Source organism: Malania oleifera, chromosome 13 (genome assembly GCF_029873635.1).
Source record: "Malania oleifera isolate guangnan ecotype guangnan chromosome 13, ASM2987363v1, whole genome shotgun sequence".
NCBI classification, from domain to species: Eukaryota; Viridiplantae; Streptophyta; class Magnoliopsida; order Santalales; family Ximeniaceae; genus Malania; species Malania oleifera.
The window spans coordinates 29,269,163-29,341,251 of record NC_080429.1 but is presented as its reverse complement, the minus strand read 5'-3'; the positions used below and the strand labels follow the sequence as shown (position 1 = coordinate 29,341,251).

Below are 72,089 nucleotides of genomic sequence, written 5' to 3'. Positions count from 1 at the left end.
TGTCTCATTCTGATGAGATGAACCAATTTTTCGAATGTTGTAGTAGGCTAAACTTTAGTGAACAAATCTGTTAGATTATCACTTGATCGGGTCTGCTGAAAATTTATATCATCATTCTTCTGGAGTTCATGTGTATAGAAGAATTTTGGAGAGATATGTTTTTTCCTGTCACCCTTTATGTATTCTCCTCGTAGTTGAGCTATACATACAAAGTTGTCTTCACATAAAACTGTTAGAATACCCTTAATTGATTAAATACCACAATTTGCTTGGATATGAGAAATCATTGATCTGAGCTACATGCATTCTTTACTAGCTTCATGGATAGCTAGTATTTCAAAATGATTGAATGATGTTGTTGTAACTATTTGCTTTATTTATTTCCAATATATATAGCAATTTTTCCATAAACAAATACATATCAAGTTTGAGATTTAACATCGCAATGCACAGATAGATATCCAACATCTCTTAAATGGCGTAAAATGTGTTTAATTCCATTCCAGTGTTGCCAAATAGGAGCAGAACCATATTTTACTAGTAGATTTACAACAAATGCAATGTCGGGTCTTGTACAATTGGTTAGATATATCAAAGAGCCAATAGCACTTAAATATGATACTTTAGGCCCAAGTAATTCCTCCCCTTTATCACGAGGTCGAAATGGATTCTTTTTAACATTAAGTGATTGCACCATCATCAAAGATCTCAAAGGATAAACTTTGTCCGTATAGAATTGCCTTAACATCTTTTCGGTATATTTAGATTGATGAGTAAGAGCTCCATCATTTATATGTTCAATTTGTAGGCCAAGACAATTTTTTGTCTTTCCTAAATCTTTCATATCTCAAATTTCGCCATTAAATAATTAGAGTAGTTTTAGTGAGTTCTTCAAGAGTCTCAACTAAATTCAAATCATCAACATAAACAACAATTATAACAAATCTGAATTCTAATCTTTTAATAAAAATGCATAGACAAATTGGATAATTTATGAATTTCTTTCACAAGGTACTCACTTAATCGACTGTACCACATGCCTCCAGATTGCTTTCATAAATGAATATAAATTTCTGGGTTTAGTTTTAGGAAATTTAAATCCTTGAGAGATTTTCATATAAATTTCTCTATCCAACGATCCATATAACTATGTTGTTACTATGTCCATAACATGCATGCTCAGTCATTCAGGGATGGCTAGCCCAATTAAGAATATGAAAGTGATTTCATTCATTACGGGAAAATATGTCTCCTCATAATCAATTCAAGGTTTCTGTGAGAAACCTTGTGCCATAAGTCTTGCTTTATATTGAGTAATTTCATTATTTTCATTTCGCTTGCGCACAAATACTCATTTGTATCCCACGGGTTAAACATCTTTTGGTGTCTAGACTACATGTTCAAAAACTTCTATTTTTAATAGAGAGTTTAATCCTAATGAGATAACCTCTTTTCATTTTGGCCAATCACTTCTATATCGACATTCATTAATAGATTTAGATTCATGATCCTCATTACTTCTGGTAATGTTTGTAGCTACTGCATATGCAAATATGTTATTAACAACAACTTTATTCTATCCCACATTTCTCATGTGCAATGAATTGGGATCTCATTATTATTTCCATTTACTTGTCCCTTTTCAAGGGATGTCTCTTCAAGAGTTTTATTTTCAAGAGATTCCTTTTCACGAGGTTCCTCTTCAAGAGGTTCCATAATAGAGATTTCATTTTCAAGAGAAACGGATTTGTGAATGTCGAATAGATTATCCACCTTTGTAACCTCTTCTAGAGTGTTTACATATTTCAATTTTCTCCTTCTGGGAGTTTTATCATTTGCACCAACAAACCTTCCACACTTAACTTATAGTTTAAGTTTATTAGCTGGCTGCTGTGCTTCAAGGACATCAATACGTATTGGAATATTTGGAGTAGGTATATGAGATTTTAATATGGACTTGATATCTCTAAAAGAATTTGGTAACTGATTTGCAATCCCTTGCAAATGTATAATCTTTTGAACTTCAAGTTCACTTTAATTTGTGCAAGAATCTAAATCAGATAAACTTCATGTTGTGCTTTAGGCACTGATTTTGCTCCCCCTAATTATCAAAATGACAATCTTGAAACCGTGCTTTAAACAAATTACCTATTAAAGGTTCAAGATATCTAATAATAGAAGGGGAATCAAAATCAACATATATATCAAGCTTACGTTGAGGACCCATCTTAGTTCTATGAGGAGGGGCAATAGGAACATATACTACTCAACTAAAAGTTCTTAAATAAGAAATATCAGGTTGTTGTCCAAAAATTAATTGCATGGGTGAAAGTTTATTGTAAGCAGTTGACCTTATACAAACTAAACATGCAGCATGAAGAATAGCATGTCCCCAAACAAATAAAAGCAATTTTAGGTCGAGCAATGAGTTGAAGTCTCTTTATAAAAGATTCAGTTAAACCATTTTGTGTATGAGTATGTGCAACGAGATGTTCAACATCTATTCCAAGTGACATACAATAATTATCAAAAGTTTGGGATGCAAATTCATTAGCATTATCCAAACGAATTGATTTAAGTGGATAATTGAGAATATAAGCTTGTAATCTAATCAGTTGAGAAAGAAGCCTAGCAAATGAAATATCACGAGTAGAAAGTAGAGAAACATGTCACAATCTAGTGATGGGGATCAACATGTCATACCCTTTTCTTTTTCTGATTTGGCGACACATGGACGACCTCACGATGTCCACTCCTTTGCTAACATGGTGACACATGGACGACCTCCATATGTCACCTATTGTTTATATTTGTTTTGCAGGAACACATGGGCTGGTTTGAAGACTTCTTGTGATGAAAGACTTTTCTTTGTTGAAGACTTTATTATTGTGATGGAATACTATTTTAAAGACATTGTTATTGTATTGATTTATATTGTGCTTCAATATATTATTTCAAGAATATTAAATACTTAAAGATTTTCAGTACGAGAAGACCTTAAGTGAAGTATTGAAGCAAGAAGACCCATGTAGACCCCACACAGATTGGGCCTCTATTTGAATTATGTTTTGTAACGCCCCGACCCTTTATATGGCCCGAGAGTGCTACAATACATACATAACATGTACAATCAAATAACATACATCAAATACCCTCCCTAAATAGGGACATAAGAGTATATCATACTAATTTATCTTTCATATATTGTAGAAAACATAAACATTCATATGGATTCTAATAGACATACTAGAGTATCTAACGGTTCCTTATATACATTCTTTCGTACGTAAAACATAAACTATATTACATTCCCAAAAAAACCCATCCTCTCTAAAAACCCAGAACTCATACAAACCCTACGCTCCAAAGTCTTTCTAGAAGACTAGGACTGATTTCTTATAGGACCTGAAAAAAAGGTTGTAAGATTGGGGTGAGACACTTTTTAGTAAGGAGGAAGATATTACATTAGTGTGTGACTGTACATTTTTATTCCTGTTTGAAAGCAGTTACATAGATTGCACATTCTCAATATTTGTAATATATATATATATATAGTACATATATCAATTCCCGATAATAGATAACTCGACATCATTACAAGTGAGAGTCCCCGATGTTAGGGTAAGGTACTGGTCCATAGACTGCACAGTCCCTCCACCCGGTACTCAAACCTGTGACTTTACCTATTAAAGCTTTTAAATCATGTATATGCATATTTAGAAAGCCGTCTAACTTTGAAACTATCATAACAATGCTAGTAACTCCCCATGGCAAGGGTTGGGCAATAACTATGCACTGATCGAGCCCTGTTCGTGTAGGCATTGTTAGGCATCATAACATAATGTAGCCCGACTTGGCCATCACCACCTTGATCCCTTTTGACCAATGGCCCTTCATACCAAGCCAACTACTAGATACCCACAACTGAAAATAACTGTGTGGTTGCACTGTACCTATCTAGTTTAGCAACGGTACCACGTTACATAATATAAGCTTTTTAAGGCTTTATATACTATTGAGCTTCTATGCTCTGGGTAACAAGTTGTGGTCCCAATATCATATATATAATTTACATTAAAACATAATAACCTATGCAGTTACAATATTTTCACAATCTCATTCATGAAATCTTTCATATATACTATCTTTCATTCATACTATGATAAAAATCGGCTCGTAACCCCTCGATTTTAACCTTTTCTCATATTTGGAACGGTATCTAACTGGCACTTGTTTTCTGCATTTTCTGATAACCACTTGGAACCTTTGCTCCCATAGTTCATATACATACATCTCAACTCAGTATAGATTCAATTCATATCATACGTCACACTCATTTGGTCAAATATACATTTCATATAAACTAGTTTGTAAAATATTATTTCTGCTGCTTTTAAAAGTTTCAAGCATCTCCTACATTAGTTTTAATGCAAATAAAGTGATTTTAAGAAATTTGGAGATCATATGCCAAAAACCTCATTTTTTCCAAAAATTGTAAAGTCGTAAAATTGTAAGAACCAGTATTTATACCAGGTAAAACTTTGCAAATAAGCAGTCATATCATTCATATAAACATAAGCTACATATCTAGTTGGTTTGTTTTCTAAAAATACTGATGTAAACAAATCCTCTTACTTTAATCCCGAAAATCGAAACACAAACGAATCGATCCAAAACAACGACACGAGATCCTCGAAACCTAAAAACCGAAGAACAATACTTCACTATAATCTCAACTACTACATATCTACCGAACCAAAAACGAAATCAGATCCTTATCTCGATTTTAGGGAAAAACTCGAAAATCCTTAGAACGAAGTTCTGATCCGCTATAAGTGTAGAGAATCTCCTCCTAATCCACGTAGTGACGTTGAATCGTTGATTTCGGCAATAGACGGCACAAAATCTTAGAGAGGGAGAGAGGGCTGGTTCGTGTTCTAGAGAGAGAGAGAGAGAATTGAGATAACTTTGCAATGAACCAATGAATATTTTATTTATAACTAGGTTAACCCGGCTAGCGTCATTGACGAGTTGGAGTTCTCAATGACGAGCTGAAGAAGGGTGTTCGTCGCCGAGAGAGTGACCTCATCGACGAGCTTGAGATTTCAGAATCTCTAAAAATCTCTCGGTATCTTCTCGTCGACGAGCCTTTGTGTCTCATTGCCAAGCCACATAAGAGACTTTGTCGACGAGAAAAGGAGTCTCGTCGATGAGCTCTGTTGTGTTATCCTTTTTAATTTTCCTTCTCTTTTCTTTATTTTTTTTCTAGATTCGGCTCCCTACAATCTTCCCTCCGTATAAGAATTTCGTCCCCAAAATTCATCAACTGATACCAAGCATACTCTACCTTATGTCAGAGACCTACAGAAAAGTCGATTGCTACCTAAAAAGCAGCTTCGACCTGAATTTATTACCTACCCTCACTTATAGTGGAGGAATACTGTGGTTACAACATGATGTTTCAAAAGATTATATACACATACAAAACTCTCCCGAAGACCATACTATTTAACTTAAACCACCTATACTACTATACATACTTACGTGCCATCATAAAATAATTGTGGATACTTCTGGCGTATCTATAACTCCAAATCCCATGAAGCCTCCTCCACTGCATGGTTGCGCCATAATACCTTGACTAGCGGTATTTCCTTAGTCTGTAATTGCTGAACTTTTCGATCTAATATATGTACTGGTACCTCCTCATATGATAAAACATCATTGATCTCTAAAGGTTTGTAACGCAGCACATGTGATGGATCTGACACGTACTTCCTCAGCACTGACACGTGGAACACGTCATGGACTCTGGATAGTGCTGGGGGTAAAACCACTCAATAAACAACCAAACCTATCCTTTCCAGGATCTCGAAAGGCCCAATATACCAAGGACTTAGCTTCCCCTTCTTCCCGAGCCTCGTCACCCCTTTCATCAGAGCTATCTTTAGGAATACCATACTTCCTACCTCGAACTCCAACTTTTGTCAACGAGTATCAGAATAACTCTTCTGCTAACTTTGAGCTGCCTTAATTCTTTCCCTAATCAACTCAACCTTTGTAGAGCCCTTTTGAATCAGTTCTAGACCCAGTATTTGACGCTCACCTACCTGATCCCAGTACAACAAAGATCGACACTGATGACTATACAATGCCTCGTAAGGTGCCATCTTTACGTTGGCCTGGTAATTGTTGTTATACGCGAATTCTACAAGTGGTAGATACCGTATCCAACTATCACCGAAATCCAATACACATGCCCGCAACATATCTTCTAGTGTCTGAATAGTCCTCTCAGACTTTCCATCCGTCTGTGGGTGGAAAGACCACTGAATGTGAGCTGCGATCCCAAGGCATCCTGTAGAATCTTCCACAAATGAGACATAAAACGTGGATCTCAATCTGAGACAATAGAAACAGGGACACCATGGAGTCATACAATCTCCTGTACATACAACTTAGCCAGCCGATTCAAAGCATAGCTAACTCTAATTGGAATGAAATGTGTAGTCTTTGTCAGTTGATACCATTTTGTAATGCCTCAACCTGGGTCTTTCAGGGAGTACTACATCTCTCCTCCTCCACCTGGACTAGACAACAAGGGGCAGACCTTATCAGACTAATGACTGGCTCCTTAGACCAACACGTGTCCTTTTCAGTGTGTTTTATCCTCACTCACACACTTCATAAGAAAACTTCCCAGAAGGTCACCCATTCCAAGATTACTCCAAGACAAACACACTTAACCTTGGAGTTCATATGGAAAGACTCCCGAAAATAAAGGTGCACCTTGTTAAGTTCTCTATAGTCGATGCACATCCTCATCGACCCGTTTTTCTTCTTTACAAATAGCACTGGTGCTCCCCAAGGCAAAACACTCTGTCGAATATACCCCTTTTTAAGAAGCTCCTGTAGCTGTTCCTTCAACTCCCTCAATTCTATTGGAATTATACGATACGGAGCATTCGATATTGGCGTCCTACCAGGGACTAACTCTATACCAAACTCCACCTCACAATTTGGAGGTAATCCCAGCAAGTCCTCTAAGAACACATTTGGGAACTTGCACACAAGAGGAATCTTCTCCAGTTCACATTCCCCTGCCGGCGTGTCTTTCACAAATGCCAGGATACCCTTGGCATCCCTCCAAAAGAAATCTCCTAACCTACAAAGCTAAGAGGATCCATGGCACGAAGCATACACACGACCCTAAGAATCTGAATTCCTACTTTCTTGGAGGTCTAAACACCACTTCTCTCTTGTGGCAATCGATACTGACATAACTAGCAGACAACCAGTCCATACCCAGAATGATATCGAAGCCATGCATATCAAACACAATTAAACTAACCGGTAGTACTCTCTCCTGAATTTCTACTGTAAAGTCACATATTACCCTACTACATACAACTACCGACCCTGAAGGCGTAGCCACCACCAGTTCATAATCTAACTGTTGAGTCTCAATTCCACATAGTTTAACAAATCCTCAGGAGATAAAGGAATACGTTGTCCTCGAGTCGAATAGTATAACAGCTTTATTGTAAACATGTATATGGTACCTATGTCGACATCTCCTACATTCTCTGCGTCGCCAGGAGTTAAAGAGTACACCCTAGCCTAGGCTGAACCCCCTAGTTGACCACCCCGCTATGCCTGAGCATCTCCTCCATATGGCTATTGTGGAGCTTCCCTGTTCATCGGCATGTGACAATATTTCTTATGATGTCCCATCCTACCACACCAAAAACAAGCTCCAAAACCCTTCAAACACTTCCCCGAGTGAGCTCTACGACATGTAGAACAAACCGGAGTCGATGTGGTACTCTAAGAAACACCTCTGTTGTTCTTCTTCCAATTACCCTGCCTTGAACCAGAAGATAAGCTAGGAGGCATTGGCCTCTTCTTCAAAGCCTAAACCTCAAGGTCCTTTTGCAAACTCTCCTCTATTACGACGGCTTTGTCAACCAGAGTAACAAAGTTCTACATCTGCCAAATGGTTGTATGCTTGTGAATCTCCTTCTTCAGGCTCCTTTGAAACTTCCAGGCCTTCATCGTTTGAAATCATGAATGGAGCAAATCGAGATAGCTCCTGAAATCTGGCAGCATATTGCTGAACTAACAGCTGCCCCTGCTCCAGACTTATGAATTCCTCCATCTTGGCATTTCTGACCGTGACTGGAAAATACCATTTAAAGAATAAATCTTTGAACCAGGCCCACGTCACAACTACAAGAATAGTTCGATGCTCTTCAAGCATCTTAATTGACTTCCACCACCTCTCTACTTCGCCCGTCAGCTTAAACATCACAAAAGCTACCTTCTGCTTCTCAGTGTAGTTTAGGACGTCTAGAACCTTCTCCATCTCCCTAATCCAATTCTCAGCTCGAATAGGATCTGCACTCCCTACGAAGATGAGAGGTTTCAATTGTGTGAATAAGTCAATGGAGCATCCCAACTGCAAGGGGACGATCCTGACCCTTATTCCTTCGGACAACCTCGGCCATAAGCTGCTAAGCGAAGTCCCGCAGAACATTCGTGGAGTCACTGCTAGCCTCATGGCCGACTCCTTCACTACTACTGCCTCCAACGTTTGTAGTAATATCCTTAGATTCCATCATGAAGAAGCAATTGAGGAAATCAATTAGAAGCTTAATCAACTAATAATGTAATGCTATAAGCTCTTTTCCAATAATAACATTCCTAGTACTAACGTACTCTAATGACTCACATTCTCATTCTAACTCAAGTTCCTCCCTTCCACTTAGAAACAAAAACCATCAATAAATTGCCGTGATTTTTTGAACCTTTCAAATGATCCAGAAAAACATAGAAGTCTGCCAATGGATTTCATATCTCCAGGTGTACAAAGCTACACTAGATAATCATATTTATATCTTAAACTCTAGTATAGTCTAATCTATAGAACCTAGCAACCTAAGCTCTGAGCATATCCATAACCAGGAAGTGCAATTCACATCACACTTCTGGCTGGCTATGGCTCTGATACCAAACTGTAACGTCTCGCCCTTTATACGGCTCCAGAGTGCTACTATACATACATAACCTGTACAATCAGATAACATACATCAAATACTTGCCCTAAATAGGGACATACGGGTATATCATATTGATTTGTACTTTCATATATTACGAAAAACATAAACATTCATATGGATTCTAATAGACGTACCTGAGTATCTAACTTTTCCTTGCATACATTCATCCGTACGTAAAACATAAACTATATTACATTCCAAAAAAAAATACCTATCCTGGCTAAAAACCCAAAGCTCATAAAAAAACTTATGTCAGCTAACCAAATCCTATGTTCCAAAGTCTTTTTAGAAGACTAGGACTAATTTCCTGTAGGACTTGAAAGAAAGGTTGTAAGATTGGGGTGAGACACTTCTCAGTAAGGAGGAAGATATTACATTAGTGTGTGACTGTACATTTTTATTTATGTTTGAAAGCAGCTACATAGATTGCACATTCTCAATACTGTAATATATATATAGTACATATATCAATTCCCGATAATAGATAACTCGACATCATTACAAGTGAGAGTCCCCAAGGTTAGGGTAGGGTACTGGTCCATACACTGCACAATCCCTCCGCCCGGTACTCAAACCTGTGACTTTGCCCATTAAAGCTTTTAAATCATGTATATGCATATTTAGAACACTGTCTAACTTTGAAACTATCATAACTATGCTAGTAGCTCCCCGTGGCAAGGGTTGGGCGATAACTATGCACTGATCCAGCCCTGTTTGTGCAGGCATTATCAGACATCATAACATACTGCAGTCCAACTTGGCCATCACCACCCTGATCCCTTTCGAACAGTGGCCCTTTGTACCAAGCTGACTACTAGATACCCACACTGAAAATAACTGTGTGTGGTTGCACTGTACCTATTTGGTTTAGTAACGGTACCACGCATGCTACATAATATAAGTTTTTTAAGGCTTCATAAACTATTGAGCTTCTTATGCTTTGGGTAACAAGCTGCGTTCCCAATATCATATATATAATTTACATTAAAACATAATAACATATGCAATTACAGTATTTTCACAATCTCATTCATGAAATCTTCCATATATACTATCTTTCATTCATACTGTGGTAAAAATTGGCTCGTAACCTCTCGGTTTTACCCTTTTCTCATACTTGGCACAGTATCTAACCGACACCTATTTTCTGCATTTTATGATAACCACCTGGAACCTTTGTCCCATAGTTCATATACATACATCTCATCTCGGTATAGATTCAATTCATTTCATACGTCACACTCATTTGGTCAAATATACATTTCATATAAACTGGTTTGTAAAATATCATTTGTGCTGCTATTAAGAGTTTCAAGCATATCCTACTTTAGTTTTAAAGCAAATAAAGTGATTTTAAGAAATTTGGAGATCATATGCCAAAAACCTCTTTTTTGCCAAAAATCGTAAAACTGCAAAACCGACATATCTACCGGGTGAAATTTTGCAAATAAGCAGTCATATCATTCATATAAACATACGCTACATATCTAGTGGTTTCGTTTTCTAAAAATACTAATGTAAACAAATCCACTTACCTTAATCCCGAAAATCAAAACACGAACAAATCGATCCAAAACAATGACCCAAGATCCTCGAAACCTAAAAACTGAAGAACAATACTTCACTATAATCTCAACAACTACATATCTATCGAACCAAAAATGAAATCAGATCCTTAGCTCAATTTTAGGGAAAAACCCAAAAATCCTCATAACAAAGTTCTTATCAACTATAACTGTAGAGATTCTCCTCCTAATCCACGTAGCGACGTTGGATCGTTGATTTTGGCAACAGACAGCACGAAATCTTGGAGAGAGAGAGAGAGAGAGAGAGAGGGCTGGTTCGTGTTCTAGAGAGAGAGAGAGAGAACTGAGATAACTTAGCAATGAAGCAATTGAGAATATTCTCATCGACGAGCTGAAGAAGGGCGTTCGTCGCCGAGAGAGTGACCTCGTTGACGAGCCTGATATTTTAGAATCCACGAAAATATCTCGGTATCTTCTTGTTGACTGGCCTCTGTGTCTCATTGTTGTACAACATAAGAGACTTCGTCAACGAGAAAAGGAGCCTCGTCGACGAGCTCTGCCATGTTATCCTTTTCAATTTTCTTTCTTTTTTTTTTTAATTTATTTTTCGGATTGAGGTCCCTACATGTTTTATATTTAATCTGTAAACATGCAAGACAACTTGCTTGCATGTGCATGTTTAGTAAGTTGTGTGTGTCTTTAATATGTTAGTAAGTTGTGATAGAATTAGATATGTTAGAAAGTTGTGTGTATTAATTAGGTTGTCTCCCATGCTTGTGTGAGGAGTGTTAGCTAAGTTAATGTCTTGTCTCCCCTTCCCCCATGGTAGCATATATCTCCATTGTAAGAACTGAAAATTCATCTAAGTTTGAATATTCAAAGGAATTTCCTTTACTAAAGCTTGAAAAACTTTGTCCAATCTTCTGATTGAATAGTGTGAGGCTATGCGTTCTCTCTGGAGATCAGGTAGTGAGAGACCACTATCTATCCAGCGACTTCATCACCATATCCTTCCTCCCTCACCCTCGCGGCCTACCATCTAACACCCATACGGCCACTTTTTCTTCATTGCATTGCTAAGTTCATTTTGGTGACTCAAAGCTTGTACGAAAGGAATTAAGGTGTGGTTTATCTCGTATTGAACAACGTCAAAGTCATCCAAACAATTCTCTTGGTAACTTAAGTACTAGTGTTAAATCCTTTCTATATTTTGTGAACCCTTGTTGTTATATTAAAATCACATCTTTGAACAATCCCTTGAATCCATAGATTGTAACATTGGTACTTGCTAGCTTTAAATCAATTAGATGAATATTAATTGGCTAACATAGAACTTATATTCTTGAATCTTTGAAATAACTACTTTTCAGCATTTAACTTGATTCCTTTGTGAAAGAACCAATTGAGACTTAGTTGCTGGACAAGTACATACACCTTCTAAAAAATCCCACAACATATGAAATTTAGCATGATTTATAGTGTTTATGTTCGGATAATTAAATTCTTAATTTAAAGTGTATTGAGTGTATGTTCTTGTGTGAGGGTTGAATCGTAGGACATAGGTCGATCCATTCCATCCTACATCATCTAGTATATGCATCAATTAAGACACCATGAAATATCTAAATGGTCCAAATAGTCGATGTATTGATCTACATATATCATCATGAATTTTTTGTAAAAAACTAGGAGATTCAAGACTTATATTTGAAATAGATGATTTGACAATTAATTTTTCTTGAGAGCAAGCAATACACATGAAATCACTTGATAAAAGAATCTTCTAGTTCTTTAATGGACGACCATGTGAATTCTCAATGATTCTTCACATCATTACATCTCCAAGATGTCCAAGACAATCATACCAAAATGTAAATAACTTTGGGTCATTACACTTCTGGTGCAAGACATTATACGATTCTACTACTTTATTCTTTGTATAATACAGTCTAGAAAATAAAGTTGACAATTTTGCTAAAATTTGTTTCTTCCCATAAACATTAAATATAATAAAAACTCATTATTATAATTGATCATAGCAATAATAAATATGATAATTTATTTATTTAATTCCAAATTTTGCTTACTTTATATCTTAAAATATTGCATCATTATTTTCGTTTTGATTTGTAAGAAAATTAGAAAAAAATTATTTCTACTTCTTTACTATTTTCCTTTTCATTTATAAAGGCTTGATATATATCTACAAAGTGCTTAGGCACACAACAGGTATGCGACCAATGACATTTTCCTTCATATTTGTAGCATCATGTTCACGATGTCAGAGTTTTGATCATTATCCCGTTTCTGGGGGTCATTTTTCTTATGGGAGTTATCACTCTTCTGTGAGATTGTAATCTCACGTCAATGTCAGTAATTATTTCGATCACGACAATGACCATGCCCATGACCATACCTATGGTCTCGTCCTCGATCATGAGATGTGTCCATATTCACTTCAGGGAATGAGATAGAATTAGTTGGGTGAGTTTGGTAGTTCTTCATCAAAAGCTTATTATTTTGCTCAGCAACAAGAATACATGATATTGGTTCAGAAAATTTACTAAATTTCCTCTCCCTACATTGTTGCGGTATGAGCACATTAGTGAGATGGAAAGTAGTAAATGTTTTTTTAAGTATGTTTTCATTAGTAATATTTTCACCACATAATTTTAGTTTCAAACTAATCTTATGTAAAGCTGAGTTATATTTACTACAACCATTTATACCGAACTTTTGGTAAAATCATAGTCTTTTGATGGTCAAATCTATCTTTTAAATTTTTCCATAAGATATGTGGGTCTTTAATAGTGAGATTTTTAGTCTTTAATTCTTTATCTAAACAATGACGGAGGAAGATCATAACCTTTATGCGATCCTGCAGGGATGCTGTATTTTCATTTAAAATAGTGTTTTCCAAGTTCATTGCATTTAGATGGATATCAACATAAAAAATCCATGATTAATAATTGTTACCTTTGATATCAAGAGGAATAAATTCAACTTTACTTAAGTTCGACATCCGAATAAATTAACAATAATAAGACAATTTAGAAAAGCAAAATGTAAAAACTGAAATAAAAACTGAGATAATAATAGATATAATATTACTTCCATCATTTCAGAGGTACTTAAATATGTTTCTTCAATAACATTATTTTTTTCTCAATTTGTACTATTCAGGAGTATGATTTCAATTACAATATGAAAATTGATAATAATTTATCATATCTTCCGGAGGTTAAATATATTATCTCATTTAGAGGATAAACGTTTCACCTCTTCAGGATGTCGATTTGAATATCTTTTCGGGAGGTTAAAAATATACCCTCTTCAGGAGGTAAATATTTATCATCTCTTCTGGAGATTAGATATATAGTTTCTTCAAGAGGTCTATCTCTTCGGGAGATTAAATATGTAGACGAGAGATTTAAATATATTATATATTCAGGAGGTTTATCTTTTCGAGAGATTAAATATATATAGTCTCTTTAGGAGGATTATCTTTTCGAAAGATTTAAATATATAATCTCTTCAAGAGGACTATCTTACCATCTTTTCTGAAGATTAATACTTTTTAAACTTTAAAAACATATTCTTTTCTAAAGAATATTATATTTTTGTGGAGTAAAGTTTACAAGAAATAAATAAATTAAATATGATTTAAAAAAATATCTCAGCTGGTTAGAGTCTTGTGTTGTAATGTGTTATAAAAGATACAGAAAAATAAATAAATATGAAATAGAAATTTACGTGGTTCGACTATGCCTACTCTACGGGCAGATGTGATAAAAAACTTTACTATCTCGACAAGAATTATAGATAATTTGAAATCAACCTAATACAAAATATCTCTTTTCTCTTTATCTCTTCTCTCATCCTTTTTATATGCCTACTTTCTTCAAGTATTTTTTTGTACAATACAAAATGGTAGAGAGTCTTTCTATAGGCAATACATGATGGGGGAAGATAAAAGGGGTGAAAAATGAATGAGTGAGAACTATTCATATTTTCATAACAATTACCATAATTTTATAAAATATGCTAAACTATTGAATTGCTATAATGGCAAAAGTAACCTATGTTCTTATTGGACAGTCTGTCACCATCGCGTGGTCGAATCACAACCTCCAACACACGCGGCGTCAATGCGCGACATCCATCAGGAGAAGCACGTTTAAACTGAATGGCCCAACAGAAGCCATCCTCGTGTCACCTTACCTCTCCCCATTTTTGCGTGAATACCTCTCTCTCTCTCTCTCTTTCTCTCTCTCTCTAACACCAGTCCACAATCCATGACGAGCCATACCACCATCAATGCCGGATCCTCCACCTCCACCCGCCATTCCCGAACCACTTCATCCTCAGAATCCCAACCATAGGCACCGTCTGCCGCCGGACGGCAAAGATAGCTCGACGTCGTCGCCAGCTGCGTCGCTTAGCAAGCTCAGGAAGATCCCTCCGATCCCATTCCATAGAGGCCAACACAGAGACGGCGCCGCAGGGGCGAGGGATAGTGAAGATGATGAGGAGGAGTTGCATTCGTCTCCGAATATCGTGCCCTCCCTCGGCCTCAACCACATTCGAACCAAATCTGCTCCATCGCCGTTGCGGTTGTCGTCTTTGGCTCAATCACCTTCCATCCCTTCAAATGATGGAAAAATCGATAAGCTTCACCAGCCACCAAGTTCCTTGGGGCAAGGTTCATTTCTTTCATCCATTCGTATGCAAATTGTTATTTATTAGTTCCGAACACAATGTGTACGTGTGAATTGTTATGTGGAATGTGAACTTTGTGTTTGCAATTTGATATTGCAAATAGTTATGGATTACTTTGGTTGCCAAGAAAGCTGCGAAAATGATATAGATTTCGAATCTTATTAGGGCTCAATTGAGTAGTGTTTTTGTTTGATTGGGTTTAGACAATGAAATATATATTATATTTAATATTATTTTTGAACGTATATTTTTTTAAAAATTTAGTCACTTTTTTTCTACACTTTCCAGTTACCAAATGGAGGAAATTCGCCTGCTAAAAATGGTATATTTAATTATGCTAGGGAAAACGATCCAGCAGAATCAAGCAAAATCCTTGAAATTTCCATCAGCAATCAATTCACCGTTGAAGGTAACGGGATTTTTATTTGATAGGCGTTTTCTACTTTATCTAGTTCTTTTTTCTATGTAGTTGGATTAATGTAGGTAGCTCAGCTTCATGACGTTGCATTTTTGTAGGACCATCATGCTGCCTTTGCCAAGGAAATCCAATCTCCACGTTTTCAGGCTATACTACGCCTTACAAGCGGACGAAAGAAGAAAACCACCAATATTAAGAGCTTCTCCCATGAACTCAACTCCAAAGGAGTACGACCATATCCATTTTGGAGGCCTCGTGCAGTAGGGCATATGGAAGTAATACCTTGCTCTCCATCTTCTCTGTGCGTGCAATGTGTGTGCAAGTTGGGGTGTGTGTGTTCATTTTTGACTTGTTGTTTTCTTTCTTCTTTTGCGATAGTCAAATTGTTCATGCCAATTGATTATTGAATTCCACTTCATTCAAAATTTCTTCCCTTTCTTTAGGAGATCATGGTAGTTATAAGAGCAAAGTTTAACAAATTAAAGGACGAAGTGAACGGTGATTTGGGTGTTTTTGCTGGAGATTTGGTGGGTATACTTGAAAAATCTACAGAGTCTCATCCTGAATGGAAAGAGAGTTTGGAAGATCTGTTACTTGTAGCCCGGAAGTGTGCAATGATGTCGCCTAATGAGTTTTGGGTGAAATGTGAAGGCATTGTTCAGAATCTAGATGATCATCGTCAAGAACTACCCATGGGAACCCCCAAACAAGCTCATATACGCCTTCTCTTTATCCTTACTAGGTGCACCAGGCTTGTGCAGTTTCAGAAGGAGAGTGGTTATGAAGAGGATCGTGTTCTGGGACTTCACCAACTCAGTGATCTTGGAGTCTATCCAGAACAAATTCTTAATGCTCTGCATCAAGACTTCAGTGGCCCATTGGGTGGGCATGAAGTGAATGAGAAGCATACTAAGAAGTCTCATGGGCAAGCCCAAAGTGGCTTGATTACAAAGACAGAGCATCTGTATCAAAATTTAAGTTTTGGAGCTGATGATTTGGAGGCTGACAATGCGATCAGTGTTGATTCACCCGCAAGCAGCTACAGGATGTCGTCTTGGAAGAAACTTCCATCTGCTGTTGAGAAAAACCAGAGGAAAGGCTTTGATGCATTTGATTCCCCTTCCAAGGATAGTTCAGACCAATTGCAAGTTAAAGATGGAACAGAAACTAATATTGATGATAATGCTAAAGTGCAGAGAGTTTCTTGGGGACTCTGGCGGGATCAACAGAATGCAACATATGAAGATTTGATGATCTGTCGTATTTGTGAGGTTGAAATACCAACTGTACATGTTGATGATCACTCTCGAATATGCACAATCGCTGATAGATGTGATCTAAAAGCATTAACTGTAGATGAGAGGCTTGAAAGAGTTGTAGACACTCTTGGAAGAATATTGGAGTCATGGATGCCAAAAAGCACAAGTACTGTAGGTGGAACCCCTGAAGTTGCAAGAGTTTCTACATCCAATGTGCTTGAGGAGTTGGAGTCATCATTGCACAAGCAGAATGGTTTGTCTTGCCGATGCTCTGAAGACATGCTTGATTGTATCCCTGAAACTGATAATGCTTTCATTGATGACCTGAATGTCGTTCCAGAATTATCATGCGAAGCACATTCAGTTTTGACACCTAGGTTAGGTACAAAATCCTCATCTGCTGGGAGTTTAACCCCTCGATCACCATTACTAACACCACGAACTAGCCAGATAGAATTGCTGTTGAGTGGACGAAGGACAATTTCAGAGCATGAGAATTTTCAGCAGGTACATCTTGCCCTCACTAAACGCATGATGGCGCGGAAGCCTTGTGCCCAAGGTGTTACATTTTATTTGTATCTCGCATTGGTGTGCATCCAAGATATTTGCAATGGCACTTTGTTGAACATCTATGTCTACCTTGATATCTGCCATATCTCTTTTCAATTGGTGTTATCTTGCATGCATAGTTCATCTTTCACAGCCACTTTTTTTTTGAATCATTCTATTTTCTAGTGATATTACAAAATTAATTTATTTGTTGAATCATAACATTTGCTTGAATGGGCTTAAATACATTAGAAACTATTAGAAATACATTTTTGGAAGCATCGATATCATAAATGAACAAAAATAAGTTGATGTTTTCTTGAGTCAAATTTCCCTTAGTATGGTTAAGGATGCTGATTTCTTTAAGTTGTCATTCCCTTCTTTTTCCAAAGCAGGTAAATAAGTTTGAAGCTATTTTTTTTAGATAGAAAAGAAATTACTAAGAAAGAAGAAGAAATACAGTATCCAAAAAACAAGACATCCTAAACAAAGGATTAATTATGATATAAGTGCCATCTAATCCTTTTGGCGTATCAGTGAAAGGGACACCGCAAAACACTCATAGAGCTAAATCCCAAAGAGAAGCGAGAAAACCAACTTTACTCCATAGTGAGAAAGGCACAGTGCTTTTTAAATGTTTATATTATTCCTTTCCTTACACATGTCCAATTAATACAAGACTAGGCACACTGCCATGAAATCTTCCCTTTCTTACTAGTAAATTCTGAGTCTAATTATTGTTGTTGCTTTTGGTCCGTCTTAAATATATTTCGTTTAATGTGGAGTTACAATTGGAAATCAGTGATTTATTACTGTGCGTTGTGAATAAATAAGTAGAAATTTAGTATTGGAAGAAGTTGATTACCTTCATGATGGTTATGGAGGTTAATGCCCTCATGCTAATCAACTTTTCTTTCTCTAAAATTTTGTCCACATTTTATTATAGATTAAATGATCTTTGTCCTCTCCTTTCTCTCTCACTCCCTTTTTCTCTCAACTTCCTCCTTCTTCTTCTGTCTGTTTTGTATGTGCTTATATGCACATCAAAGTTCACCTCCAATTAGGTCAATGCTCAAGGAGATTTTTTTTAAAAAATTTTTGGAAAGTTTATTTCCATGTTTGTATGAGTTTTGCGGGTTATGTAACATAATATTGTAGGCTTATTAGGGCTGGCATGATCTGCATCAATCTTCATCTTTGATCATATTTGCTTTTAGGAAGTATTTGTTGTCACTTTATCATGGCACAGATTTCTGTTGAGTGCATTGGGAATTTTAAAAAAACTACTTAATTTTCTTAATTTAAAATTACACTCTCTTTTTTTTTAATCAAAATTTATTGCTTATGCATTGTCATCTTGCTTAGTTGCCCTCAAAGGTTTTGTTGCCTGAAGCACCATTACCTAGCTAGAATTATGGCAAACTATCATAATTATTTCCTCAAATAGCATCAGCAGTACCTATTTGCATGGAAAGTTAATAGTAAGAGCTATAGTTGCTGCTTAAGATTTCTATCTGATGGCCAGATTATTAGTTTTGTAAATGTAAGATTTATACTTCGTCATAAGAAGTATGGGTGGATGTTGATTCTGCCTTTGTGCCATTGTACTCTTTCTATTGGTTGTCATGACAAATAAGTTTGATATATTTTTTCTAGTAACACCTTTTTTTTTTGCATCTGTCTCTCTCTCTCTCTCTCTCTCTCATGTATGTAATTATTACTATTTTTGACAATTACATTTTTTAGCTCTCTATCTTCTTGTGTCCCTTTTTTTTCTTTTCTTTTGCAAGCAATGTGGCTTTTCTTATTCTAGAGGCAATATTAGGTCGATCTTTTGTTTGGTACTGGTCAAAAGTGAAATTGTTCAATTCATAATCTGCATTTTTGCTGCATGCTTAGAAATCTTGTAACATTATTTTCAAAACTTGTTCAATCATTTAATAACTTTATTTTATGGTTTGATACTAATTATTTGTTTTCATTTTCACATGTCAATTAAGTGCAGATACTCAAGCTATTGAATATTGCTCGTTCTGTTGCCAATGTAAAGAAGAATGACTACAGTGCATTGGAATACATGCTTGACCGCCTAGAAGAACTAAAATATGTTATCCAGGATAGAAAGGCGGATGCCCTTGTTGTAGAGACATTTGGGAGACGTATAGAGAAACTAATGCAGTGAGTTTGGCTTTAAGACAACTTCTTGTCAAATGTTTTGATTATATATCACAAATGTGAATTTTCTTTCTAGATTTTCTTCATAATTTTAAAAATAGGCAAATCATATGAATCGCTTAAAACCAAACATAATTTCTTTTGATGGCACTATCTTTTTTTTCCCCTCATTATTTCCCTCAAATTCTAATTTCTTGCCGCATATCTGGATTCAACAGGGAGAAATATGTACACCTTTGTGGTCAGATAGAAGATGTCAAATTGGATTCATCAAATATCATGGCTGATGAAGATAGTCTAGTGGAAGATGATACGGTTCGTAGTAAGCGGACAAGCCCTATAAAGGGTTCTAAGGACCGAACATCTATAGAAGATTTTGAAATCATAAAACCCATTAGCAGAGGGGCATTTGGGAGAGTTTTCCTTGCTAGAAAAAGTGCTACTGGTGACTTATTTGCTATAAAGGTGAGAAAACATTTACCATAATGAAGTGGTTGTCTCCTAAATCTATAGGATGGAATTACATGCTTATGATCATTGTTCTTGGGTATATGCATTTCACTATTTGATTGAAAATTTGATTTTAAAGATGCTATGCAATTTCATTTCCTCTGCTTCATTTAAATGCCATGAGATTTTGTATAAATCATAAATCTATTTGCCATGCCATTTTGTGTGTGCATCATGTAGCACTGAAGGCAATATAACTCTATTAAAAATTTTAATTTATTCAAAAATAAAAAGAAATTACAAGTCAGAAGGGCATGCTGTTCTCAAACAAATAATCAAAACATTATAAACAAGCTGCTTTCCAATACCCTAGCAAAATCAGTCAAAGAAACACCTCAAAGGCCAAAGCAACCCTAAAGCTAAAACCTAAAGAGAAGCAGGAAAAACCTCTCTATCCCATAACAAAGAAGAAGGCCTAGTTGGATCTTGGAACATTTTAGTATTTCTTTCCTTCTAGAAAATCTGAAGAATAGCAAACCAAGCACATTGGGACAACAACTTCCCTTTCTTATTCTTATGAAAGCCTCAAAGCCCCAAACTGTGTCCCTCACAAAATGACTGATATCTTGTGGACACAACCACATCCTCCCCCATAGTTTTAAAAATATTACTATAATAGCCACTTGACACTGAAGGAACAAGTGCTCACTCAGCTTAGATGTGAAGCACATCACCCAAATATAATGGCTACATGCTTTATCTGGTTGTTTTTTTTTGCAACAAGCCATTAGTATTAATTCTGTCACAAACCAAAATTCATGTGAAAGCCTTAGTTTTGTAGGCAAGTTAGCCTTTGAAAATATGTTCTCTAAAGGAGAAGAGAGGGAGATTTTAACAATTGCAAAAGAAAAGATTGGAAGAAAAGATTGCAGAATTATCCCAAGCCAAGTACAAACATCATCACAGAATGAGGAACAAAATAACTGAGGATAGTCATCCAACTTAACAAGCTCATCCACTTCTCTATAATTTTGGAGCAATTGTAAATGCTAGAAAGTCTAAGGAACTATGACACAAATTCACAAATATACAAGGAAATGCAACCAACCCAAGGATCTCCTGAATATCATAATGATGTAGGGCAGCAACAAGGATTTCCAGCCATGAGGAGAAATTAGAAGAAATTGAAGAGAGGAAGGAAGGGGGAAGAGAAGAGAGGAGATACAAGGGGGAATCACACGTTCATTTCAATTCAAATTCATCAACGACAACTTACAACATGAATTTCACATGATATTCATGAGAAAGGCTCCAACATATGAAATTATGAATTTCACGTTCATTTCCCGCCATGTATCCCTAAAATTATATGAAATTATGAACATAGCTTTAAAATATGCAAATATTACAAAAAAGCCTCCAAATACACATAATCCTATACTAATTAAACTAAAGACACAATTAACTACTAACTAAACCCAACAATTGCTTGATCCAATTCTTCTTGATTTTTCTCCAACAACGATTTTTCCCAAGGTCTTGCGTCCTATCCCATATCAAATCTCCCTTAGTTAGAAAAAATTCAGCCTCAAATTTTGAAATGTTGGAGGATTATAGTAAGAAGCAAACTTGGACTCTTCAAAAGTTAGCACTAGGGTGATACAAAAACCACATTTCATTTTTCTTTTTTCTTTTTGGATAGAAAATGAAATCCATCAGAAATAGAAAGAATGTACAATCAGGAGAGAAGACATGCCCCTAACAAAATCTGGGAATCCTTAGAAAAAAAAATAAAAAAAATAAATAAAAGAGAAACCATGTTTCATTGGCAACATCGTAGACTTGAGAATTAGCATCATTAAGCACATCAGGGATGACAAACTCAACAATAGGAATGTCTTCAAGACTTTGGATGTCTTTAAACACATTCATTTCCTTGCTTGTAGCGTCTTCAAGTTGAGTAACTTTGACATGATCAATAATTTTAGATTCTTTATCTTGATTGGTAGGTAGAGCAGGCTTCAAAACGATTTATGTCCCATTATAGTGGAAGACATGTATTCTCATGTCTTTGAGGAACCTGAATCATCTAACCAAGGAGAAAGAATGAGGACATGTGATGTAGGACGAGAAGTGGGTATTTGGATGGATCATTTTGACTCAATTTGGAGGCTTATGTTGGAGAATAGGGTCAATGGTTTATTGGGTCTGAAACCCAAATGTGCTTAGTAAGTTAGCTGTTTAAGTATGTATGTGTAGTTTTCTTGTCTTAGGATTACGTATGTTGGGGGCTTGTTTGTAGTATTTGTGTATGCTAGGGATATGTTTGTGATGTAATGATGTAGGTCGAGAAGTGGCTTTTTCGATGGATCATTTTTACTCAGTTTGGAGGCCTATGTTGGAGAATAGGGTCAATGATTTGTTGGGTCTAAAACCCAAATGTTCTTAGTAAGTTAGTTGTTTAAGTATGTATGTGTAGTTTTCTTGTCTTAGGATTATGTATGTTGGGGGCTTGTTTGTAGTATTTGTGTATTCTAGGGATATGTTTGTGATGTAATGTAGTTTTAAGGGTATGTGTGTAATTTCATGTGTTTTGAGGCTTTCTAATAAATAGTGTGTGAAAGCCATGTTGTAAGCAGCTGTTGCTGAATTTGAATTTGAAAAGTGAACATGAGCTCCCCCTTGTATCTCTTCTCTCCTCCTTTCTCCTTCCTCTCTTCAATTCCTTCCAATCTCGTCCATGGCTGCAGATTGTTGATGCTGCCCCTGCATCATTTGGTATTAGAGCCCAACCATGATCTTATTCTTCCATTTCAATTTCTCCCATCTTTTCCTTTCACACTTCTTCCTCTTCTTCTCTTCTTCCTTCTCCCATTGTTCTCTAATTTCCCTGTCTTTGCTACTTCTTCTTTTCTTATTTTTCCTTCTTGTATTCTTCTCTCTCTCTCTCTTCCTTTTTTCTCTCTGAATTCTTTTCTGCCTTGTAATTTTGGTAAAAAAAAAAAAAATCGAAAAGCAGTTCTACAGTTTTGAACAATTTTGAAAATTACAGTCATGTCCCTAGTTTTCAAAACCCTAACTTCCTAGAATAAAATTGTGACACCGCCTTCACTATCAAAAACAAAACCCCTTGAAACCCTTTACTCTGAAATTTCATCACCATCCAGTCAGCTGTGAAGGCCCACATGCCACCTGAAATTCTCTAGCCGCCGACCCCTTGAAAATCCACCCTTCTGGAGTTGTTTTAACACACCACCACCGCCATTCAACTCGCCACCCTTTGATCTATCACCTCCCAAAAAAGCATCACTAGAGCACCATTGTCGGCGGTGCACACGCCTTATGTGCTGGCGACTACAACTGGGATTTTGCCAGACTCCTGCCCTGCTGTCAGAATTGCGAGAAATTGGTTCCAACCATGAGAAATTGTTGTTTTCTCCTAATATTGCAACATGCTAGTTCGGTTCCAAACTTGATGTTGTGCAAGTAGACGCAATAAGTTGCTGCAAGAAATGAGAAATTGTTGCTGCTGGCATTGGAAATCAGGTTTTATTGTTGCATTTTTGAGTTCTCTAAGTGAATTTGTTTTATTTCTACATGATATTCAAGATTAAAGGTGATTTGAATATTGTTTCTAAATAATTGAGTGTGTAGTTTGTGATTTGCATCATATAATTGCATCATTGTGACTAATGCTGAATTATCTGCAAAGGTGAAATTCTTATCTGGTAAGGTACAAAACATGGAAAAATGCCTTGGAGACTATTACCAATGCCTCCAATAGGCCAACAATCGAAGTTGCAGCCTTAGGTCAAAGGCCCATGGAATTTCCTACCAAACAAGATGGTGGAATAGTTGCTGTACCTCATACTTTTGAGTTGTGTGAAGGTTGAAATAATCATTTGAGTAAGGGAATTAAACTAGAAGTTTCAAATTTTAATGGTGATGGTTTTCCTGATGAACTACTGATTTGGTGTATTCTTTGGAGTACTAATTCCGATGGTATGACATGAATGAGGCTAGAAAGTTGTGATGGAAGAATGGCATGATTGTGGTTAGACTTTGATACCAAATGATGCAGGGCAGTGTCAAAATCTACACCATGATGAGAAATTAAAAGAAATTGAAGAGAGAAAGGAAGGGGAAGAGAGGAGAGAGGAGATATAAGGGGGAATGACATTTTCACTTCAATTCAAATTCATCAAGAAAAACATTATTTACAAGAAAGCCTCTAATATATGGAATGACACATATAACCCTAAAATTATATGAAATTGCAAGCATACCCTTAAAATACACAAATATTACAAGTAATCCCCAAAACACACATTATCCTGTTAAACTAAACACACACAATTAACTACTAACTAAACCCAACAATCCCTTGACCCAATTCTTCTTAATTATTATCCAAAAAGTATCTTCCCAAAGTTTTGCTACTTATCCTACATCACATAACCATCACTGATATTTTCCAAGTAATTGGGAAGAAAAGGTGAGAAAGTTGACACATAAATTTTTAGGTGCTGGCACAAATAACATAAACACTTCTCGACATTTGCCCCTTGTGTGATGAAAATCATACCTTCTCCTAATAAACTTGTGCCAAATTTATATAGGAAATCTCAACAACAATTCCCTACTAAAGAAATGTTTCTAAACAAGCCCCCCTCCTAACAAAATAAGGCCTTCTAACTACATTCTGACAAATTAAGTGGTAATGAGTTCAAGTTTATTTATTTGTTTTAACTGTTCAACAAAGATGGAGATAGAAGCTGAAGTAAAAGTTCACTACTTTCCACTATGAATAGAAGGACTAGATTCTTTGGAAATTGCTGAAGATTCAACAGAAAAGCTTTTCAATTTTTTTCATGGTCTGTTGTTTATTAATTCTGAATGCTCGTCCTTTCTGATTTGAATTTATTGTGAGCTCAAGGTGCGTAACTCAAGGTTTTTAGAGGCCAATGCTGAAGATGCATGTCAAGATCCTTCAGAAAGATCATGTCTCTGTTCCTGTATCTGTTGGTCCAACTAAATGATATAGATTATTTTAGGCTATTCAGTGAGGTGTTTGATCTGTAGAAGTAGAGAGACCAGACTAGAAACAAATGATGGTACTTTTTTCTCCCCTCTAATTTAAACCAGTCTGATTATTCTAAAAGGGGAAAAGAACATGCTTGTCCAATTTCTTTGTGCCATAGTAATTGCCATAGTGTTTTGTTAATTAGGTGTCTTTTGCAGATGTTAAAACAAATAGAAGCAAAAATGGACAAGACAATCCAATCTTATCTAGTTGGACAATCCTATTACTTACAACATTATGTAGATTGATGTAATTTTGAAATAAAGTAATTGATTTTTTTTGGAAATTTATTATATGTAACAAAAAAAATTCCAAAGTGCCATTTTTTCAAATATGTTCGCCTTGTACTTTAATACTATTATGAAGCCAAATCAGTACCCTAGTAACCTTTGGCATGAACTTTGATAGGAGCAGTAGTGCTCTCAAGAGTTACAAATGCAACCATTTATGTAGTCCTGCATATTAAGAAACAAGGTTTTGTATACCTAGTTTGTGACACAGCATGGAATAAAAAGTGGATGCATTTAATATGAATAAAAGGAGAATGGGATTCTTAACAGCATTGATGTAGTATGCATGTGGAATGCGAGTGTAGAAAGAGAATGGATTAGAGGAACATAGCTTTGTTGATAATTCTGTAATCTGTTTGTTGTTCTTTGAACCCAAAATTTCAATGCGTGAGGTGTCTTGTTTCAGTTGTGTTGACTGGTAGATGGATCTTTATCACATTGAGAAAAAAAAAAACTTCATATGATGTAAAAAACATGGGTTATGACTGGTGAGCTTAGTGATGGAGGACCACTACTGGAGAACTTTAGATGCTTTTATTGTAGCTATAGATTTAGAGATTGGAATTTTTATTTTAATTTGAAAAATCTTTGTTATTTCAGAAGTTTAGTTCATTTGTGGATATTTTGTGCATTTAAGTTTTTTTTTTTTGAGGTTATTTTGTAGTTAGTTGCAATGTTGGGTGTACAAGTACTTTGTTTGTGTGTTATATTCAATAGTTATCAGTTTTGAATTCAAAAATGGTTTCTTGTTTCCCTCTCTCTCTCTCTCTCTTGTGCTGCCCTCTCCCATCTCTTTCTTCCTTCTTCCTGCTTCTTCTTCCATCTACTTCTTCCATCTCCATTTTTTGTTTCTCTCTCTGTTTTGTTTCTGATTTTCAGTTCTGACTTATCACTTAGTTTCTTGTTCACTTGTGTTGAATGATAGATCGATCCTTATCTGATCGAGGAAAGAAATCTCACATGTTATAGAAAGCAGGGATTCTGATTTGTTGGGCTTAATGTCTTTCACTTGTGTTGAATGATGGATAGATCTTTATCAGATTGATGAAAGAAATCCTACATCACATAAACAACATCGATTTTTATTTTGCCAGTTGGTTAGATTTTTATTAAACACCTTCTCCTAGTCCTATGTATAAAAAGAAGAAAAAACAAAAAAGGGGGGGGGGGGGAGGAGGGGTGTCTGGTTCTATGCCTGTGAGCATGCATTGAATTAGCATTGCTTTATTTGTCAAACTCATAGTTGGGTTAAGTGAGCAACAAACTAAATAAAATATTGTGTGACATTAAAGTAAAATATTATTTATTTCTTTGGGCGCAGGAGCACATGCCTTCAAATGCCCAAAGTTGTCTAACACATGTCTTTTACTTGTGCAATTTGAAAGTGGAAGCAGCGAAGAACTTATAAAAGGAAAAATAAAATGACTTCTAAAAATTTTATTTTATTTTTTTATCAAAATTATAGCTTCAAAATACAAAATATGTTAAAGATTCTATTCTCTTTGGAAAGATAAAAGGTAAAACAGAGACTGGAGAATTCTTGTTTCTAAATTATCCACATTTAGTCTCCCCACCAGTGGCCCTAACATTTGGACAACAGAGGCTCATTATGGTCCACATATTCATATAGAACTTCATCAATAGTAAAGCTTTTTCAAAAGAGAGTGATGTTAAGAAAGCGCATAAGTGTTCACCAATCACAACATTAAACAAAAGATGTCCATTGGTTCGAATTTGAGCAATTTGGTGAGAGATGGGTAAAAATGAAGCTTTTAGGAGCAATACATAAAAAGAAAAATAATGGCTAATGGTAATGGTAATATGTAATTAAAAAATACATTCTGGTCGTTGACCATTTTTGTGACTTGGACTATGGTCATACTGCATTTGTTGTAAGTGACTTAATGCCTCACAAGCAATGTCTTAGTTGCCAAAAGGTATGAATCAGCTTATATTTAATCCCTTGCTTGCAACAAAGTGTTTAGGTTCACATGTACACAAACTGTAACATTTAGCAGCTAGGTGTACAAAGTAGTTTGATAGGTATCATGAATAAAGAACCAACAACAGGTTTATTTGCATAAGCAGCATGCAAATAAAATACTAGATGCTTGTGTGGTTATCACAGTTCCTTTGGTTGAAAGGATTACCAGTCTACTAATGAAGTTTCTACTCAAGTTTTTTAGTTGATTATTCCTGATTTTTGATCCTTCCTCCTGTCTGTCTTGGGGTACCTTGTTAGGTTTTTTACTGGCTGATTGCTAATAAACCAAAGTAATAGTGGGATCTTCTGAGTCAGAGACTGCATTCAAAGGCTTGGCCCATAGACTTTTAGGATGTTTCTTTGAATGCAATTTTTTGTAATTTTTTCTCTTATTTTGTAAATGGGTTATAGTCCTTTCTTTGTACTCCCTTCCTCTTTCTTAATTGACATTTTTTTAATTGTTATAATTTTTTTTTTTGTAATTTTTGGTCTTCTTTAACCAGACATTCCTGTTAAGAACAATAATAACAGCAACAAAAGCAAGCCTTAAGTCCCACTAGGTGGGGCTGGCTACATGAATCCTTTTATGTCAATTCACCCAATCGAGAGCCTTTTCCTCTATTATATTAAAAGCTATTAAATCCTTCCTCACTACCTCATTATCCCTTAAGAAACTGATGGCAAGTTCATGTGCTTGACTGGCTCTAAAACTGTTAAATCTTGATATACACTGTTGGCCCACAACCTTAGAGCTTAAGCTTTTTGGTAAAGTGGTAATCTAACATTTTATCAAAGCTGGTTACCAAGAGGTCCTAGGTTCTATTATTGTTGCCAGTGTCTATTGTGTGGTGTTTTAAAAAGTTTATTCCCTGTAATGGGTGTTATTTATTGTGTGTTTATCTGTCCACAAGTTGTCCTGCTAAATGTGCAGGGACGTGTTAAAACTTGATATGCATTGTTGGCCCACAACCTAAGGGCTTAAGCTTTTAGGTGAAGTGGTGATCTAACAAAACAAACCATTATCATGAATGCACTTAGTATAATTTTTTATCTGATCTATATTTTTGGTGATTCTGTCACTTCCTCATTATTTTTCCAATCCATATCACAACTTTGAACCCTGGCTCTATAGAAAATTTCTCAACTTCTTCTTTATAGATGATTTAATTGAATGCTATGAGTGGTTGGTTTGTGGAAAATATTTTCCATCTCTTCTTTATGGTTGATTTAAATGAATACTTTACAGTGGAGATTATGGATGGTTTAACAAAGATTAAGCTAATATGAACATCTAACAGGTTTTAAAGAAGGCAGATATGATTCGTAAAAATGCAGTTGAAAGTATTCTGGCCGAGCGTAACATTCTAATATCAGTTCGCAATCCTTTTGTGGTGAGCAGGTTTCGCAATATATAATTTTTATACCAATAACTGGCATGTGGAGAAACTTTTTATGATGTGGCTTCCTAATTCAATGTTGAACAGGTTCGGTTTTTCTACTCCTTCACATGCAGGGAAAATCTGTATCTAGTCATGGAGTACCTAAATGGAGGAGATCTATATTCTTTGTTGAGAAATCTAGGTTGCTTGGGTGAAGACATGACCCGTGTATATGTTGCAGAACTTGTAAGGAAATATTAATATCTTTGCTTTTATCCATATTTACCCACCATATTTTTTATTGGTGCATATATCTCACATAAAGTTAAAATTATCTCATTTTATTCTTCCCAGGTTCTTGCTTTGGAGTATTTGCATTCCTTGAATGTCATTCACAGGGACTTGAAGCCAGACAACTTATTGATTGGTCCTGATGGTCACATCAAGGTCAGTATTTTGTACTTTTAGTATTTTTTTGTTTTGTTTATATTCTCTAAATCCTTCTATCCCTTTTGTTAAAGTTTGATATGCATTGTTGGCTCACAAGCTAACAATCTAAGCTTTTAGGTAAAGTGCTAATCTAATATCGTATCAAAGATATGGTTGCCAATGGTTGCGAGGTCTTGGGTCTTGTTGCCCATATTTATTGTGTGATGGTCTAAAATTATCGTGATAAAGAGTGTCATTTATTGTTTTTCCTCTCCAAGTGCAAATTGGGCTGCATGTTGGGGGGGTTTGTGTGTGTATTATGGCTTGATTTACGTTATTGGTCCATAACCTAGCAGCTTAAGGGGCCGTTCAGTATCATTGTCAAAAATTATGAAAACGCAAATCAGGAATGAAAACCAACCAAAAACTAGCAACCTGTTTAGTTAATGTTTGTAAAGCTAAACTAAATTAAAAAACTTTATAAAAATGCTCATTTTTGTCTTTACATCAAATAATATTATAAAAATATAATTAAAATAATAAAATTTTTTAAAATATTGTAATAAAAATGAAAATTATTATAATTATTTTACTTAATTGTTATATTTTTAATTTTAACTTTACAATAACAATCTTTTTATACATGACAATTGAAAAATAGTAAAAATACTTTGTAATTGACTCTTATTATTATTTTTTTTAAAAATATATGTAAAAATATTTATTTTGATTTATATTTAAATCCATATGATCATTTTATTTTAATTTTAAAAAATGTGTGTAAAATGAATTATTTAGTTTTAAAAAAATTATTTCTGGATATAAAAATTTTTGGCAACAGGTTGTCAAAACAATTGAAAAAAATAAATTTAGGGTTGAGTTTTTTTCGTGAACAACTGAAAACCAACAACAGAAACAAAAAATTGATAACGTAAATGATTGCATTTTTATAATTTGTTTCTTAACTGTGTAGGAACAGAAATAAAAAACAAAAAAGCAACAATGATACTGATACCAAACATGCCCCTTTTAGTTAAAATGGTAATCTAACATCTTTCAGATATTATGGAGATAGCCTAGGGAATATACAAGTACATTGGCCTTTTTATTATTTTATCATGCATTCATTATTCTATTTTTCAAATTTTATTCAGTAATATATTTTTTTAAAAGATAAAGCCATATTATTAAGAAAGACTGCCCTCAAGCAGGAAGCTTGAGAGTTTAATTACAGTTGTCATTTATCTCCACAGAAAAAATATCTTTACAGGCCAAGATGAGAATAAGGGGTAATAAACTGGTTCCATTCCTTGGTTTCCAAGGTCAAGCATGCACAGCTCTAGAGAAAAGGTTGCTTAAGGCTTTTCTTATCACACAGAGGTGGGAGCTGAATTCATCCCGAAAAGCTCTAGCATTCCTTTCTTTCCATGACTCCCAGCAAATTGTTGCGGGGATGGCCAGTCTCAGCCTTCTTTCATCTCCCTTTGAAGTTGAATTAGGCCAGCTTTGTAACAATCCTTGTTTGTTGTGCCGCTTGTGCGGCATAGTCCATTGTAGGTTCAAAAGAAGGAAGAAAGAATTCCATATAGCTTGGCTGAACTTACACTGCAAAAGGATGTGATTAACAGTCTCCGAGTTTTCCTTGTATAGAGGGCAAAAAAAGGGCATCATCCAACCTTTTTTAGAAGGTTATCTAAAGTTAGAATTCTGTTCTGATTGGCTAACCATAAGAATAGAGAGACTTTTACCGGATTTATGGGGTTTGGGAGTGTTTTCCGAAGGAATTTCAAGAGCAATCTCTGAGAACAAATAATAAAATGTGTATTGAAACTCTTAACTGAGAAGAGCCCATCCTTAGCAACTGCCCAGGTGCTAGTAACCTCTATGTCTTTAAGCTTTTGCTTGTTGTAGATGAGTAGATCAGCTCCAACAATCTGATGACGTTATTCTGATAAGCTCCTCATAAGTTTCAGCTGAAAGTGATATTCCAGTGCAAACTACTATTTCTTCTAATCAAAAGCTCATTCAGACAACCTTCTTTTTGTTGTGAAATGTTGAACAATGATCGGCATAAGGCTTTCAGTAGTGCCTTTTCTGCCCAGTTGTCATGCCAATCCTGTTCCCAATCTGGATTGCTGCACAATCCCAAAAAAAAATTGTTGGCCTTAAGGATGTCTTTCTATACTCCCCATCCTTGATTAAGATTGCCTACATGCAGCTCCCATTTATTTTTGTTGCAACCTGTCAGTTTTGGTCTGAATACCCTTTTTCATAGGGTTAGCTTTCATTATATAGAAGTGATTTACCTTGCTGCCATAGATTTACATTGTTGCTGCCATGTTTTCAGACAGGTTTTCAGCACCTAAATGCTGGCAGGTTTTCAGGAACATGCTGCCAGATTTGCAGCATTATTTACAGCTGCTATATACAATATAAATATAAACTAAAATATTTTAACTAAGCTATTTACATCCTAAATTATCTCTGTAAACATAGAATACAAATCATTAAACACGTTTTCCCACACTCCCCCTCAAGCTGGCGAATAGGTATTTTCCATTCCCAGCTTGGATACCGTACTCTGAAACACTGAATTACTTAACCCCTTGGTAAGTACATCAGCAAGTTGGCCATGTGTAGACACTAAAGGTGTACAAATCAATCCACTCTCCAACTTTTCTTTCATGAAGTGTCTATCAATTTCAATGTGCTTTGTTCAATCATGCTGTACCGGATTATGAGCTATGCTGATTGTGGACTTATTATCACAGTAGAGTCTCATCCGACCATCCCACTTAATCTTCATGTCTTCTAAGATAATCTTCAACTAAAGTAGTTCACATACACCTTGAGCCATTGCTCGGAATTCTGCCTCCACACTAGACCGAGCCACCACATTTTGTTTCTTACTCCTCCATGTCATAAGATTTCCGCCAAGAAAGGTGCAATATCTCGAGGTCAACCTCCTGTCCACAATCGACCCAGCATAATTGGCATTCTTGTATGCCTCAAGAACTAAGCATCCGTTCCTTTTAAACAGAATACCTTTTCCTGGTGTCCCTTTGAGGTATTGTAACACTCGGTGAGCCGCCTGCAGATGGTTTGGGTTATGCATAAATTGACTAATCACACTCACTGCAAAAGCTATATACAGTTGTGTGTGAGATAGATAAATGAGTCTTCCTACCAGGCGTTGGTACATTTCTCTATCTACTGGAGCATCCTTCTCTGCCTTTCCAAGTCTAAGGTTAGGATCTATTGGAGTACTTGCTGGTTTGCACGCCGTCTTGCCGGTTTCTTTGAGAAGATCCGTAACATACTTCTGCTGAGATATAAAAATGCCCTGCCTAGAGTGAGCCACCTCGATCCCAAGGAAAATATTCAGCCTCCCTAATGCCTTGATCTCAAACTCCTTAGCCAAACACTGACTCAAAATCTGTTGCTCCTTATCATCATCCCGTCACTATTATATCATCGACATATACCAAGAGGGCTGTGACTCCCCCTGAAGGTGAGTGTTTAATGAACAATGTATGATCCCCTTGGCTCTGTTTATATCCCATGGCCATCATAACTCTTGCAAACCTTTTGAACCATGCCCGTGGTGATTGTTTAAGACCGTACAAGGCTTTCTTCAGCTTGCACACAGTATGAGCAGCCAAATTATTCCCATAACCTGGCGGGACTTCCATATAAATTTCTTCTGCTAGCTCTCCATGCAAAAATGCATCCTTGACATCAAATTGCTGCAAGTCCCAACCATAATTAGATGCTAGAGACAACAAGATTCTAACAGTGTTCATCTTCGCAACTGGAGCAAAAGTCTCTAGGTAGTCAATTCCATAGGTTGTATAGCCCTTGGCCACTAACCTTGCCTTGTATCTCTCTATTGATCCATCTGCTCTATACTTCACAGTGTAAACCCATTTACACCCCACGGGTTTCTTTCCTGCCGGCAATTTCACCAACTCCCAGGTTTTGTTTTTTTTCCAACGCCGCCATCTCCACATTCATAGTTTGTTTCCATTTCTCGTTGTATAAAGCCTCGGATAAGGTGGTAGGGATGATAATGGTGTTTAAGCTAACAAGGAAGGATCTATGGGATGGTGAAAAATTTTTGAAGGACAAGAAATGTGAGAGAGGATATAAAGGTTGTTTTGTACACTCTCTAGTTCCTTTTCTAACAGCAATGGGAAGATCTTGGTCATTAGCCTGAGGTTCAGTTTCAGCTTGCAATGAAGGGTTAGAAATTGTTACCTCATTCTCAGGATCTGAGTTGGATTCTCGGACTTGCACAGATTCAGGGACAGCCACGTTCCTCCTTGAAAACACTTTGCCAAATCTCACATTCTCAAGAGCAGAATCAGCTCTTGTTGGGGGAATTTTGGGCACGGGTTTGGACATATGATTTTGCACAGGATTTGGCACAGGCTCAGACATGGACTCAGACACAGGGTTTGGCATGGGGGAACTAGAAATTGGTTTAGATACGGAAAGTGACAGCAGATCAAGTAAAATATCCCTATCCTCCCTATCCTTATCATCCATTGTTGAACTCTCCTCTTTAAGATAAGGAGTGGTGAAATAGGACTCTTGTGCATTGAAAATAACATCTGCTGAGACATAGAACTTCTTAGATGATAACATTTATACCCCTTATGAGTCGAAAAATAACCCACAAAGACACATTTTAACGCCCTCGGATCTAGCTTTCCCCTACTTTGACTATGAATATGAGCAAATGACACGCACCCGAATATCCTAGGGATAAGATTATTTGTAGTGTGTAGGTAAGGATAGAATGTTGAGAGCATTTCCGTTGGGCTTTTGAATCCCAAGACTCTGGAAGGCAAACGATTTATAAGATGAGCAGCTGTAAGAACTGCTTCCCCCCAAAAGGATTTAGGCACATTTTTCAAGAACATGAAAGCTCGGGTTGACTCAAGAAGGTGACAATTTTTCCTTTCTGCTATGCCATTTTGCTGTGGGGTATTGACACAAGATGACTCGTGTACTATCCCTTCCTTCTGAAAGTATGGAGTTAGGACTTGATTGAAATAATCCCTAGCATTATCCGATCTAAACCTTTTGGTATCGACCCCAAATTGATTTTTAACCATAGAATAAAAATTTGGGAGAACAATACTGACATCGGATTTATGTTTGAGCAAGAAAAGCCAAGTAACACGAGTACAATCATCAATGAATGACACAAACCATCGTGCCCCATAAACATTAGGAATTTAGGAATATTAGAAGGACCCCAAATATCACTTTGAATGAGATAGAAAGGAATAGAACTTATTTTATTATTGACTGGAAAAGATGCGCGTTTGTGTTTAGCGAATTCACACACTTTACAATGAAAATTTTCAACATTTAAACCTTTAAATAAAGAAGGAAACAGAATTTTAATGACTCTAAATGACGGATGTCCAAGTTGGCGAAGGTGAAGCCGAACTTTCTATTTATTGGACGAAAAATGCTCAGAAACAAGAGAGTGAGATAATTTGCCCTTGGTAATGCTTGACTGACTCGGTGCTTCGAGGTAGTAGAGTCCATCCCGTTCTCTAGCATGTCCAATAATCCTCCCCGAATCCTTGTCCTGAAATACACAATAACTACGATGGAAAACCACATTGCAACGTGTATCTTGAGTGAGTTTTTGAATAGGGACAAGGTTTGTGGATAATCTAGGAGCATGGAGAACATTTTTTAAAATCAGTGATGGGTCTATTTTGACATCTCCTAGACCTGCTACAGTGGTCAAGGAACCATCAGTTGTGGCTATTTTCCTACTGCTTGGGCATGACAAATAAGTGGAAAAAACATTCGGTGAGTGGGTCAAGTGGCCGGTAGCTCCTGAGTCCATGACCCAGGAGTCGGCAAAGGTTTCACCCAAGACACTTAATCCAATAGAGGTAGGAAACTCACCTGAATATGCCAATGAGCAAGTACCTGAAGGCTGTAGCGGTCGTCTCTGCAGCCTTCAACATTCTGCATGAACAATGATCTCTTGGTGATTAAGGTCGATCACTCGAAACGGAAACCACCAGCAATGAAGGCTGGCAACGGTAGAAATAAGAATGGAAACTGCTCCAAGAAATTTCAGCAATGAAAGCTGAACAGAAAAAGTGCAAAAATACTCTGTTTTTGATCTAAAAACCAGGGTAAAACAGGGTACAAAGAAGCAGCAGTATGCTCTGATACCATGTCATTTTTGGTCTGAATACCCTTTCCATGGGATTAGCTTTCATTATATAGAAGAGATTTAAATAGTTGCTGCGATAGATTTACATTGTTGTTGCTGCGATAGATTTGCATTGTTGCTGCCATGTTTTCAGGCAGGTTTTCAGCACCTAAATGCTGGCAGGTTTTCAGGAACATGCTGCCAGATTTGCAGCATTATTTACAGCTGCTATATACAATATAAATATAAACTAAAATATTTTAACTAAGCTATTTACATCCTAAATTATCTCTGTTAACATAGAATACAAATCATTAAACACGTTTTCCCACAGCAACCATATTTCAAACAAATCGAAGTGCTCCATAGGCTCACTCCCTTGTTGTGGAATCTCCATAACCATTTCCCAAGCAAGGCTATAGGGTATTTGAAGCTTTCCGAATTACCTTTCCAGAAGAAGTACCTTTGAAGCTTTTCAATCCTATTTGCCACCACAACTAGAATTCACAATATGGACATGAAGTAGATAGGCAGATTGGGTAGCATTGATTTGATCAAAGTAAGTCTGCCTCCCAGAGATAGGTATTTTGCCTTTAGGAAGCTAGTCTTAATATGATCTTCTCAAGAACTGGACTCCAAATGCTTTTAGAGCTGACTTTTACACCCAAAGGGAGGTTAAGATATGAAGAAGGGGAAAACTTCACTCTGCATTTCAGAATATCAGCCCCCTCTACAGTTGAGATCGCTTCCCCAATTGAAAATAAACTGCTTTTTGATAAGTTTACTTTCCGACCTGCAGTGGCCTCAAAACAGTAGCATTGCCCTTAGCTATTCAAATTCAGATTTTGAATCTTTACCAAATAGTAAAGTGTCATCAGCGAAAATAAGATGAGAAATAACTAGATTATTTGAATAGATTGACAAAACCACACTCTCCGGCAATTTAAAATCTATAGCCTTTACCATCATCTGAATAAGAGATTCTAGAATCTGCTTGTTTAGAACAAAAGCCAGCTGGTTTTTGAAAATTAGGAAAGTCATTATTTTCCTCAGTCTTTGTGCCAGGATCTCAGATAGGACTTTATAAAAAATATATATTAAACTAATGGGTCTGAAGTCCTTGATGTTTGAGGCACCCATTTTCTTTGGACTAAGTACTATGAAGGTTGAATTCAGACTCCTTTCAAACTTGCGTTTTGAGTGAAATTCTCAAATAGCATCCATATAATCACTCTTGAAAGTACCCCAGCAACTTTGTAGTAAGGCCACTCTGAACCCATCTGAACCTGGAGATTCATTTCCATTAGGAGATGTGATCACACTTCATACTTCTTCTTCTGTAAAAGGTTCCTCGATTTCAAGGCTTACTTCTGGTTGTAATTGCTTGAAAGGGAGCTCAACTGGTTTTGGTCTCCATTCCCAAGGTTCTTCGTACAGATTTTGGAAGAAGTTGATGACTTCTTTCTTAATGTCAGACTGAGTGGAGCAAATCTTATTATCAACCACCAACTCTGACATGAAGTTTGAATTTCTATGAAGCGAAGCCATCCTGTGAAAAAAAAATTGTATTTTTTATCGCCTTCATTCAGCCGAAGCTCTCTAGACTTTAGTCTCCAAGAGGCTTCCTCTATATTTATCAAACTGAATAGCTCCTTCTTTGCTTCTTCCATCTTATTTTTTTCATCAAGGTTGAGTGGGTTTCTTCCAAACTGTTCCATTTGTCAATCTCCACCATCAACTTCTGCTTTCTAAGAGAATTATCAATTTGATAGGTAGATTTCCATTCTTTAATAGCAGCTTTAAGCATTTTGAACTTTTGTGCTAGCCTGTGCGAAGCTGTGCCTTCACCCCTAGCCTCCTCCCTCCACCATTTTTTCACCAAATCTAGGAACTCCTTCAATTTAAGCCGACTGTTATCAAATTTGAAAGGGGCTTTTTCCCCATGTGATGCCTTTGCAATTGAGAAATATAGGGTTATGATAAGAGATGCACCTGGTTAATGCTACTTGGCATAAATTATGATAGCAGTCCTCCAATTCATAACTTACTAGAAATCTATCAAGTCTTGAAAAATTAGGATTCTATTGATTATTTGACCAGGTGTAGGCAACTCCATTTAGAGGCAAACCAATTAACTCCCAATTGCGAATGAACTCTAAAAATTTTCCATGCTTCTTGAGATGTTTGCTGTTTTTATTCTTTCGAATGAGAATCTTATTTCACTAAAGTCACCGCATATGCACCAAGGAATATCAAAGTTGATCTTCACATCTGATAACTCTCTCCAAATCTCTAATTCGTCTTTATCAGCCAGAGGACCATATACAACCGAAAAGGACCCAGCTCCATCCTATTAGTTTAATAAACGTTATCACAGAAATAGAGTACTTCCTTTCATCAACCGCTTGAAGTGTAAAAAAAACTGAATTCTATCCCACTGTGATAGCCCCAGAAGCTCTTTCGTCCTTCAATCCTGCCCATTTGACAAACTTCAGTTTCCAAAAGGAATTGATTGTCTTTGTCTATCCTGTTTAGTTTTGTTTCCTGTAAACATATGATGTTTGGTTTCCAAACCTCCAAAGCTTTTTTCACTCTATCTCATCTTTCTTGCCCATTAAGGCCTCTAATGTTTGAAGAAGGATTTTTGGAATCATTTGTTAATGTGGGTAGGGGTTGATGTCAATAGCCTTTTAAAATTTTCTCGTTGTCCTTCTGCAGTCAATCCTATCTTCTTCTGAGCTCCATAGCCTGCATCACCACCTCCTTTGAGCGATTATCTATGCCTTTATTTGCTCAAGTTTATCATAAATCCATAGTTGCAACCGGGTGTCCTTTCCTCATCTCTCGTGCAAGACTGACTGCTGACCTCTTCATGCCAGGTGAGTCTTGGGATGTTGCTGGATTTTCTGTCCTATTCTGATGTGGCTTCTGTTGGGCCTTCCTCTGAATTTGTATTTTGGGTTAGGAACTTAGGAGGCTTTTAACGTTCTCTAGTTGGGCCTTTTTAGCCTTGGGCCTCCACTCAGTTTTGGATTCTGTTGGGCCTGAACCTTTTTAGCTAACTGTCTAGCCTTATTACATTTCAAATTTTGAACTAATGTTTGGATCTCTAACACTATAAAGAGGATTCTCCCTTTGGTGTTTTCTTTTGAAAACATTAAATTTATCCTCATTACTACCAATGATTATTTTAAAATACTCCTTTAAGTACTCATAACTATCTCAAAATATCCTTGTAATTATGTCAAATTTATCCCTATAGCTACTCATAATTATTTCAGAATACCCCTATAACTATCTATAACTATTTCAAAATGGTCTTATATTATTTAATTTTTTATTATTTTTTAATAATTTTTTTAATTTTTTTTAAAAATAGAGTCATAGAGGACGCAATAGTGCGTGCCTATGGCTAGTTCAAATTAAAGGTGATGCCCATTCCTAATGTATGATGGCGACTTGTGCTAGACTTATGCTATTTTTGGTATGCAGGAATGGAATGGGATAAGAATTGAATGGATTGAAGAATGGAATGGAATGGGAAGTGGAATGGAATGACCATTAACATTCCACTGTTCGGTGACAAACATAGAATCACATTGAAATGGAATGGGCATTCCCATTCTGCATTCCATTCTCATGTTTGGCATAAGTAATTAATAATGAAATGGAATATTTATCAATTTTTTAAAAATACATTAAAATGTGCAAATTTAATATTTTTTTTAAGGACATTAACTATTTTAAAGATGACTTTTAACTAAATAGCATTCATTTATATTGCACATGAAGAATTTTAAAGAAAAAAAGTAGACAAAGTAAGTCCCAGCAATGGTATAGTGAACTATCTCTTTTCTGGGAAAAGAATACAGTCATCGAGAGTTTGAGCAATGGTGCTGTCTGTCACAGGCATATCGCAAGGGAATGATCTTGAACATTTCAAATTCTTCTTCTGGTCCTCAATAGGTAGCATTACAAAAGTGACATCAAAATTGATAAATTATACACAAAACTGTGATATTAATCTGGCAATAAAAAAAATCAATCAATAAAATGTGAAGAGAAACACACTAATTATGCACTGTGAACTAGTGTAGAATCACACCAGAAATGGCACATAGCTCAAAATAGGACATGACTTAAATAAGAACAAAAAAATTAAAACGATGAAATCGTTCAACCAAGTAGGGAAATAAATCAAACTCCTGTGTTTGGGAGCTGAGAAAATGTAGAAAAATAAATAAAAAAACAATTAAGAAAATTGTTTGTTTTTCATTATTTAGTCCCTGAGAAAACAACCAAACCAACTCTACCAAGCATACAACATGAAAATTGTTTGTTTTTCATTATTTAGTCCCTGAGAAAACAACCAAACCAACTCTACCAAGCATACAACGTAACAATTCTCAGCTAGGTATACTGAAAAGTTGCCTTTGTTCAGGTAGCAAAACCATCATATTAAGTTGAATCGAATTTCAAAACCCTTTTCGTTTCCTTTCATTTCATTTCTTTCACTTTCTCAGCAACCAACCAGAGGTCAACTGAACTTGAACTTTATCTGCCACGAAGCTTCGAAAATGAGCTCTGGAGCAAAGCAAGCATTGTAGAGAAATATGATCGAACAGATTCGCTCATAGAGTACAAAACTGCGCCAAATTTTGATAATAACCATCAAATTACAGGAAGAGCCGATGGCGATTAGCGAACAAACTTAGTCAAATTAGATTGGAATCAAACCTGGAGAGAAGATTTGCGATGTCAGCCATTGGATTTAGATTCTGAGGAGGCGATTAATTGGTGAGGAGTGGACGCAGGATGAGGAAATGACGGTGCAGAGAGAAAGAGAGAGAGGAGTAGCGGGAAGAGTTGGGGATGAGAGAAGATAGAGGAGTATTGGGGAGAGTTGGAGAGGGAGTGGGGGATTCCTACTTTAGGTTAGAATCACCATTCCTCTATCTTAATAATGGAATCCCTATTCTCACTTTTAGTGGGAATGAGCATTATCTTGGAAATTCTCACTTTGAAAAATATATTCAAACATGAGAATGGAAATAAATTGTCGGAATGATCATTCCATTCCATCGTACAAACATAGCGTCAGGATTGTTTAGGCTTTTTCCCCCTCTGCTCTACTCTCTCCGAGCGCGCGTTGATTGGCACTCACCTGCTACCTCCATTCTGAGCTTCCATGTCAGGCCTTACTTCCAGATCCTTGTTGCTGTGGTCGATTGGTCTGCCTTCACGGATGAGAGCTTCTCTGGTGTTGATTTCCCCTATCAGCACTGTTTTCGGAAACTGCAGCACCCTATGATGATCTTGACTGAAATCTCTTTGTGGGCCTTTTAAGAATGAAGATGTTCTCCTTGGAAGACACTTTCATCTTATGCCCCAGATCTCCTTCTGCTAACAACATGCAGTCTGGGATATCTTTGGTTCTGATGCTTTCATCAAACCAGTCACTGACATGTAACTCCTCCTTGAGGCCTCTACATGTGTATGCTATTGCTTTCAGCACTTCTTCGCTCCTTAGATGTAACGGAAGACCTCTTATAGAGACCCAGCCATCATTTTGTTTTCTCTTGATTTGTGATTTGAGGCAAAGGAACTCCATTTTTTCAAATGAAGAAAGCCGTTCCAGAATCGCCTATTTCCTGAGAATGAGGTATCTAGTGCCTCTTGTTCACTGCCAACAATGAACATCAATTGGTCAAAGGATAATCTTTTGATTGTAACTTCGTTTTTTATCTTCCAGCTTTTGCAACATCAACTTTTCAACACCGCTAAGTCAACCATTTCACCATCAAAACTTCCTACTAAACATTTCTTGAGATAGTCTTTCCTTCTTTCAATGCTGTTTGAATCTGGAGCGATTAGTATGCCCGGGTCCATAAAATTGATCCTACATTCTTTATCCTTGAAGATGGCTTCTGCTCCTGCTACCTGTGCTTTCGATTTGTTATCTACTATTGTCTTCCAAGTTGCGTATGATTTGCAATATTCAGTGATTTTGCAAGTGTATAAGTGTGTGTGCGCATGCACATGTGCATGTGTATTTAGAGTTTAGTAACAGAATCCTACACCTAACATTTACTCCAATGCCCCAATAAAATGCTGATAACTTATATGTTCACACACACTTGTTGATGCTTGTAATTTATTTGTCCAAGGGGTTTCTTCTGATAACAATCAGTTCACACTGCACAGTGTTCTTCCTCTAAAAAAAGGGAAACTTAAAATGCAAACTTGTTCCCTTGTTAACTTCATATTTTACCCCTTATCATGTTGCACAAGAAGAATTAGTTATTGTTGACTTATTGTAATTCAATTTAGAAATGCACCGCTAAGGGCATCATCAATACTTTTGAAGTGCTTGGTTTCTGAAGTTCAATGTGGTTGATGAATGTTCTTGAAATGTTTTTTATGTTTTCTGGTGTGTTTGATGCATTGTTTTTCATTTTATCCCTTGCAATACGGTATTTGTATTATAATATGGAAGGAAGATAATTGATTGGAAAATGAACAAATGTTAAGAAAGGAATATTGAATAGTTACAAACTTTGAATTTTAATTCTCATGGACATGCTCTATCCCCTAAGCAGCCTCAGATTAAAGATCAAATTTACAAAGGTAAGGGCAGTGCAGATTATTTTTTGAACTTCTGGCTGTGTTGGAGTTGGTTTTCTTTTTCAGAAGTTTTGTGCTTTGTCTGATGTGAAGAAGGTTGAAAATCTCACAGTGAAGAAGAATCTCCAAGTGACACTGTTCTTTCAAAACTAATCCACTTTGGCAGTGAAAGGCTAATTGTAATGTACAACGTAAATTGAGAATGGCTGTGGCATTTATTAGTCTGTAATGATTTTCCTTAGAATATCAAATGAAGCAGGGAAAGGGATGTAAGAAATAGTTAAGGCAGAGGTATCTTTATGCACTAGACAAAAAATTTGCAGCCCATTTTACTACTTCTGCCATAATAAGAACTATTTCAGAAGCCGTGAATTTGCAGCACGTTTTACCACTTCTGCCACAATAAGAACTATTTAGGAAACCCTGAGCACTTATGGGTGGTGACTGGCAAGTCCAGGCAAGTTAGCCATTGTTGATCATGTGACTTTTATGATGTAATTTAAGCGTAATTAATGCTTTTAAGACTTTTTTGACTCAAACTTATTGAAGGTTACGCATTTTTTATGCATGCTCTGTAGGACTTCTGGAATGTAGGAACTAGTTACACAGCTGCCATTGTTTGTGAACCTCTGTCTCGATGAAACTCAGGCTCCTTTATTTCTTGTTTAAATATTGATGCAAGAGGGAGCAATTGTGTGCTCTGGGGTGCAATGCTTCTGCTCTAGAAAATTTCAGAAGAGGTATTATCTGTTCATCCCCCCCAAATGGGTTTTCGGGAAGGGTGATCTCAATTTGGCCATAAGCTTTAGAGGGTATGTGAGCCTCCACCTACTAGCTGGGAAGGGTCTAAATCAGAATTAGGTCACAGGTTCTAATCATAGAACAACCTCTCCAGATGGAAAGGTAAAGTTGTGTACATCATGCTTGCCTTAGAACCCTAATATGGAATGATAGCCTTGTGCATTGGGTATTGTATTGGCTTGAAGCTGCACATCTGCTCCAACAGCCCAATACTTCTACCATCATGCGAGACTGTGTGCAAGATGCAGTCAGGGGAACCGAGGGGAGACATTAGAAAATGCAATTGAAGCATGCAATAAAGTGTACAAGGCATTGACTGGGCTAAAATGGAGCAAAGGGTTTTAGTTATGACCCTTAAGGGTGGCTTAGGTGGTAAACTCAAGGCTCTCATGGTTAAATGACCAGAGTTCGAGTCTTGAGGGCTATGATTTTTCATTTGAGATAATACCTTGGTATTTAAGTAGAGAAGGGTAGAGGGGTAGGACCATTATCCTGGTGGCCTTGGATGCCATCGTTGAAAAAAAATGCATCAGCTATAGCTTTTGAGGTTATTTTTCCAGTTTATTATTTGGGGATAAATCATTGCTCTATTTTACTTTTGTATCATCTGGTGCATGCTTATTCAACATTTAGGGCACATTCAGTCGTGAAAAACAGTTTTCATTTTCTTTTTTAGTTTTCCAAAAAAATTACAAAAAAATTTAGTCTTTTTTTTTTTTATTTAAATTTTACAATATTTGTATGAAAAAAATGAACAACAATAAACAGTTTTGATACTATTTGCTGATGGAAATAGTTTTTTATTTTTTATTTTTTTTATTTTTCAAATAATTACAAAATGCCACCCTGTTTCTCAAATTTTCAAATTTATATAGAAAAGTTGGAAATCATATTTTCATTATTTTTTAATATCCAACTTGTACTCTGCGTATAAGAGCATGGAATTATGATCTTGAACTTTAATTTGTGTGGATTATGTTTAGTGTGTCTTTTATCTAAATCCATACAAATCCAAATTAGAACCCCAAAATTCATGATTCTAAATATTACCTTATTTAAATTTTGAAAAATTGGAAAACACAGTTGTCTTTTGTGTGATTATTTTAAAACCTAGAAGTAAAAATTTTAAAAAATGTTTTGCACATGTAAACAAACTCTTTTTTTAAGAAGAATCTTGAAAAATTTTGAAAATAACCTAAAATTTTTATAATTATTTGGAAAACTAAAAATTGAAAAATGAAAATGTTTTCCACAACTTTATGGGCCCTTACATTTCTCATCAAATATGCAGTTCTGCTTCTGTTCTTGTACCTAGTGCTGTCTTTGATGCTGAAGAATTCTCCCCTTTTGTATTGCAATGATCATTAGGAAAACCATTTCCCTTCATTTAAGCATTTTTTTTTTGTTTCATTTCATAGACATTTTTGCTCTAATTGCCTTTTCTTATTTTAGGTATTCATTTTCAACTGCTGCACTTTTTTGAGCTGCACAGCAATTGAGAGCGCTGCTTATCAATTCTCACAAGTCTCTAATCCCTTATTGTTACAGTTGACAGATTTTGGGCTCTCCAAGGTTGGTCTGATCAACAGCACAGATGACTTGTCAGGCCCATCATTCAGCAGTACTGCTTTTATCGGACAGGAACCAAATACTGTAGTACAACAATCATTAAAGAGAGAGCAGCGCCAGAAGCATGCTGTTGCTGGCACCCCTGATTATTTGGCTCCTGAGATACTTCTTGGCATGGGACATGGTTCGAAGCTTATTTAATTTCCTGATTCAATAATACATGTTATCTGAACCATTAAGGTTATTTGTTTTCACTGTTTTTAATCTTCCATGCCATGTTCCGTAGGTGCAACGGCTGATTGGTGGTCTGTGGGTGTTATTCTTTTCGAGCTGCTTGTGGGTATTCCACCGTTCAATGCAGAACATCCACTGGTAGGCCACATGAATTTTAAAGAGTTTCAGTTCTTAAATGGTCCTGGATTTCTATTTTTATGCTTTTATTTTTTCAGCATTGCCATCAATCAAAATATTTTCTAGTTAATTTTAGAACCCATCATTTCCTGCATCCTAATGTATGTGAAATAATGAAAGCTCCACAATGTTATTGCATGAATAATGAATTAAACCTTTGATGTGTTTCCATGTAATTGTCATGTTAGTATGACTTTAATGGATCATGAGCCGCATAAAAGTTTACTTATGGAAACTGTGCCTTCAATAATTACCAGACACACAATCTTGTTGCTTGGAATTTTGCCAGCTTGTCATAGGGTGCAGTTGGTTGCATACCAGCTGTATTGGCTTGGAAATTGCTGGTACTGGAAAAATGTATTATGTCAACAACTGACTTTTGCTACCAATTAACATCTATAATAAATTTTTGAAAGAGGTAGTTGAGCCTGAGAGATATTTGTCTCAGATACAGTCTTTGAGAAGTTTCCTGGCATAAAAAGCCTTAAAAATATACTTCATCGAAATAAAAATAAAAATTATGTTCATTACTTTTTGCTCAATTATTATGTTTCTCCTTTCAATTCCTTTTCATTTTCCCAACGTTTAGCCTGTCAGATGGCTGTGTGACAGTGGAGTTACTGATTTGAGTAGGATAATTGGTAATTAAGGTAGAGCATTTACAAACAGTGTTCTCCATAGAACATTTACCATTAATGTTAGTGGAATGGACTCTACCACTCTCTCTCCTAGATCTTCTAGGGCATTCAATTAATGCTATTGATTTTGAAGGACCCATCTGAATGCGTGGGACCTGCATATCATGAGCATGTCTGCCGCTGAAGTTGCTAGAGATTAACATCTTGGAAAAGCTCAGGGACAATAGTTGAATGGATTCGCTTCCAAATATAGATATGATAGACCACCTAGTATATCCTCATGTCTAGTATGTCAAGTCTACAAGATTAAGGGTGTGTAGTTATATATTGTCAGCTGAAGGGGAGCTTAGGTGCAACGGTAAGGTTGTTGCCATGTGAGGTCACAGGTTCAAGGTGTGGAAACAGCCTCTTGCAAAAATGCAAGGTAAGGCTGTGTACTATAGACCTATTGTGATCCGCCCCTTCCCCGGACCCAGCATTCGTTGGAGCTTTGTGCACTGGGCTGCCCTTTTTTTAGTTATATATTGTCAGATACTGTGAAGTACTGAAGCACCAGGCATGTTGGTTCCATTAATTGTCCACTATTGAGGCTGGTGATCTCTATTGCAGGTTTTAGGATTTGTTTTGATATTTGAAACCACAGATGAAGCATTAAGACCTTCAAACACAAGGCTTAAGCCTTGAGGTACAAGGCTTAGCTTTGTGGCTCCTTTTTTAAAAAAAAGTACATTTTATTGAACTTTTTAGAGCAATCCAGACAAGTGATGAAATACTCAAATCAAGTTTCTTCTATTGTAAATAAACAAGAAAAACATATTTCTTGGTCAATGCTTAGAAGCCTAGTTGCGTCAATTATTAGGTTTTTGAATTAGAGTTAGATATGATAACAATATCAGTTTATTTCAAGTTAGAGCTCAGATGGATCTATCTAATAACCATTATGGAATTTTGGCCAAATGCTATGCTAGTCCATGCCTATCTGCTAATTTTGCGAGCCCAATAATGTGAGAAGGGGACAGTGCCTAAACAAATGTTAATACCTTCTCTCTGGCGCATGTTGAAAATATTTTGTCAAGACTGGGAATAACCCATCCAAAAAAGGAAGAAAGAAGACAATCATTGGGAATGATTCAGAGGTCCTCATGAGCTAATTCCATAATATATCAAATTTTGATATTTGTTAAGGTTTCAGTCAGATTTTTTGTATGTGTGTATGTGTTTTATTCACCAAGAAAAAATTCTCATGCCTGACCCTTTTTGATTACTCATTGCTCCAGAAGAAGAAAGATTAATTCTTCATTGAAATTGTGCTGATTTTGTGGTCTGAAGTTTTCTGTAGCATCCAACTTTTAAAATAATTTTTGTTGTATAACTGGATGAAGTCTTTCTTAAGCTCTTATTTGCACTAGATCCTTGCTCTAGGCCATTGGATTGAATCATAAATACGTGTTCTATTCTACTCTCAATTATTCTATAGCTTTAGAATTGAGCATGATATTGGAAATTGATGCTTATGTAAACTTCTATTGTTTCTTTAGTCCTACTTGGATATGAGCTCAAAACACTGTCAGTAATGAGTTATATTCTGGTGCAGCAAATTTTTGACAATATTATGAATAGAGACATACCCTGGCCCAAGATACCTGAGGAGATGAGCAATGAGGCATATGATTTAATCAACAAGTAAGATGCAAAAGAAATGTAAAAATTTCTGCCTGTTCTCTTCAATAAATTATGTGCTTCTGTATATACAATTTGTGTTCCTTTTTTTTCACTGATATAAGTGAAGTTGTGTGCAGATTGTCTCAGTATTTCTTTATATAAAGAGAAGTATGTGTTACCATATCTTGAGTCCAAATGGCCCCTGAGGCTTGGCTTAAGTGATAAAGTGTTGGGATGGGGTTTGGGAAATCCTGGGTTCAATTCTTAAAAAAAAGAAAAGAAAAGAAAGTAGCTACTCCAAATGATAATTCAAAATCGTGAGTTATGTGATAGTCATTCTTGATGAAGTTTGCTTTTTGGTATGCATCCTTGATTGCTAAGAAACAACGCACCCAAAAAAGGAAGTGCAGCTGAAATGTGCATGTTAATATGGACTAGCAGTCTAATTCCAAACCAAAAGATCAAGAAAGAAATGAGCACATTTGTCTAGAAGTAGGTAAGATAAGGTGGCTCAATGGTTTGAAAAATTGCAACATAGACCAAATAATGCTCTAGAGAGGAAAAAAAAAATGATTTAGTTGATGTTGGGGGTTGTAGGATGGGAGGTGAAGACCAAGAATAACTTGGGTTGAGGAAGTAAGAAATGATTTGAGAAGACTTAAAATATCTGAATATATTGCCTTGGATGTTCATATAATCAACCCCACCTAGTGGAACTTGAGGCTTGGTGGTGATATCATTGTTGTGGCATTCTTTTAATAAAATTTTGGTGCCTGTTTGCTTCAAACAAATGGAGTACATGATTATTAAGCTAAGAATAATGGTCAAGAAATTTTGAGAATGATCCTTTGTGCCCTTTAGAACATCAGCTATAGTATTTGCCTCCTAAATTTTCTAGTCACTTGATTTCTTAGAAACTACAGATTCATCTGATTATGGCTGGTCATTGCACATTGAGAAATGTTAAAAAAAAAATAAAATTCACAGGGCTTGGGTTGAATTCATCGTTTCAACTATTTAATCATGGGCACATAAAAAAGCAATAGAGTAATTTTCCTCTGGCGATTGCATTAACCACTGGCTTCTTAATCCATCTGTTGTCTTTTTATTTTCCTCAAATGTAGAAATTTATTGGAAAGGGTAGGAAAAAATTTGTTGGATATTACTATTTTGCCTGTTTTCCTCAAAGGCTTTCATGATATTCTGAAAGATTTGTTATTTTTGTCCAAATTACAGTACAGAAAAAAAATTACTTACAAGTTTGCAATTTCGAGTTAGCTACATCATGGAAGCAGCTTGCAAGAAAGTGTTTCCATTATGGATATCAACCAAATTGAGATGAGCGGGTTTGTGATATGTTAGCATAGGATCACTATTTAGCATATGAATAGCACAAAAAATACTTGTGTATGATACTTAGTGGGTCGGATGGTTTTGTTAAGGCATTTTTTCAAGACTTTTGGGAGTTCTTGAGGGGAGACCTTTCCCAAAGTTTTTTTCGAGTTCTTTGACGATGGAATGGTAGGAAGGAGTATGAATTTTACTTTTATTATCTGGTGCCTAGAAAAGATTGTGCAGTTAAAGTCGAGGATTCTAGACCAATAAGCTTGGTTACTAGTGTTCATAAAACTTTGACTAAGATTGGCTGTAGTTGTGGATGATACTATCTCTCTTAGCCAGAGTGCCTTTATAGGCGAGACAAATCCTAGATGCTGCCTTGATAACAACTGAGGTGGTTGAGGATGTTGTTTGAAGGAAAACGAGAGGTTTAGTGTTGAGATTGGACTTTGAGAAAGCTTATGATAGGGTGAGCTGGAGCTTCTTGGACAAGTTATGTATAGAAAAGGTTTTGGTTTGAGATGGAGGAAAGGGATTTGGGGTTGTTTATCTTATGTGGTCATTTTAGTCTTTAGTAAATGGCAAGGCTAAGACTTGGTTGCGTGTGTCCAAGGGTCTAAGACAAGGAGACTCTCTTTCTCCTTTTCTCTTTACTGCTGTGGTTGAAGCTTTGAGTACAATGAGGAGTTGATCGATTTGGTGGAGGGGCTTAAGGTAGGGAATGACGATTGTATTACACGACGTCTTTAGTTTGCAAATGATGCTATTCTTCTCCCTTAAAATCATTTTTTGGAATGTGAGGGGACTCGATGACAAATCCAAGAGGAGTGTAATTAAGTCCTTTCTTAAGGACAGGGGTGATGTTGTGTGCTTGCAGGAAATTAAGGTGGAGAGAGTGGAGTAGCTCTTGATCAAAGACCTTTGGGGCCAAGACACTTGTGATTGGATATCTCTTGGAGTAGAGGACAGCGCAGGGATCCTTGTCTTGGGGAAGCCTAGTGTTGTGGAATTGTTGGATCACTCCATTAATCCATTTCCCTTTCTCAGTCTATTGTTTGTTCAAAAACAAAAATGATAATTTTCAGTGGATTTTCACAGGGGTTTACAACCTAGGTGAAGGACCCTGCAGATATATTTTTTTGGAATGAGCTCTTCAAAATTAAGAGTAGATGGGATGCTCCTTGAATCATTGGAGGTGATTTCAACATGATAGTTCATTCAAACGAAAGAGGCAGGGGCATCCATGAGACCACTTGCATAAGATAATTTCTTACATTTATCAGCATGAATGCCCTCATTGATTTCCCTTGCATTGGTGGTAATTTCACTTTGTCTAACTCTAGGGAGCTGCCTTTCTTTTCAAGGATCGATAAGTTCCTTATTTTGGTAGACTTGGAACTTTATTTCTTGAGGTGATTCGGGGCCTGCTTCCTAGGCCTATCTCAAATCACTTCCCTGTCATCCTTGACACTAAGGGATTTAAATGGAGACCAACCCCCTTTTGCTTTAAGAATATATGGTTAAAGCATGATGGGTTCAGGGAGCTAGTTAAAACTTGGTGGTCCTCTCTTCATGTCTTGGGGAGGGCTTTGTGTTTGCCTTAAAATTGAAAGAGTGAAAGAAAAGGTAAAGACATGGAATAAAGGCACCTTTGGAAATGTCCAAGCAAAGAAGACTGTTATCCTTAATGGCATCAAAGAACTTGGCGTGTAGGAGATAATATAGGGTCTTGATGACGAAAGGATAGCCAAAAGAGTTCTATTCAAGAAGGAAATAAACGTGGTTATTAACCTTGAAAAATTTATTGGAGGCAGAAATACAGAGCTTTATGGCTTGAGGAAGGGGACCAGAATGCTAAATTCTTTCGCATGACAATTGACAGCACATGCTGGTTGTAGATGTAACACCTTACCCAACATTGTAATTGAGGGAATAACCTTGACTAGGGAAGAGGAATTTAAAAAAGGAATTTGTGATATTTATAAAGACCTTTACTCTGAATTTGAGATTTGGAGACAAGGATGGAACCAATTTTAGATCTCTCAACTCCTCGACTGCAGGGTGGCTAGAGAGACCTTTTGATGAAGCAGAAATCCTCTAAGCTTTTAAAAATTGCAATGGGGATAAAGGTCTCGGTCTGGATGGTTTCTTCTTGGCTTTATTTTTCAAGATAATTGGAGCCTTCTCAAGCATGACATTATAAACATGTTCAAGGAGTTTCATAGATCAGGAAAATTTTCAATTGCATCAATACCACATTTGTCACTCTTGTTCCAGAGAAAGTTGAGGCTGTTTTCATTTAGGATTTCTGCCTCATTAGCTTGGTAGGGAGCATTTATAAAATCATTGCCAAAGTTCTAGCCAAGAGAATTGAAGGAGGGATCTTAAGAGGTCTCAAGGTAGACAAAAATGGAAGTCTTACCAAAGTTTCTTAACTCCTCTTCGCAAAATGATAAGATTATATTTTGCGAAGATGATCCTCTTCATATCCTTAACTCTGATGCATTTTGTTAGGGTTTGAGGCCGTCCCTAGCCTTGAAATTGAACCTTGGTAAAAATGAGCTCATTCCAATTGGAGGGAACACTTTTGGGCCGGGGGGTGGGGGGGGGGGGTGGGGGAGTGGAGGATAACCTTTTGGTTGTAAGAGGGGTTCCTTTTCCATTAGTTACCTTGGTCTCCCTCTTGGAGCCAAATTGAAAAACAAAAAGTTTGGGACCCCACTATCGAGAAGTTTGAAAGGAAATTGGTAGGCTGTAAAAGTAATTTCTTATCAAAAGGTGGTAGATTCACCCTCATTAGGGGCACTTCAATGAACCATGCAGTCTATTTGATGTCCCTCCTTCCCTTACTAGCCTTAGTTGCTAGGAGACTAGAAGGAATACAAAGAAGATTTCTTTGAGAAATCTTAGGGGAGGAGTTTAAATTTCACCTTGTTAGATGGGGAATGATTAACCAACCCATTTGTTAAGGAGTTTTGAGGCTGAAATCCCTCCTCACTTTCAATAAAACCCTCAGGAAATGGTTGTAGAGATTCATGAAGGAGAAAAAGACCACTTTTGGTGGGAATTCTTAGCTTCTAAATATGGGCTTCAGCATTATGGTTGGATAAACACAATAGCGGGATCCTACGAAGTGGGAGTTTCGAAATTTATTAGAAAGGTTGGGATGATTTTTTCCAATACGTGAGATTGTAAGTGGAGAATTGGGCCAACGCTTACTTTTGGCATGGTGTGTGGCATGACAACCATAATCTTAAGAGTTGCCTTTCCTTCCATCTACATTTAGGCTTGTGACAAAGATGCCCTCATCAATTACCATCTCCACATCACTAATCTGGGGATTTTCTAGAATGTTCCTTTTACAAGGGATGTGGCAAATGAAAAACTTCATCCACTCTCTGACTTTTATAGCAATCTCTATAATTTTTGAGACCAAAACATCCTCAATGAACCAAAAAAGGCTTTGGACAAAAATGATGTTTTGAATGTTAGATTTTCTACAAGAAGCTCTCTCTGATGGGTACAAATTGCAACAACTTCATTTGGATTCACATTGGGAGGACAGCAGCCCCTTCAAAGGTTGTCTTTTTGTTTGGGAGTCTACACATGGATATATTTTAACCCTTGACAATCTACAATAAAGGGGGCTTATAGTTGCAACTAGATGTTTTCTTTGTATGTTTAATGTAGAGTTGGTCAACCACATTCTTCTTCGTTGCTCCCGAACCGAGTAGAGTCGATTACACCCCTAGTCTTGGTTCAAGTGGACCCTTTTGTTAGTCTAGCAAGTTATGTTGTTTTGATTTGGCCTATTGTTTTTTTAGATGTCCCTTTATGAGGTAATCCCAATGTTGATTCTTTCTAGGACCGGATTTTGAGAGAGCCTAGGATTGGATGGGTGCAAAAGAATATTCATCACTTTAGGGGGTTGTATTACTCTTATCAATGTTTGTCCTTCATTCCTTTGTGTTATCTTTCTCTTTTTAGAAATCTTGTAGGAGTGGCATGAAGGTTTGAGAAGTTGATGTGTGATTTCTTGTGGTTGAATCGTGGTGAGAGTAATAGGTTGGGAGATTGTGTGAACATCTAAAAGCGTGAGCAGCTTGGATCTTGGTGTATAAAAACATTTCTTTAGTGGGAAATGTTGCTTTCCTTTAGAACCTAATTAGCTGTGGCATAAGGTAATTTACAGTAAGTTCGGCATGCTACAAAATGGGTGGGATGCTAAAGCGGGAGTTACTATTATTTATTCGAGTTCTTGGAAGTTATGTCTCAAATTTATCATCATTTTCTTCTTATATAGTGGGAATTGAGTAGCAAATTCATTTTTGGGAGGACCTTTGGGTGGCAGAGATGCCTTTGGCCCTTGCATATTCTCGTCTCTTTTGGTTATCAAATCTTTATGATGCCCAAATTTATGCTTATTTTTTTTTTTTACAAGAGGATTTTTAGGCATTATTGGACTAACATTTTTAGGAGAAATTCTAATGAGAGAGAGATTAATGAGTTTACTTTTTTGACCAACTTGCTCGACTCTTTTCATGTTTTTTGGGAATGATAGAAAGGTTTGGAGCTTAAATCCCTTTTTTTCCAATATAATTTATGTCCCTAATCCGAATCCTTTTGCCTTGTATTCTTGGATTTGGAAAGCTAAAGCTCCCTAAAAAATAAAATCCTTTATTTGGATTGTGATACTCGAGAAAACCAACACAAATGATTTGCTTCAAAAGAGAAGGCCTAATTAGGCCATGTCACCTTATGCTTTATTCTTTTGTTTGAGGAGTGGGGAGACTTGCTCACATTTGTTTCTTTAATGCCCTTTTACTTTGGTTTTTTGGAATAAATTATTTGTATACCTGGTGAAAATTGGGTTTGGCAGCCCCATTGAAAAGTATACAAATGTTGGATTTTGGAAAATATGGTGACATTTTGGTATTTATTTGAAAAGCTAGAAATGGAAATAAGAACTATTTCCTACAATTGAATAGGCCCTCGAGCTCCCTAAAAAATAAAAGCATGCACTTGGACTGTATCATGTCCTAATTGAAACCAATATGAATAATTTGCTTAAGAGGAGAAGTCCAAATAAGGCACAGATTCTAGATGTATGTGTGCTTTACCATTGCAGTGGAGAAACTTGTTTACATTTGTTTTTACATTGCCTTCTTTCATGAAGTAATGGAATAAGTTGTTTGGTGTTTGAGGAGTTTTAGGTTGGCCCATATTGTTTGGATGGCCTATGTCTTCTTCATTTTAGGAGTTTTGGGAAGAAAACGGAGAGGAATACTAGTTGGAGATGTATGATTTTTGTGATTATTGTGTGTATTTGGTTTTTTGTTTGAGAGATAGACTACAAAAGCAATATACATTTTAAGAAAATTGATGGAAAATTTTAGGGAAAAGAAAAGAGGGACTTGCATATAGTTTTTATTGATTTAGAAAAAAATTTATGATAGGGTACCTAGAGAAGTTCTAGGTTTTACAGAAAAAGGCAATATGTAGTAAATAAATAGATGTCATTGAGTATATGTATGACAGAGCATTAGAACTACATGTTGGGAGTCCAAGGGATTTCCAATCACAATAAGCGTACATCAAGGATTTACTTTGATCTATTATCTTTTTGCATTAGTGAGATAACATACTAGGAGTATTCAAAAGAGGTTCCATGGTGTATGTTGCTTGCAAATGATATTGTCTTGACTTTTGATTGATGAAGCTAGGGGTAGAGTCAAGGTCTTAAATTTCGATTTCGATTCAAATTTTGAAGCTCCAAAAGTACGGAAATTTCGACGGAAATTTCGATTTCGATGTCAATTTCAATTTCGATTTGAAAAAATAACGTAAACTAGTAGTAAAGCATGAAATTATTTTTGAAACTTTAGAAATGGTTGACAAACATAATAATATAAGTTTTAAGACTAATATATTACAAATTAAATACATTATACATCTATGTTTTGTATGAAGTGGAAAAGTCGTAAAATAGTATGTGCATCAAACATGCTTGTAAGATAATGTACATTAAACATATTCAGTTAATGCAAATGAAATTTATAAATCATTTAAAAATTATTTATTATACAAATATTGATAATTTAGACATGAATGGTTAAATAAAACATTACTATAAGTTTATTTTTTCATATAATTTCAAAAGCACTTGTGATAACCTTTTGTTTCAATAAAATAAATTTAAAGAGAAATTTCACTTCACTCTTGAATCCCTCATTTGAATTTCGACAAAATTTCATTGCATAGTTAAAATTTCAACAAATTTCGCTAAAATTTCGAGGTTTCGATATATTTCGGATCATTTGTTGAGATTTCGACGGAAATTATGCAAGACGGAAATTGACTGCCATTTCGATTTCGAGGGTGACAGAAATTGGAAATTTCGACAATTTCGTGGAAATTTAAGACCATGGCTAGAGTAGAACCTAAATTACAATTATGGAGAATAGCTTTAGAATCTAAAGGTTTTAGGATAAGTAAAAATAAGACAAAATCTATGAACTATAATTTTAGTCATAGTAGGAGAAATATTGGAAAAAAGATTAAACTTGATGATCAAGAAATTAGTAGCACTACCCAGGTTCCAAATGAACAAATTTAAACCTGAAAAGGATCTTTTTGATTCTTGAAGAATGGGAGGAAAAGGGATTGATCATGAAAGATCTCTTCTTTTTATTATAAGGTCATGATTGGATCCGCATATGTTTGGTTAAAAGAATAATCTTCTCCCTTTAGAATAATAAAAAATGGATAGTGTTCAATTGGAACATGAAAACATAACTGAATTAATTCTTGTTACTCTTCAAGCTGAAGTGGAATAAGGGAAGAGATTCTTTAATGAGGAAAGGGATCCCATGACGTAGAAAGAATTGAATAAGGGGCTGTATGAGATTCTATTTATGCAAGCTGAAGGAGAAATCAAACGTAGAAAGAATTGAATGAGGGGCTGTATGAGATTCTATTTATGCAAGCTGAAGGAGAAATCAAAGAAGATGTCATACATAGAGTTAAAGTTGGGCAGGAAAATAGAGTAGTGCTTTGGGTCTGTTGTGTGATTGTAGAATACTCTTGATAATCAAAAGATAATTTCAATAGGACAACTATAAGACGAACGATGATATATGGATTAGAACGTTTGGCAACTAAGAAACAACATATCCAAAAGGTAAAAGTTTTTGAAATGAGAATCTTAAGGGTGGATGAGTGGTATAACGTTAAAAGATAACTTAAGAATTTTAAGGGTGGGTGAGTGGTATAACGCTACAAGATAACTTAAGAAATGCACATATTTATGGTAAGTTAGGTATAGTACTTGTAGAATATAAGAAAAAGGAGGAGCGGCTCAAATGGTTTGGGCATTAACTTAGGTCAAATAGTACACCCAAGTTTCTATTAGTGGTAGTAGAAAGGGTAGGTGTAGAACTAAAATAGCTTAGAATGAGATAGTGAATGATGATATAACAAATGGTAAATTTTCAGAACAAATTGCCCATGATTGTGTAAATTGGTGGAAAAGGATTCATGTATTTGACCCACCTATTGGAGCTTAAGGCTTGGTTTGCTGTTTTTGTTGTTTTTGATGCATTTGGTTGGAGCAAAATGCTAGAATCAAGGGTATTATTACTCCTACTACTTTGGTTTGGAGTAAGGTGTTTTTTCTTGCTTTGCTTTGTTGCTCTGTGAATGGTTTCTTTAAGGGCTTCTCTTACTAAACATGTGATAGGATGCTTGCATCACTACATTAGATTTGTATTGTTGATATTATCCTTTTTTTGTTTTTGCTTCCTTGTTTGATTGGAGGGTGCCTTGTCCTCCACATTGTATCTTCTTTCTCTAGATAAATTCCTTTGTTTATTGTGAAAAAAGAAGAAGAAAAAATCACCCTTTCACTAGAGCTATTGTGTTTGAAAAAGGGATTACTAGGCCTTGCTTTTGTTTCTCATGTTTTTATATATGAGCTACCTTGTCCTTTTTTTCTTTTTTTGTACCCAAGTGATCTACATTCCTCTTGTAATTATTCAAGACTAATAGTGTATGTGTGTGTGTCTACGCGGGTGTGTCTGTTTATTGTCTAGTCTCCTAAGATTTAAAATGTGTTCTTACCTTTAGTTAACAACAGCAACAATAACAGGCCTTAAGTCCCACGGTTGGCTACATGAATCCTTTTTTGCCAATTCACACAATCAAGCACATTTGCTTTAACTAACTTAAGACCTATTAAATCTTTTCTTACTACCTCATTCCAAGTTATTTTAGGTCTACTTCTTTCTCTTCAAGTACCATTTAGAAGACTAACTCGCTTCTCCTCACTAGTGCACTACTTGACCTACGTTTCAAATGCCCAAACCATTTAAGCCGCTCCTCTTTTATCTTACCTTATACTAGTGTATGCCAAACTTATTGCGAATATGTTCATTTCTTCATTTATCCCTTAATGTTATACCACTCATCCACCTTAGCATGCGCATTTCAGCCACTTTTTCATGTTGAATGTGTTGTTTCTTAGTTGCCCAACATTTTGATCCATAAAGCATGATTGGTCTTAGTCATTGTGTGGAACTTTCCTTAATTTGGATGTTATTCTACAATGGCACAATACACTCGATGCACTCCTCCATTTTACCCAACTTACTTTAACTCTGTGTACCATGATTTTAAATAACAGTCGCAACCATTACTGCGCTATTACATAATGATTTTTTGGGTTACTGATACCGTTACACACCGCGAAATCGGTGGGAAGAAAAATCACGGTTGTAGTGGTTGTTACGAACCGCGACTGCGTAAAGGCCATTACAACCGTTATGTAACTGCTACAGGACTGTTACATTAAAATTTTATTTTATTTTTTACTTTTTCTCTCTCTTTCATAAATCATTCTCAGTATACCATGTGGCAAGAGGGGGAAAAGATTATAATGAGGATGACAATGATACAAAATTTACTATTTCTTTAAATACTCACAAGAGATGCATTAATTAACAATTTGAAAATACTAATTTGTCAGGAAAATATTTTATTTTGTTAATATTAGTAATGTGATATTTATGTTCTATATTTTTCAATTTCAACCTTATTTCTTTTCTAGCTATTTTATATTTGTGTTTTTCATGTCTTATGTGTCTAATAGATTAATGGAGTGTATAATGTATTTTTTTTATTAATTAATTTAGCACACATAAGAATTCATCACATATAAGAACAATGAGAAGTATAAATACACACACACACACACACGTAAATTTTCTATCAATGGTGGTTTAAAACAAATGTAAACTTGTTGCCCTTACCAAATAACTTAGTTACTCAAACTAAAGGATCCAAAATACACTAAAACTCTTTCTAAGAAGGGCTAAAAGCTTAAAACATGCAAGTACGCTAATATGCACAAGGTTGTGCGTGCTTCAAAAAAATTCACGGCTGTTATACCAGTTTCTCATTATGTAACATCCGCTACTCCCGCTTTCCATTATTAGGGGTGAGCATAATTTGGTTAAAACCGAATTTTCCAAATACATTCGGCCGGTTCGGTTTGGTTAAAAATTTATTCAATTCAGTTCGATTTTCATTTTTATTGAATTTCAGTTTTCGGTTTTCAGTTCGATTTTTTGGTTTGGTTAATTCAGTTAATTGAATTAACCGAATAGTATAAATTAATAATAAATAATTATATATATTATATATTAAAATATTTTTTATATTATATGTAAACTAAAATTTTATTTATTTTTTATATATTATATATATTAAAATTTTATATATATTATATATAATATTTATATTATATATATATTAAAATATCAAATTGGTTAAAATATATTGAAATCTATTAGTGCTATTAATTGATTGATTATTAAGTTTAATCTTATCTTCAATATTCTTCCTTATATGGCAGAAATTACATTCCATATATTTTGTCTTATATTTACATATCCTGAAACCTCTAGACTATAAAGTTGTTCTCAAAAGTTCTTACTTAGCTTCTACCCTACTCTTTCATCAATCAAAAATAAAAAATAAAAAAATCTACAAATAGCAAACATCATGAGATCTCGTTTTGGATATTGCTATTAAGATCATCATTCGCTAAAACAAATAGATAAGGGCTTAAATTAAAACCTTGATGCAGACCTGTTGTGATTGAAAATTCTTTAGACTCTCCTCCTGTAGTCCTAATGCCAATCGTTACTCTATCATTAAAAAAAAAAAGGGCAGCCTGGTGCACAAAGCTCCCACATATGCTGGGTCCGGGGAAGGAGCGGACCATAATGGGTTTATAGTACGCAACCTTACCTTACATTTTTTGCAAGAGATTGTACCATGCCTCGAACCCGTGATCTCTAGGTCACACGGCGACAACCTTAACATTGCACCTAAGCTCCCCTTCTAGTCGTTACTCTAATATGTGTATCCTTTATAACATCTATATGTTTGTTGCATGCTCCCTTCTTTTCTAAAGCCCACAATAGAACTTCCCTAGAGACTCTATCATATGCTCTCTCTTAGTCAATTAAAACCATATGCAAATCCGTCTTCTTTTCTCTGAACTTTTTCATTATTGTAGGTAAAGAGCTTTTGCTCTGTCGATCTCCCAAGCATAAAACAAAGATTCTTTGATACCCTTGTTTCTATTCTTTTTCTTTGTTTAATTATCCTTTTGTTAAAATCCCAAGTATCATTGTAAATAATAAACAAATTAGGAAAGTGGGTAAATGTGGGGGATTTGATATTATTCGGTAAGGGGATTGTTTCCTTGTTTAGAATAGGTGATTGTATTATAGAAGATTGTGATGTACTTGTGAAAAATTAATTCAATAGAATTCAAGGCTTCCGCTTACATGGTATCAGAGCTAGGGTTTCTCAACCTTAGCTAACTATGGCCAGCGGCACTGTCAACAGCAGAGGGTCGACCTCTTCTGAAAATATTGGCGGTGACTCAGAGGCCACATTTGTTGGGGGTTCGAATGGGCTAGACAACACAGCCTTTCCGCTCTCAGTGGAGAAATTAAATGGAAAAAATTTTCGTGAGTGCGCCCAATCAATAAAATTGGTGATTGAAGGAAAAGGGAGGCTATGTTATCTTACGGTGAACGGAGGAAACCAGACTCTACCGACGTTGTAGCCTTGCAAAAATGGACGTCCAAAAACTCCATGGTCACCGCTTGGCTCGTTAGCTTGATGTAGCCGTCAATCGGGAAAATCTACTTGTTCTTGCCTATGGAGAAGGACGTATGGGACGCTGTTCGTGAGACATATTCCGATGTAGAGAGTTATTCGCAAATCTTCGAGATCAAGACCTGATTGTGGTAGATGAGGCAAGGTGAGAGAGGCGTTACTGAGTATTTCATGGAGATGACCCATCTCTGGCAGGAGCTCGACCTGAGCATCGACGAGGAGTGGGAGTGCTCAGGCGACAGCACACAATACCGAAGGAGGCTCGAAAACGAAAGGGTCTTTGAATTTCTTGTCGGCCTCAACCGAGATCTGGACGACGTGAGGGGACGCATCTTTGGCCGGCGACCTCTTCCTTCAACCCGAGAAGTCTCCGTAGAAGTTAGGAGGGAGGAGAGTAGGAGGCGTGTGATGCTGAGGCCCCAAAGTGACCATGTCGGGCTAGACCTAACCATATCCGCCCCAAATCCAAGTGGGCACACTAATGGGCTTGATGTCTCGACCCTTGTATCAAAAGGCTCGGGGGGATCCAGTCAACGACCACAAAAAGGTAAATTATGGTGAACATTTTCGAAAAACAGGTCATTAAAAAGATACCCGCTGGGAGATTCATGGAAAATCGGCAGATTGGAAGCCGAGACAATACCAAAAAATTCGTGGGTACCAGGCTAGCACTGACGGGTCAACTGAAAAATTACAAGGAGAAAAAACCAATACCTCCTCAAGTGGTGCATTTAGTCCTGAGTAGTTAGATCAGTTGTATAAAATGATTTCGTCAATTCAAACATTGGGTTAGTCTTCCTCTGGTTCCCTAGCTCATCGAGGTAATTATTTGTCAGCTTTAAATACTACATATCCTGTTACAAATCTCCATGGATAATTGACTCAGGTGCATCTGATCATATGACTGACTCTTATCAATTGTTTTCATCTTACTCACCATATGTTGGGAATTTGAGAGTAAAAATTGCAGATGGCTCTCTCTCACCAGTTGCTGGTAAAGGAAGTATTCGCATATCTGACTCTATAACTTTACAATCTATCCTACATGTTCCCAAGTTATCTTACAACCTGTTATCCATTAGCCAGTTAACAAAAAACTCAAATTGTTCTGCTAAATTTGTTTCATCTCATTGTGTTTTTCAGGACCTATCATCAGGGAAGACGATTGGCACTGCTAAGGCGTATGAGGAACTCTACTACTTTGAGGAGGCAAGCTTGAGTGAACTATGTAATATTGCAATTTGTGATTCTGCATCTATTTCTAAAGATAGTGAACTTTTGTTATGGCATTCAAGGATGGGTCATCCCAATTTCCAATCTTTAAAACGTGTGTTTCCTTCTATTTGTTCAAATAAAATGTCTTCTAAGCTTCAATGTGAAGTGTGTGAGCTTGCAAAACACCGTCATACTTCTTTCCCATCATCCATAGACAAACCATCTCGCCCATTTACTATGATTCATAGTGATTTGTGGGGTTCCTCACGTTCCCTCAATCGCACCAATACAAAATGGTTCGTTACTTTTATTGATGATCATACTCGTCTTTGTTGGGTTTACTTGCTGAAAGACAAAACTAAAGTCCGCTCCATTTTCATTCCATGATTCATACACAGTTCCAGACTCATATTCAAATTTTACGTACTGATAATGGTACGAAATATTTTAATACTATTCTGGGAACTTATCTTCAAGAAAATGGGATTATTCATTAGAGTTCTTGTGTGGATACCCCTCAACAAAATGGGGTTGCTGAACGAAAAAATAGACATATACTTGAAGTAGCCCTGGCATTAATTAATGTTCACTACTAACATGAAAAACTATTTTTGGGGTGATGCCATCTTAACAGCCACACATCTCATTAATCGAATGCCGAGTCGAGTACTTTCATTTGTCACCCCTATTCAGAAATTCCAGGAACACTTCCCTTTCTCTCGACTCCCCTCCAGTCTCCCACTGAAAATCTTTGGTGGTATTGCTTTTGTTCATGTTCATGCACATCACCGGGATAAATTGGATCCCCGTGCCGTTAAATGTGTCTTCTGTGGTTATTCCCCTACCCAGAAAGGCTACAAATGCTATGACCCCGTCTCAAAAAGGCTGTTTGTTAGTCTTGATGTTACTCTCTTTGAAACCATTCCTTATTTCCCAAAGCCCTCTCTTCAGGGGGAGAAATGGAGTGAAAATCGGTTCTTTGACTTCTTTACTACTTAACCCGTACCACCTTTTAAGCCTACTGTTGCTTCATTCCCTGACCCATCTATCGAGCCTTCCATTGCATCACTTCCTGACCTGCCAAAAACAACAGAACACTTAACCTCAGGGGGAGATACAAGAAAGCAAAACAACGCATACATACTTGTTTGCTCAAGAAAGCCGAACACAAAGAACAAGGAGAATCTCATACCTGAGGCACCAAGAGCGTTGGAACCGGTGATGGCTCCGAATAACTATGAGTCCACGCCCAATCCTGATCTGGTAATTGAGCTTTCTTCTGATAATCCTGTACTTGATGATATCAATTTACCTATTGCAATTAGAAAACAAACCAGGTCATGTACTCAATACCCCTGGTCTAAATACATGTCTTATAGAAGCTTGTCTACAGGATATCGTGCTTTTGTCTCTAACCTTGATAGGATGAGAATTCCAAAGCAGGAAGCTCTAGAAATACCTAAATGGAGAGAGGCACTCATGGAGGAAATGCGGGCCCTAGAAAAAAATGAAACTTGGGAGTTGATAAATTTGCCGAGAGGGAAGAAGAAGAAGTCAGTGGGTTGTAATGGATCTTCACAGTGAAATATAAATCTGATAGGACAGTTGAAAGATATAAAGCTAGACTTGTTGCAAAAGGATTTACACAAACTTACGACATTGACTATACAGAGACATTTGCACCAGTGGCAAACTTAAATACAGTTCGGGTCCTCTTATCCTTGGCAGCCAACTTAGATTGGCCACTACAACAACTTAATATTAAGAATGCTTTTTTAAATGGCAAGTTAAAAGAAGGAGTATACATGACTATACCACCAAGATTCAGTGGGAAAGGTGAAGAAAACAGAGTGTGTAAACTCAAGAAGTCCTTGTATGGACTCAAACAATCTCCTAGAGCATGGTTTGATAGATTTGCAAAAGTAATAAAGAATCAAGGTTATCGACAAGGGCAATCAGATCATACCCTGTTCTTCCAACAGTCTGAAAGAGGTAAGAGAACAATTCTAATAGTGTATGTTGATGATGTAATCCTTACTGGTGATGATACAATAGAGATGGAGAGATTGAAAAAGGTTCTGGTTGCTAAATTTGAAGTTAAAGACTTGGGACAAATGCGGTATTTTTTGGGCATGGAAGTGGCGAGAACGAGAAGGGGAATTAGTGTTTCTCAGAAAAAGTATGTTACTGATCTCCTAATTGAAACTGGCATGCTTGGATGCAAACCCAGCGAAACCCTGATTGAAGCAGTAATGAGGGTTGAAGACTGTGGAATATCAGTTGAAAAGGAAAGGTATCAAAGATTGGTTGGCAAGCTAATCTACCTATCACATACTAGACCAGATATTGCATTTGCAGTCAGTGTAGTAAGCCAACACATGCATTCACCAAAAGAAACCCACTTAGATGCCGTGTACAAGATCCTTCAATATCTCAAGGGATCCCCAGGAAGATGACTCTTCTTTAAGAAATGTGAAAGCAAGGAAGTAGAGATCTTTACAGATGCAGATTGGGCAGGATCAGTGGAAAATAGAAGGTCCACCACAGGTTATTGCACATTCGTCTGGGGAAATTTGGTAACTTGGAGAAGCAAAAAACAGAATGTGGTGGCTCGTAGTAGTGCTAAAGCTGAATTCAGGGCAATTGCTCAAGGGATATGTGAAAGACTGTGGTTACGGAAAGTCTTGGAAGAATTACAAGTCCCGATGAAATTTCCTATCAATCTCTATTGTGACAATAAGGTGGCTATCAACATCTCTTTCAATCCAGTTCAACATGACAGGACTAAACATGTGGAAGTGGACAGACACTTTATCAAAGAGAAAATTGAAGAAGGAATTATCTGTATGACCTATGTACCTACCAAGGAACAAACTTCAGATATTTTCACTAAAGGGTTGGGACGACAGAACTTTGACGATCTCATTAACAAGTTGGAGATGATTAATATTTATGATCCAACTTGAGGGGGAGTGTTAAAATCCCAAGTATCATTGTAAATAATAAACAAATTAGGGAAGTGGGTAAATGTGGGGGATTTGATATTATTCGGTAAGGGGACTGTTTCCTTGTTTAGAATGGGTGATTGTATTATAAAAGATTGTGATGTACATATGAAAAATTAATTCAATAGAATTCAAGGCTTCCGCTTACACCTTTTCCCACAGTTTTCATTGTATGACTCATAAGTTTAATTCTACGATAGTTATTATAATTTTAAATATCACCTTTCTTTTTGTCAATAGGTATTAACATGCTTTTCCTCCATTCCTCCAACATTTTCTTGGTTTTTATAATAGTGTTGGATAGATTAGTTAACCATATACTTCCTTTATACCCTAGACATTTCGAAACTTCAATTGAATGTTATCTAGTCCGTAAATTTCCCACTTTCCATTTTTTTAAAGTCATCCTAACTTCAGTGACTCTAATTTTGTGAATAAATCTCAAATTTTTAGTCTTTTCCCCATTTGTCACTTCTAGGTTTAAGTTTTCAACTTAGTTTTCATTAAACAACTTATTAAAGTATCATTGCCTCCCCTCTTTATGTTTTTTCTTTAGTTGTTGATGTGAATTTCTTAATTGTGCACCAACACCTATTGTTGCCCAGTGTATATTTTTCAGATTTATAGGAGGGAGTGCCACTGTTTGACTCTAAATTATTTCCTCCCTTAACAACCAACACTGTTATCAACTCTGTGATACATATATATTGGTTACTTATTTGAGTCCTGCAATTTTAAACATTGAAACCCACCTACATGCAATGTTACTAAAAACACTGATTGCTTCATTTCAGATTGCTTATTGAAAATCCAGTTCAAAGGCTAGGGGCAACAGGGGCCAGAGAGGTAGCATTATAACAGCCAATGGATTTTTCTCCTGCAGGTTCCAAGGATGATAGAACTAAGAAAAATCATATTTATTCTGGCAGGTGAAGCGACATCCTTTTTTCAAAGATATTAATTGGGATACGCTTGCAAGGCAAAAGGTCAATTTATATGTCTGCTTAAATTTTTTTTTTTTAATAATATATTATTTGGCAGAACTACAGATCTTAACTACGTAGTTCAATTCCCTTGTCTACCTGCAGGCCATGTTCATACCATCAGCAGAAGGTGAAGACGACACAAGTTATTTTACAAGCCGGTATATATGGAATCCAGAAGATGGACTTGTCTACGGAGATAGTGACTTCGATGATATGACAGAAACATGCAGCATTTCATGCAGCAGCGGATCATTCAGTTATCTACTCGATGAAGATGTAAAAAACTTGGTTAATTGTTTTTCAGTGCATGTTAATTTCTGTTTAGATAGCTGGATTGGGCTGAGTCGATGAGATCATGACCCATGAAATATGTTGATTCAAGAATGCAAATGGCTTGATCCTGAAATGAATGGTGACTAATTAAATTTGGCTGGCTTAATTAATTTGATCCAAAATCCAGTCCATTAATGCATATACAAGTTCAATTATACCTGAATCCTTATTAAATCATGCTGACTTGGATGCATAATGTATATATATATTCCAAAATCTTAGGAGGATCTGATTGAAACCAAAATGTTATTGTTTGATTGTTTTCTAGATTTCTAATATACATATTGGAAAGCTTGAAAGCAAGGTGACATTTTTGTAATTATTTGAAAATCTGGAAATGGGAAATGAAAACTGCTTTCCACAATTAAACAGGCCTTAAATTATTACTGGATATACTTATTATGGGACACACACACACACACACACACATTCAGTCTGAATCTGATCTGCTCACAGTCCAATATGTATCTTATATATTTTGCCTTCTAACAGTTTAGTGTACAAAACAGGGTGATGAATGTGGTCATTTGGCAGGCTTCAGTGCTGCTCCACCCCTTGACGTGAAGTACTCATTTAGTAATTTCTCATTTAAGGTGAGTCTTGCTGCACTTACGATTTCTCTGTTTTGATTATAATAAAGTTCTGGATATCACGTGGAAGTGAAATCTCAGCCATCCATTTTACATGGCTTTTCCAGCGAGTCTATGATGCTTCCTTATATTCTGAAGTTTCTTCTTTTTTTTGGGATTAATTCTTTTCATAGATGAATCATTAGTGGTCAGTGGGGTTTGGGGGCAATACCCGTCGTTGAGGATGAATTACTTCCTTCATTTGAATGATTCATGCAGTGGCTTACTACAGCCACCTTAATAGACCATAAACCAACTTGTGTATCTTAATTCTTGTGTGCTCAGAACTTGTCCCAGCTGGCTTCTATCAACTATGACTTGGTTGTGAAAAGTTCAAAGGAATCCCCAACAGCATCTGAACCACCTGTCCAGTGATGATGAAGATAGATACTTGAGAAGATGCACGCATACTCTATATAAATTTAAAGGCTTCCATGACAATTTTCTGCTCTGCGCATTCCTTTCACATTCCAGAAAACCAGTACTCCTGTGTGTGTATGCCTTGGGAGATGCTTCATCTGAAAGGTTCAAGAAGGGGCTCTTCTGGTGTGACATGTTTTCATTTTTGGGACCAGCAGTAAATTTTCTAATTAAGAAGATGGATTGCCTGCTGGATGCCGCCTGTTCATTCCAATCATTCACGCTTAGAGTTGGGTTGTCGAAACTGGCAGCTCAATCTCTGGTTTTCTAATTACATGCACAGAATTCATTACATAATGACTCTGGAGAGAGGTTTTTTTTTTTTTTCAGCCACTAGACTTCTTTTTTCCCCCTCACTTGTATATAAATGCTCTAGCAGTGGATGTAGCCTTGGTTACAATTAGCATAATGTAGGAACTTGTAAATTAATTAGTCCTTTTAAGTTATAATTTTCATGAATCTCTATTGGGTATATGTTTTTGTTCTCTCTTACCACACCCAATTCTCTTAAAAAGTTGTATTCCATATATATGGCAAAAGTTGCGAGGACATAATGCAGTGTTGGCAATTCCGTAGAAAATGCATCAGAGGCAGAATATGCAACTAGAGGAAAGGCCAAACAGGGGCTGCTTATGCACACCTCCCAGAACAACTAATAGCAACCAAATCGTTGGATCCAATTTAACATTTTAGACGGTGCTTGTTATGATTTATCACAGGAAAGGTCATTGTGAGATTCAGAAGAATCACTTATCCAACTACATATGGATCGTTTGAAACCACTTATAGAAAAATATTTTTTATTTTTTAAAAAATATTTATCTCTAAAAAAGTATTTATCTATAAAGTAGATTGAGATTATTAATAATAAGTATTTTTAAAAAAATATTTATTTTTCTTAAAAAAAATGTATTTTGGAGAAATTTTTTTAAGAGAAGTGCTTATTTAAATGTAGATCAAACACTACTTATTAATATAAGTACTTTAAAAAGTATTTTAAAAAAAAAAAAAAAATTATTTACCTTTGAAGGTGTTCCAAATGGATGCTTAAGATGGTTGCAAGCCTACCAAGGCTTTTGATAAAAGCAAAGAAGATGTATCCAATCATAAATGAAAATTGAAAATTTGATAATATTTATGAGCAAGACAATTCAATTTCTTCATTGCTTCACTAAGTAATGAGATAAATTGCAAGACTGAAAGATGTGGTACATAAGTAGGTCTTCAATTTTAGGAGCAGAGGTAGGGTTGCAAATGAGTTGACTCGAGCTAAACTTTATCATGTTCAAGCTTATTTATTAAATTTTTAACTAATATTAAGCTTGAATTGAGTTCAGATTGAGTTTTAATATACTTGTTCAACCTTATTTATTATGTAAATGAATAAATTCACGAGCCCATAAGAAGCCTAGTTACAGATTTTCTCACAAATGATTTGGCTCCTCTAGAACCTCTCACTTTGAGAGTTGAGAGATTCTTAAAATTTTATTAGGTCAAAAGGTGAAAGGAGCTCTTACTAATCTCCCCCCACCCCCACTAAGTTTATTAGCCTTGTGTATTGGCTCTATCATTAAATTTATGTAAACTCATGCCCCAATATACCTTACTTTTGAGTTCATTATAGTCCATCAGCCTCATTTCGACCTTATTAAACCAGCCAAAAAATGAGCCTAATTTGAACTTACTAAATAAGCCCAAATTGAGCCTATAATGAAAAAAAGCTCTTGTAACCTAATTTCTAAAAGTGACTTGATTTGTTTGCAACCCTAGGTGCCGAGGAGGTAGGGTTTGGGCTTTGGAGATAACTGATAAGTGGTTTAGGGGGAATGGGCGTGGGATACTGGGATTATTAGCCAAACCAATTTTTTGATTCAATTTAGTTTGACTCGATTTTTTAGTTTTTTGTGCCAAAAGACATTGAGAAAACATTTTATTGGGCCTTCTCGCACGTTTATATTTCATTAAAAGTTGCATTCATATTTGGTTTAGGTATTGACTTTAAATAAATGTAAAGTTTAATAATTTAATAAGCTTTTATTTAGTATTTCTATTTAAATTTATACAAATTTCAAATAAGATCTAAAATTCTATACTTCAAAGCTATGTATAAGAAAAACTATAGATGATTGCGACACTCCTCACATCATCAATTGCATAAACATTACACACACGGCTTTTTTATTATTAATGAAAATTAAATAAAACAAAACTCTCAATGCCCTATGACATCAAAGTACTTCTCTTTCAATATGGGCAATTAAGTATGTTGAAATATTTTCTAAAATAATTAATTTTATGGAATTGAACTCCCGATGCTCCTTCTTACGTGCTGATGTCTTTCCACCGTACTATGCCCGTGGGGGCAAATGTTTCTTTTTCTTAAAGAAAGAGGTGGTGGAGATAGTAAAATCCTTTAATGGTGGTTCAGATGGTAAACTTAAGAATCTCCTACTTAAAATATTAGAATTCCTGTCTTGAAAGTTACGACTTTTCATTTGAGATTATATTTTGACATTTAAGTAGAGAAGGGTAAAGGGATGGTCTTTTATCTCAATAGATCCAAAAGATCTCGGACATAATCATTTTTTTTTTTTAAAAAAAACAAAGAACAAAACCATGGCCCATTTGAAATCCCAACGGAAGTGAGAATGTGATTCAGCATTTCATAGGGAGCCCCTTCACTCTCTTTTAAGGGGGCGTGCCAAATGGGTTGGTTAGGATTTAGGAATAAGCTCATGAATTAGAGATTAAATATCATAATATTGGGGTTTGGACTGATCTCCATGGACCATGCACAACAACTGTAATGTCTTACTAATCAATTGGAATTATGATGCATTATTTGAATTGGTGAAAAGAAACATTACAATACAAAGTGAGGCATCTTTGATGTAGGTAACTGCATGTGTAGAGTCTACTGCTTTGCTAGAAAATGGTATCTTGCAGGTGGGTACAAATAATCATTTATATTTAGTCGAGGGATTAAGGGATTGAATTTATTTTTATATAAATTAGTAAGACATTCACTTTCTCTGAAATTTGGCAAAAAGATGCTGACTGACTTTTCTTGAGATTTTAAAAATCTCATAAACCTCTTCTAAGATTTCAAGAATTCCACAAATTTCCTCAAAGATTTTTTCATAGGGACACCAACCTCCCTTTGTATTTTTAAAAAACATAAGACTTTTAGGGTTTGTTTGGATCAAAGATTTTACTTGAGAAAAGGAAAGAAAAGGAAAATAAGGAAGACGATTATTTTCCCTTATATTTTCCTTGCCTATCAAATTCTATCCAAAATAAAAATTTATTTTAATTTGACTAAAAATTAAGAAAAATAATAATATTAATAGTGTGTAAAATCAAAATTTTGTTTATAAATTTGATATATTTTTTATTTTCTTTCTCACTTTCTTTAACAACCAAACATGAAATTATAGATTTCTTGATATTTTCTTTTCCTTTCTCTAATATTTTCTAAACTCCAAATGGAAGTTTAAGGGGTTGTAAGTGTCATAAAAATCAAATTTCACAGAAGTTCTAAGAATTTTAAAACCTCAAAGGACGTATATGAAGTTTTTGAAACCTCAAGGGAGGTTAGTATTTTTTTGCCCAACTTCAGATGAAGTCCCATGTCCCATATTTAGCTTGCAAGTTCAAAATAATCTAAGTTTAAGGCCTTAAATACAACCTTATATAGAATGCCACGTTGTTATGCTGCAATAATATTTTTAATGCAAGTCACCAATTTGTCAAAAAATTGTAAAAACTTTCATCAAAATTTTTGCATTTCGTATTTAACTTATAACTAGAAGTTTGAAAAAATAAATATAAGGCACAAATCTCAAATACCATGCTTCTAATCCTAGCATTAGCTCACAATTCACCCTTAACACAAACCATGTTAAGGTAATTAAGTGTGATCCCCTCCACCTCCACTTATTTGTTTTTTAGAAATATATATATATATGAGATAAAAGTGGTAAACACAAGTAAAATTAAAATATTGAGCACCCATATCCTAATTATTACAAAGAATTCTTTTACATTAAGAATAAAAGCAGGACTAATTGTGCCCTAGTACCCCCTTCTCCAACAAAGCAACAAAGTTAGCATTTCAAAGAAAATTTTCTCATTTCATTTTTGGGATAAATTTTGAAAATCAAATGCCATAACTTAATGCTACAAAAAGATAAACTCTCTTACAAATATTAAATAAAAATTATCAAGGGACACTTAAAGAAAAGTTAAGCAGATGTTTGGTTTCATTTATGTTTTCTTTTCTTATAATTTATAGCGAAGAAAAAGATTATGAAAATGAGTTTATATATTGTTAGTTTTTTGTTTCTTTTGTTAATTTTCAATTGTTTTCATGTACAATAGAATTGCTCTTCTAGCATTAAAAAATGAGTTTTGGAACAAATTAATTAATTAATTAATTAATTATAATTACTTATATTTATATTATATTTTTTTTATTTGTATTATTTTGCATTTTATTCTTTTATAAGATTATGGATTAATCAAGAGCGTGCATAAATAGTGATTGATTGACAAAAAGGTAAAGAAATGGTTAACTAGAAGAATAATTAAATAGTTGAAATTGTCCCTTAATAGTGCTAAAAGAGTCGACAAATGTTAACCCCAATCATTTTATTTAGTAAAAGGATATGCTATTAGTTGAGAAGGGCTTTTATTAAAGTTAAAGATGAAAATTGTAATAATTATGGATTTAAGACTAATCCATTGTAAACTTTACACTTTATTTTGTTTTAGTCTCAAGTTACAAATTTAAGATTATCCATCATAGATTTTAATTTTTATCTTTTTTGTCTTATAATTAATCTTTATTATGTGAAGAGTTTTAATTGAGCTATCATTGTCTCTATGAATAGGGTTGATGAGATGTTGTAGTTTGTACATTTTTTTGACCAAATTCATACTAGCAATAACATATAATATACGTCTTTCATATTTATTCAATCATATCTTAGCAATTTAGAATTAATAGTATGTAGTGGTATTCATTTTTTATTCTTCTTCTTAATTTCTACTCTCTCATCCATTTATCAATCACCCTCTTCATTCTTTTCTCCCCTCATCTCCTGTCTAAAAATGTGACCTCAATCAATTTGTCTTCATTTCACATTCAATATTTGTTCTATTTTTTTTTTTTTAAATAACTTTTTTTCACATGTCTTCTTTGAAAAATTTATAACAAAATTCAAACATAATTTGCTCCCAAAAAAAAAATAGCTGACATGATCTAAACTTGAAAATTCTAACTTTGAGGTTTAAGTTAAAATTTTATGTTTACTAGGTTGGGAATATGTCACTATTCACTTCCGTGATGAATATATAAACATATTGTGAAAAACCCAAACTGCACAGTGGAATATATTTGTGTATGTAAAAGGATCAAACACATAATGCAGTAAATGATGAATATACAGAACAATCCATGACCACAACAAGTATATGAAAGCAAGAATAACAATAATATAAGAAATTATATAGTTCGGCAATACCTACATTCACAGGAGCAAACAGTAAAGATTCACTATCTTCTTATGCAAATTACAATAACAATACATCAATCTTCTTAACTCTTACAACCATCATACTCTAAATACATCAGATATGACATATAATATAGAGTTCCTAGAGGTTTTCTCTCAGAACCACAACCATATTAGCGTCCCCTTTTCCAAAAATTGAAATTCATGTCGGGTGTCCCAAGCCAAATCGTCAACGGTTTCAA

General features: G+C 35.7%; 1 protein-coding gene across 2 annotated transcripts; it reads left to right on the top strand.

Annotated features, from left to right (window-relative positions):
- The first annotated feature begins 14,794 nt into the window (after positions 1-14,794).
- Positions 14,795-66,765, top strand: LOC131146908 (probable serine/threonine protein kinase IRE). 2 transcript variants are annotated; one of them, XM_058096752.1, is made up of 17 exons: positions 14,795-15,287; positions 15,646-15,713; positions 15,821-15,997; positions 16,166-17,488; positions 19,536-19,708; positions 19,924-20,170; positions 28,811-28,903; positions 28,997-29,137; positions 29,246-29,338; positions 44,484-44,688; positions 44,791-44,876; positions 47,148-47,236; positions 64,758-64,809; positions 64,893-64,949; positions 65,052-65,225; positions 65,792-65,875; positions 66,197-66,765. In XM_058096752.1, the coding sequence occupies exons 1-17, from the start codon at positions 14,903-14,905 to the stop codon at positions 66,284-66,286; spliced, it is 3,537 nt and encodes a 1,178-aa protein (XP_057952735.1). In that variant the 5' UTR covers positions 14,795-14,902; the 3' UTR covers positions 66,287-66,765. The 2 variants fall into 2 exon arrangements, with proteins under 2 accessions (XP_057952735.1, XP_057952736.1); XM_058096753.1 differs by lacking the exons at positions 64,893-64,949; positions 65,052-65,225; positions 65,792-65,875; positions 66,197-66,765 and having other exon boundaries at positions 14,810-15,287; positions 47,148-47,254; positions 64,758-64,811.
- The last annotated feature ends 5,324 nt before the right edge of the window (positions 66,766-72,089 follow it).

Coding starts and splice junctions, on each gene's coding strand:
- LOC131146908 (XM_058096752.1), top strand. CDS start 14,903: ATGCCGGATCCTCCACCTCCACCCGCCATTCCCGAACCACTTCATCCT. Junction 15,288..15,645: donor ACCAAGTTCCTTGGGGCAAG/GTTCATTTCTTT, acceptor TAATTATGCTAG/GGAAAACGATCCAGCAGAAT. Junction 64,810..64,892: donor GGGCAACAGGGGCCAGAGAG/GTAGCATTATAA, acceptor TTATTCTGGCAG/GTGAAGCGACATCCTTTTTT.